The sequence below is a fragment of the Hevea brasiliensis genome, chromosome 12 (genome assembly GCF_030052815.1).
Source record: "Hevea brasiliensis isolate MT/VB/25A 57/8 chromosome 12, ASM3005281v1, whole genome shotgun sequence".
Taxonomy (NCBI): Eukaryota; Viridiplantae; Streptophyta; class Magnoliopsida; order Malpighiales; family Euphorbiaceae; genus Hevea; species Hevea brasiliensis.
Genome location: NC_079504.1, coordinates 12,031,715 through 12,103,803, shown reverse-complemented (window position 1 = coordinate 12,103,803; position 72,089 = coordinate 12,031,715). Strand labels below are relative to the sequence as shown.

The following is a 72,089-nucleotide window of genomic DNA, read 5'->3' as shown; positions in this document are numbered from 1 at the left end:
AGCTCTAGATTCCTAACCAAGAGTTCCCAACTCCTTTGTAGATATAGAACTGCTGCGGCATTCTTGTACCAAAGCAGACCGCCGCAACATCCTCATCATAAGCACTACAGGAAGCGCGGCTCTACACAATAATCTCATGTGCATCGTAATCTGCAGCCTTACGTAATGACATCGAGAATATTGTATAGTTACTACGATACGCCTGGCGGACTAGGTCTCTTAATCTCTTATCTCTCTTGAATCTTCTATTATCATAAACTTATTCTCGTCTGGTCATCCATCGATGATCGCCAAGCAATGGTATCCTCATCCTTATCTAGGCAACTGTACTTTCAAGACTCACTTTTATGTACTGCCTTGCACGAAATGGGCACACCATTTAAACCCATCTTCAAGAAAATATAGTATTTATTGGAGTACGTGTTTTCAAGGTAGATCTCAATAAGTTTGCTAAATCTATTTCATGTTTCTATGTACTCCACGAAAATCAAGACACTAACTGAAGTAATCTTATATTTCCCGAGGTATAACGTAGAATCTAGAAACAAAGAATTACAGGAAAAGACGAAACAGAATCCTATACTCCGCATGTGACTCCTAGTAGACTCTTCCCAACACTTAAGATGAACATTCCCTAAGAACTGGAGCCTAAGCTCGATATCACATTTGTCACGACCCAACCTATGGGCCGGACCAGACTAGGACACAGGGCCACCTAAAGCCCCGAGGCCCGTAGTAAGCCTAACTGCTCAAGAACTCAACTCTAAGGCCCATTTGGGCCCAATTCCAAGAAAACAAACGGACAGAGTCCGGCCATAAAATGGACTTACCAACGGGGAGTTTTCGACTCACCCGACCTGTAAACACAATATATAGTCAATTGGGGAGCTCAGCTCACCCTCCACATACTCATCAACATAATAATAAATGGGAGCTCAGCTCCCTCATCCAATCCATCAAACATGCATATCATTATACGTTTACAGTCCAACATGATAATAATATTACGGACCATAATCAAATAAATACTTCTAACACATGCGGAAATTCTAGGAGTAAATAAAATTACACAAATATTGATAAACAACTGCAAGTATAAAAGCGAGTTAACCTGAATAAAATATCCTCCTGTGGCCTGTAAAAATTTTTGAACAGGAGTGAGCATTCGACTCAGAGAGTAAAATATCAATTTTAACCATAATCTCTATAACTATCTAAATCTAATGCACCCTGTAGAGTGAAATGCAACATCCACATCATTTTCACATCATATCATCAAAAAGGTAATTTGGAGCACTCACACACCCTGTAGTATCAATCATAACATATGGGAGCTGATCCCCTATACAGCTCTCTTAAATCCAACTCGTGCCGAATTACTCAAGCTCGGACTTCCACTTAATAACCAAATCGAGGGTCCCAATGAATTACTCAAGCCGTGACTACCCCTCGAAGGATCGGGTCCCAAATTACTCAAGCCGTGATCGCCTGGCCCTATCCATAGTCCACACCACATCACACGCACGCCAACGCACGCACACCGCTCCAAATTACCACAACAACATCCATGGCACATCAGATTATGAATGCAACATAAATCGTGCCTAGAGTTTAACTACATAAATATATGCATATAAGTGATGCATGGGCATGCTGAACATATAATAATATCGAAATTACAATTAAAATTAATATTTTACTCACAGACTTGACGACAATCACTGTGGCGGCTGGGCGGAGGAAGAAGGTCATCTCACCGACAATCATATTACATTTATTTAATACAATCGACTCAATACAAACAAAGAAAAGACCAATTACGCCCTAAGTCGTGTAGAAAATCCGGCAGAGTCTCCCTATACCTAGGACCTACCCAACTGCCAAAAGGGCTAAAAACGCACTTCTATATTCACAATCCATATATCAACAGTTCAATCATATCACACAGCCCCTCCTGGGCCCATCAAATCAATCATAATTTTCTAAGCTACCACGAATATTTTACGGATTTTTAATCCTATTTAAGCACTAGAAAATTACGTAAAAACAAGGTTCGGGTTTACCTTTGCCGATTCCGACTTCGGGAACGCGCTCGGGACGTCTGACAATGGGGGGCTAGCCAAAACCTCGGTCCAATTCGGAGACTTTTTCGGTAGCTGGTGCATCGCCGAAATTCACAGATCCGGACAACTGTCGAATTTCCGCGAATTGAGGATACCTACACGAAGCCCAATAATAATATATAAAAAAAAAATCAGGGGTGTTACATTTACAGTTGTCAACATACCTGTGTCATTACCCATCAATAAAATATCATCCACATATAAGACAAGGAAAGTGATAGCACTATCACTAACCTTCTTATATACACATGGCTCATCCTCTTTTTTTTATAAAACCAAATGACTTAATGGCTTCATCAAAATGGATGTTCTAACTTCTCGAAGCTTGTTTTAACCCATAAATGGATCGCTTTAGCTTGTGCACTTTGGAACCATCTTGGGATTCAAAACCCCTAGGTTGTTCCATGAAAATGTTTTCTTCAATGTGTCCATTGAGAAAAACTGTTTTGACATCCATCTGCCAAATCTCATAATCATAGTATGCAGCTATTGCTATTAGAATTCTAATTGATTTAAGCATGGCAACAAGCGAGAAAGTCTCCTCATAGTCGATTCCTTGCCTTTGGCGAAACCCTTTCGCTACTAGCTTTGCTTTATAGGTCTCTACCTTTCCATCAGAATCAATTTTCTTCTTGAAAACCCATTTGTTCCCTATAGGTACTATACCTTCAGGTGGATCAACAAGATCCCAAACTTGATTCTTATACATGGAATCAATCTCGAATTTCATAGCATCAATCCATTTTGAAGAGTCTATATCTGCTATAGCTTCTTCATAAGTAAGTGGATCATCTTCATGATCTACTTCTTCATGAGTAGACAACTCTTATTCTTCTTCATGAAAAAAATCATATCTCACTGGTGAGTGAGATACCCTAGTTGATCTACGAGGAACAACTGTAGATGTTTCATCAATAGGTGTTGTAACACATTCACTGTAACCATTCCATAAATTCTACTGTTCCGGTGACCGGTGTCAGTCCGGATAGCTAGAATGTCTGGAAAAAATATTTAAACTAAAGTGAGGAACTATAATTAACTCAAATATTAACAAGAAAAATGTAGGAAAAATTTTAGAAATAAAATACAACCAAGTTAAATGAGCTGGTGCCCTAGTGATAGGTAACCTAGTGGGAAGTTGCGGTCCTCGCAACTAGGAGCCCTAAACCCGGGAGAAAATTCATAAAATAATTTTTGAGACTCCAGAGAAGAGTCATTGAGGTTTCTATAGCATTAGAATGCCAAGGAAAGGCTTAGAAAAATTTTTCAATCGGTACAGACGATTTTGGCTCAATAAGCCAAACGGAGGGCATTTTGGTCATTTCGTTTTTAGAGATAATTTTTGACCGACTTGTCTAGTTAAGTAAATAAATATTATGATCTAAAATATGAATAAATATTGTTAAAAATTGAATTGAAAATGAGTAGCAAAGAAAAGAAAAGAAAATGAATAAAAATTCCAATTTTGACATCATGTTTATGTCACTAAGCACTCTCACCCAATCACATTGTGACATATATCCATAAACCACTTAAAATGAGTTAAATGGGCAGAAAATTGAAATGAAAAAACTGCACTCTTCTTCCTCCCATAGCCCAGCCATTTCTCTCACTCCCTTCCACCATTAGAGCTTTGCCAAGCTTCATTTCTCACTCCAATTCACCTCAAAACCTTATCCTCCCTTCACTAAAAATTTCCCTTACCACTAGAGCAAGACTTTAGCAGCAATTAGAAGAAGAAAAAGTGGAAGAAAGTGAGGTGTGAACAAGCTTAGAAAATCACCAAAGAGGTTAGTGCCATATTCTTTGCTTTTACATCTTTCTAAACATAAATTTGAGCTAAGTTAAGTTGAAAATTTGATAAAAATTGAATTAATGAGGCATGATTATGTTCCATGAAATTTTGGCAACCTTGACATGAGTTAGGGTTAGGAGAATTATTTGATTTAAAGTGACATATTAGCTGCCCCTAGTATAAATTATATGATTAGTATAGCAAATTAGGAGTAAGATGCAGGAATTGGAGGCTTGGTCAATTAGGGTTAGGGTTTTGAAATTTAATTTTGGTGGTGGATGAAAATGGACATAAAATAAAATTGTAATGGTCAATTAGTGACCATTTGGCTATGTTTGATTAGGAAATGAAGTGAGTAAGAATGTTGGAGTTGAGTTTAGACATGCTGCCCTTGGTGACCTGCAGGACTGGTTGTGAGTCCAGCAGGTTTGGACAGCTATAAATGGAGTTGTATAGGTTCAATTGGTGCAAGGCCAATTGAACATGAAACTAGACACATAATGGCACAACTTTGGTGAAGAAACCCTACCCAAAAAACCAAACCAAATTGACTTAAAAATTACCCTAATCTGGGTGACTTGCATTCCGCCTGGGCAAAATGACCAAATGAACAGTATCTATTCATTTGGTCATAACTCAGTGTAGAAAGGTCCAATTGATTTGAAATTTTACCAGTAGAAAGCTGAGACATAGACCTACAACTTTCATGAAGAAACCAAGCCCAAATTTTGATCATAACATGTTCAAAAACTGACCTACAGTCAGTGTATAAGACACTGTAGATTTGGTCTGTCCAGAAAATCTGGAAAGTTTGTAATCTGGCCAGTTATGGTATTTAGGCCATAACTTGAGTTACAAAACTCCAAATGGAGTGATTCAAAAAGAGAAATGTAACTAGACACAATAAGGAACAACTTTCATGAAGACAACTTTGTCAAATTCTTACTGTACAAATGACCAATGGAATAGTAAACATAATGCTTAAAATCTGAAAATTTTGAATAACTAACACTAAGCTTAGAAATGGTATTGGCAACCAATACCAACAACTTTATAATGCAAAATGTGGTATCTTGGGGATATTAAAATCAATATACCTATTGTCTATGAAAAAGTTAACATTTTAGTTGACTACTGAAATGAATAGTAACCTTACATGTAAAGTACAAATATTCAAGAAATGACTTTGTAATATGCCCTAGTAGGCCTAATGTGATTGGTTTGGATAGGTTGGCATGCCAATAGGGTTCTGATAGCAGTACTGCATATGATGTATAGCTTCATTGCTATTCTGTGATGTGATAGCCTATGGCTATACTGATTATGATGTTTTACTTGGCTTTATGCCTTATGGCTTTTATGAACACAATAACTAGGAAATGTAGTTAGCCTTCGACTAAACAATAAGTTAGTAATTATTCATTTCTTATGAACACAATAACTAGGAAATTATTATTTTTATTTGCATATTATATTTTCTTGTATTATTGGCACCACTAAGCTTAATGCTTAGCGGGTCGCTTTTGCAACGCGTAGGTACTGAAGATTTAGACAGAGGGCCAAGTAGACCACAGATTGGGTAAGGCCGTTTACAGTTCTGCATAGTATCCGTGTCACCTCACAAGCTACAGTGCATTGGTAGTACACTAGGTCCCATTTTGTATTTTGTGATTTTTGTAAGTTTTGTAATTAAACTCTTATTTTATCATGTATATTTGAAACCTATGTATTATAATTTTGTATTAATGTAAATATTTGTAACTTGTGATTATAAATAACATATGAGGATTTATTTATGATTTAAGCATGATGATGATGTGAAATGAATGAATGACAAATGGAGGAATTGTTAAGAAATTATTGTAAATTGATGTGATACAAATGGAGTTGAGAATGATTGGAAATTATTAGAAGTATTTTTCACAGGTTCCGAATAACTGTTTTATCCATTTTTAGCCGGTACTCCACCGGATTTTCTATAAAATTTTCGGAACCCCAAATGAATTTATAATTTCAATAAATGAATTCAATGAGTAAATTTCACAAATTGCACTTCATATCCATAAAGAAATAAATTAAGGAAGAATAAAAACGATTGAAATAAAATATGGTATTCCGGTACACTGTGTGGCTTATCTTGCTCGGCTACACTGTAAACGGGTAAGGGGTGTCACAGGTGTACGTTGACTAGATGGATCCATATCCATTTGATCTGTCGGTTGGTCAGAATTCTCCAATTCTAACTCTATTTGTCTTCCTTTGCCTCCTTATTGAATAAACTATTGTTCTAGAAATGTGGCATCTCTACTTATCACAACCTTTTGTGATGTAGGCAAATATAAATAATATCCAAAACTATCTTTTGGATATCCAACAAATCGACCCTTTTCTGATCTGGTTTCCAATTTATCAGTGTTCAGTTTTTTTATATAAGCTGGACAACCCTAAATCTTAACATGCTTAAGACTTGGTTTTTCTTCCATGCCATATCTCATAAGGAGTGGAAGATACTGATTTTGATTGAATCCAGTTTAGAATATGCAAAGCTGATTCTAATGCAAATCCCCAAAAGGAGATTGGCATATCAGTATATCTCATCATACTACATACCATATCTAATAGGGTACGATTTCTCCTTTCAGATACACCATTCAGCTGTGGTGTTCTTGGAAGAGTCAACTGGGAAACAATGCCATGCTCTCTCAAATATTCATCAAATTCAGTACTCAAGTATTCACCTCCACGATCTGATCGAAGAGTTTTAATACTTTTTTTTGTTTAATTTTCTACTTCAGATTTAAATTCTTTGAACTTTTCAAAGGATTCATGTTTGTATTTCATCAAATACAAATACCCAAACCTTGATTTATCATCAGTAAAGGTAATAAAGTAATGAAAACCACCTCTAGCCATTTCTTTAAATGGACCACATACATCACTATGTATTAGATCCAAAATATTTTCAACTCTTAGCCCTTGTCCAACAAAGGGTGATCTGGTCATTTTGCCCTGAAGGCAGGATTCACAAGTTATAGTAGGTTCAGAACCCAATGAGGATAGAATCCCCATTTTCTCCAGTTTTGCAATCCTATCTTCTGCAACATGACCTAACCTTAGGTGCCAAATATATTTTGAACTTGAGTTGATTTTCACCATGGCATTGCATTCTTTTAGATTGCTATACTCTGGGCAGTTCCTTTTTCAGTGCCCATCCTGCTGGCAGTGGAAACACTTTCCTTTGCCTCTATCAGCTTTAGTCTTCCCTTTCTGTTTAGCTATTTTCTTGGAAGGACCAGAAATTTGAGGTTTATTTTCTTATTGCCCTTCTTCTTGTTGGACTTTCCGGCATAAGAAGATGCAATCAAAGCTACCTCTTTTCCTTTATTGCTCGGCATATTCTTTTGAGCAATAACCAGTATGTTGAGTAAACCAGCCAAAATGCATTCCTGTTTAGTCATATGGAAATTTGTCACAATTCCCAAATGACTCAGGAAGGGACTGAAGGATCAAATCCGTCTGCAGTTAAAAATCCATGTTAAAGTCAAGATGTTCCAGCTTCTCAATCAGCCAAATCATCTTCTGGACATGATCCCCAATATTCTGTCCCTCATACATCGTCATGTGGAATAGCTATCTAGATATCTCATATGTAGCATTCCTGCTATGCTCACTATACAACTCTTGTAGGTGAAAGAGGATCTAACTCGCACTCTGCATGTTCTCATACTACTTCTGTAACTCATTACTCATAGAAGTAAGCATATAACACTTGACTCTCATATCATACTCATTCCACTTATCTAAAGTTTCATGTTCCTTTTGTGTGGCCTCTGGAGGTAAGGGACTAGGAACATTTGAGTCTAGTACATATCCTATATGTTCAAGGTTCAGGACAAGTTTCAAATTTTTTAGCCAATCAGAAAAATTAGGTCCTGTCAACCTGTTGTGATCAAGTATGCTCGCAAAGATATTGGATGGTGGTGATTGTGGTGTGCTCATTATTATTAAAAAATTAGCTGTAGAAAATAACAAGATTAATTAGTAAATGTATCATGTATTTAACCAAAATGATTATGGTCTTTTAATCAAATTGGTCCTCCCATTAACTTAGCAAATTCTATACTTCCACAGTAGGAAACAGAAATCCTAGTTGGATGGATTTCTAATGGGTGATTGAATTCTTATAGTCTTATTGATTATCCTCAGGCACGTCCATTATTGGAATTACAATAAACTATAAGTGAGCAACTCCTTGCCCATCACATTTCATATGATGTTCAATCCTTTATCTAGCCCCTAATGCTCAAAATCTCAGGCACTTCCATTATTGACTTATCTTGCATTAGTTAAGTTGATCCTATTGAGCCAGTAAACATGCAAATAATTTTAATGTCCTCAGGAACATCCATTATTGGCCGCCAAACCATTTACATATTTACAACATCTCATGCTTAACAATTATTCTTAAGAAAATCTCTTAAATTAATTGCATTATATGCAAGTATTTAAAATTTCTTAAAATAATTGCCTCAATGGAGGGACCATGTTATAATTACTTTAATTATAGCATTTCCAACTTAATCATTTGTTTGGAAGATTTTGTGTTCACCTAATTACTATTATGGTCTCACTTTGCACATTATCCAATTAGCATGCATATATCATATACTTGCATACATTCCCATACATTTCATGCATTCATGGATAATAAATAAATATAGTATGATTATGGACTTTCTAAGGGATTCAATTCTGAACCACCAAGAATTGAATCAGGGCATTCATAGGTGCATTTCATTCATTCATATTACAAGAGTTGCTGAATGAGTACATAATCAACAGTTGATCTTGAATTCCTCCCACTGGTCCCACCAATGCTCTTAACCTCCTTGATCTTCTTGCAATCCAATTACACTGTAATCCTTGGCATACAAAGGCGAATTTACAAGAACATGGACTTTAAAGTCCTCAAATAAATGAAATTACAACCCAAAAATATTACAATATTTATAATACATACCATCAAAATAAATTAATTAATTTACAACCCAAAGAAACATAAAATAAATAAATCCAATCACATTAGTCTTTTATTGTCCATGATCATCCATTATACATATCACTATTTAACAATTAAATAAAACATATATACTTAAATTAAATTGAATATCTCATATTCAACTTAAAAATCCAGATTTGAATATGATTCAAACAAATTTAAAAATTCAGATTTGAATCTCATTCAAATAAGTTTAAAAATTCAGATTTGAATCACATTCAAACAAGTTTAAAAATTCAGATTTGAATCTCATTTAACCAAATTTAAAAATTCAGATTTGAATCTCATTCAAACAATTTTAAAAATTCAGATTTGAATCTCATTCAAACAAGTGAATTAAAATTTAATTGTGTGATTATAATTTCTAATTAAACAATTTAATTAAACATAAAATGGACCTTAGATCATACAACAATTGCACATTCAATATAACCATGCGCACCATAGTGGTGCCAAAACCATGCGCACCACAGTGGTGCCAAAACCATGCGCACCATGGACACAACCAAGCATGCTGCCACGTTTTCTTTGCAACCAGCAATGAACCAATCATCTCATGATCAAATCATACAATTAAATCATATATAAAATAATCTAAATGGCAAATATAGTGGCTCTGATACCAGTTGAATGAGTGGAAGCATGAAAAAATAAGTTTAAATCATTGAATTCAAAAATTTTTCTTCTAGGGTCTCATGCATCATGCAAGATTCATTATTTATCTATTTGATTTCAATGTTAAACAGCATATTAAAACATCTTTAATATATTTTTGGATCTACATTTGTCATTTAAGATTTTAGAATTAACAGATTAATTCATTAGAACCCTAAATTAATTCAATAATATGTGCACTAATATTTTGATGCACTGTAGTTGTGTTTGGTACCTTTGGGATGCACCTAGGACACCAGATGTTGTCCCTCTAGCTTGTCCATACCAAGATCACCAATGGCAGCTCCTTGAACAGCTTCTCAAGCCTTTCCAATCAATTAGAAATTAAGATTTTTTCCTTTAGAGATGTTATAGATGTAAACAGGACACTAGAAATGATTTCTAGTAATTTTAATTCATGAGAATGTTGGCAATTCTCTTTGAATTGATGAGAGATGAAGAAGATGAGAGGAAGAGGAAGACAAAGGTGGCAGCACACAATGAGAAAGAGCAGATTCTTATTTTGTTCTTTCATCCTTTCCCTTATATAGCTAGGTCACCACTTAAAACCCTTGCCACATGTCATCTTCTAATTGGTTCTTAGTTTAATTGACCCAACATATTGTGCCAAGTGTCAAACTTAGATTTAATCTTGACTTTGATCATCTTACATGATTAAAAGATAAATGGCAAGCTTATGTGTAGTGCCACATGTCACCCTCTCATGGTGCCACATGTCACCCTGTGAAACGACCAAAATACCCTTATGTCTTAATTTTGAGTTCTCAACCCAAAATAATTATTTCTCTTCTTCTAATCAATTTATATTAAACATAAATTAATTAATTAAACTTAACTAATTAATTTCTCATAATTAAATTCATATTTAAACACTTTAAATATAAATTTAACTTATACTATACATCCAATAACCTAGATTTGATTTTAAGCCATGCTAGGGACTTTGCAATCTAATTGCAAACCAAACCTATTTAATTAATCAATTAAACTCTTTAACTAATTAATTAAATCATATTTAACTTGGTGATTTCTTGTGTATGTGTGTGACTCACTAGGCTCATCACTAATTGGCAATGAGATATGATATCAACTCTTTATATCATCAGAACTCTTTCTTACCATAAATGATTTCTCTAAATCATTTTATGCATCTCATAGACCATGGTCAACACCTAGCATAGCATGCCATGGCTACCCAACTAGTAATAAGGTTTACCTTAAATGAACCTATAATCATATGTTACCATGCACTAGAATCTCTCAGTTACAAAATCCCAATTCGAGCTGGAGTTATGGTTTATGTCAAACTTCATTTGCTATGAATATTATGTTCTCTTTTAATTCCAGTTCTTGATTAAAAGGATTTTCTCATTTGAAACTCTTTTCTGATTAAATCTATCTGTCCTGGCCATGAACTTGAAACATCAAGAACAATTAAATGAACATAGAATTTTATCCCTATTTACTTAGGGTAATAGATTCCATCTTGATTAACACCTACCTCCATATATAACTAGTAGAAGCCAACACATGCCCATATACCCATACACAGTGCAAGTATGAAAGCAGTATCAAACTCAAACCACCTATATACAAGATAACTGTGCTATCTCAGGTCTAAATATTATATGCACTGATATGATTTATGACAATGCATTGACAAGAGTAAACTCCAGGTGTTTGTCATAAATGTCACTGGTTCGGCCTACTTATCATGTATAAGTGCCTATCATGTTTGTTATATGGCATGAGACTCACTATTCCATCTTATTTACATCTCATATAAATAACTTGGGAACAAACATGATTACAATCTTTCTGAATAAGTCATGTCCTTATTGTGAAGTATCCTTGATTGTGAACCAATTTATGATACTTTGTGCTAGAAATACTGTCACTCATATTCTTAACAACTTAAGAATAGAATTTCTAACAAAATATCAATGGACCTTTTCTATTACACATAAATATATTATGTAAACGGAAAAGTGAAAATGCTTTTTATTAATAAAATATGTACAAGATACATACTAAATGATATGCTCTAGGGCATACTATTAACAGATATTTCCTAATTCATTGGATTAGGTCTGATTCTACTCTGGTTAGAGAGATTTATTATGGAGGTAAAACACTCTAACCAGAGATTTTCTCTGTCACGACCCAAAATTATGGCCTCCAAAACCTGTAGTAAGCCTCACTGTTCAAGCCCAAACTATAAACTCAATTTCAAAACCCAAATCAAGAAAATAACCGGACAAAGTCCGGCCATATCCAATACTATCCAACGGAGAGTTTTTGACTCACCCGACCTGTGATCACAGTATATAACCATTTGGGGAGCTCAACTCGCTCACAACATTCTCAATCAACACAATGTGATCACTGGGAGCTCAGCTCCCTCATCCACATAAACAAATAAATCCATAAGTCCACACATACATAATCAATAAGTTAACAAATTTAAATAGTTAATCTTTTATAGACCCAACTAAATAAAATGTCACTAGCACATGTGGAGTTCTAGAATTCAATCAACAATAATAAATACAAACAAGGCACCAATGGACCTATGAAGGAGGAGACATGTCAATCACAATAAAAACTCTCTTGTAACATGAAAAAATGGGTGAACAAGAGTGAGCGCTCGACTCATTGAGCAAGATATTGATTTTAAAAATAATTTCTATAATTATCTATTTCTAATACATCCCTAACGATGAAATGCAACACCGATCAACAATTTCACCAATTTCAAGCAATATTAGCACAAAGAGTAATTTGGAGCACTCACACACCAATATATCACAACAGATATATATATATATATATATATATATATATATATATATATATGAGAGCTGATCCCCTATATAGCTCTCTTAATTCAAGGCCTGCCAGCGAATCAACTCAAGCCAGACTTTCGCTTAATAATCCAATTGCGGGGATCAGCGATATCAACTCAAAGTCGTACTCACCCTGACTTCCTCAAAAAGACCGAGCTTCAAGAGAGACTAGCTCAAGCCGATTTGCCCATCCTATCCATATCCATCACACCACACCACACACGCACTGACACACGCACACAGCTCCAAATTACCCTAAGGCGACATCTACATCTATTTTTGTAATTAAGAAAATGCAACATAAAATGTGCCTAGCATTTAGCTACATACATATATTTATATGTTATGCATGAGCATGCCTTGAATATATATTAATATTGAAATTGTAATTAAAATTAATATCTATTTACAAATTAATCATTCATCACTGAGGAGGCTGGACGGAGGGGGACGGCTAGCCCAGCTCACCTAAATATTATATCAAAAATTTTATCAATATTTATTCAAATAAAACTTCAAAGAGTCAAAGGATAAATCCTAAGTTTTGCCGAAAATCCAACAGAGTTTTCCCTATACCTAGGACTTATCCAACATGCAAAATAGTCTAAATAATATTTCTAATACGTAAATCCTACGTCCACATCTCATCATCATCATATGGCTCCTCCTAGGCCCTCCAAAATAGTCAATACTCACAATTTTAGAAAATTATATTTTAGTCCCTATAACTATCATTTTATTATAAATTATTCAAACGAGCTCTAAAATTTCTAAAATTCTGCCCCACAGTCCTTAATAATATTATGAAGCTAATACAAAAGGATTTATAAATTTTTAGCTATCTATGAATATTTTATAGATTTTTATTCTAAATTCGGCATTAGGTAATTGAAAAAACTAGGGTTCGGGTTTATCTATGTCAATTCTGACGCTTGGAATATGTCCGAAGCGTTTGAAAATAGTGGGGTAGACTATAACTTTGACTCGAATTGAAAGTTGTTCCGGCAGCCTATCAGTTCAACCTGAAAATGCAAACTTGAACAGCTGTCAAATTTTCGTGAAACGAAAGTACCTACGCGAAACCCATAACACCCTAGAATAAAATATTTAAAAAATTATTTAAGCTCATTTAAAACTCGAAAAATCACTGCAAAATTAGTGAGACCCATTGAAATTTTAGTGTCAGAAAATTTTAAAATTTATATTGTCGTAAAGCTCTCGTCATGTGAAGCACGCCAGTACTCTCAGAAATTTCGTAGGGTTTCCAGTATGGGAGAAATTTAGCCCAAAAGTTGAAATGGGCTAAAACTTTTCGGGCAAAAATTGGACAATCTAACTGATAAAAATTTATAATCTTGGTGTTTATGAAAAGTTCTTGAGGTGTAGATGAGTTTTAGAATAAGACCCGGTTCGATTGATTGCCGAATCGGGCGGATTTTGATCGGGAATGTGAAACAATGCGCAACTTGAAGAGAGAGTTTTGGGAGCTTTTTCCAGCGTCTGGGGGAGGCGTTCGGAGAGGGGGAGGCGTGGGGGTGGTGCACCAACGACTGGGGAAGAGAGGGAAGGTGGTCGGCCGGTAGGAGGAGGAGGGAGGAGAGAAAATCGAAGGGGAGAAGGAGAGGTGTCGCGCGGGGAAAAGAAAAAAGGAAAGGGACAGGTTTGATTCGATCAATCTGATCAGATTCGATTCAATCGGTCCGATTCAAGATACCTGAATTTGAATTTTTACTCTGCTCTATAACAAAAAATAAGACCTAAAAATTCCAAAAAAATTACCAAGATCAAAATTTTTAGAGTTCAAATATATTTTTATTTTTACCACGTGATCTTTAAATTAATTTAAAAAAATTAATGAAATTTGTTGTCTTAAAAAAATCAAATCTGAATTTTAAAATACAAAAAAATTCTAAATAATTTCCCTAGTATTTAATATAACAAAATAATATATTTACATATAAAATAATTATTTAAAAATTAAAAATATTACACTATCTATTCATAAAAATTGAATACTCGATTTTATTTAATGTTAAATTTAAATATTTTATTATTTTAAAAATTTATAACTACATTGTGTATAATTGTGTTGCGCGAGTTAACCCAGATCTTTTTTTTTTATTAATTTTATAATTTTATCTAAATTTTAAAATTAAATATGAAATTATTATATGAGGTAATTAGTTAAAATATTAATTTTTAAAATTTTAAAAATTCGAGGGATTGTGAATATTTGAACCCCCATTCTCTAAACAAACACTTCAGCATTGGCTTATATAATCTAATGATATGTCAATTTTAAATTTGTAACACATACTAAAGATTAAATTACTATTTTTTAAAAAGCTTAATAATAAAATAAAAGCCAATTTGGCACTGCAATACAACAGCCAGAAAATTGATTTTTATATACACAAAAATATCCTTTATGACTTCTCATAATTCTATTTAAACCACTATATAAACCTTTTTTTTTTTTTTTCATCATGTCTACACTTCATTCAAGATATTTAGCTCGACTCTGCATTAGAAATAAAAACAAAGTTATTCAAAATTTCCATATATTTTAATTAATTAAATAAAGAATTAATTAATGATTGTTTATAAATATTAGTGAAATATTTTATAAATATTTAATTAATAAAATTTTTTAAAATTAAATATATTTCATTATATAAATTAAATATAATTATAAAAAATTAACATGAATAAAATAAGTAGTTAATTATTAATAATATTTAATTAGCATATCTATAATTATTATCTTTTCAATCATTTTATCTATAACAACATATTTAACAGCAATTTTAACTAAACGCATTATAAATAATATTTTAAATTAACAGCACCTATTTATTTTATTACTAAAAAGGTAAATTATTTTTTTAAAATAATAATTTTATAAACAGCAGCTTTAAAAAAACCATAGAAAAGCATAATAATAATTTCAAACATGTCTAAAAATTTTGACATTATGTGTTGCTACTTTTATAAAAAAATCATTATACTTTTATCAACAATCAAATAAATTCAAAATTAAATTTTAAATAAAATAAAAACAGAATTTTTGGAATTAAGATCAAATAATTTTTTTGGCAATTTTTTTAATCTTTTAATAATAAAATATTAAAACATAATATTATCATTAAATAATTTGTTCTTTTTTTAATTTTTTTCTAAATTTATTTTAATTAAAAATAATAAATAATTTTTAATATTTAAAAATAAAAAATAATATTTTATTATATGATGATTTATTTAACTCTAATTAAAAAATACATTACTTATGTGATTAAAAATTTAATTTTAAATTTATTTATCCATAATTAAAAATACAAGAGTTTTTTTTTTTTGGATATCAATCCCATCCATTAAGCTCTAGTCCATCGATGTCTAGTAGAGAGAGAAACTGAAAAGCAACGATGGAGCTCCGCTGTGGCCAAGGCCACCTGAAATTTTGAAAATTTTTAAAAATTTAATGGTAAATTTTTAGAAAAAAAAAATTATATTATTAAATTAAATTTTGACGAGGATAAAATTTTGAAATTTTTAAAAATTTAGAGAGTTTAATAGTAATTTTATAAAAAAAAATTTTTATTAAAAGAATGATACAGATAATAATATATATATATATATATTATCTCATTAAAAAAGTCTAAATCGTTATTATTTTTTGACTCTATATTCTTCATCAATTTTATTTAATAAATTCACAATCATCAATTTATATTTATTTAAAATTTAAATTATTAAATAATATCAGTAAATGAAAGTCTAACATAATTCTCTCATCATTTTTTCATCAATTTAAAATATTAGTAATTTTCTTCTTATAATTTTAATTATTTTTTTGCTAAAATGTCTTCATACTCAAATTAAAAAAAAAATTCTTTCATGATATTAAAAGTTAAATCATATCATTTATTTTATTTAATCTATAATTTAAATTAAATTTATTTACTTTTCATAATTATTTTTTTTAAAAATAAATTTAAAATAAATTAGATAAATTTTTTAATATTAAATCACCAATACATTTTAAATTTAATAATACATGATATTAATCAGTCACTATATTTTGAGCTGATAATAATTTTATTTAATTTTTAATAAATTAATTTAAAAAAAATAAAATTTTTATTTTTATTATTATATTTATTAAATATTTTTATTTTATAATTACGAAATGATCCTATTAATTAATTATATAAAATTATTATTATTAATTAATTAATTTCTTTAATCAATATTTAAATAAATAATTTAATAATAAATTATATATTTTAATTAAATCCTAAATTAAATTTTGTCCTCCGCTACTGTAACACCCCAAAATTTTAAATTTTATTATTTTATGAGTATTTTTGGTATTTTAATTTTATTTAAATTTTAGGAATTTTTTTTTTGAGATTTTTCGGATTTTAAAAATCGAGTTTGATTTTCCGAAAATATAAACTTTGATGATTTTTAAAAATTAATTTAAAGACCACGTGGCAAAACTAAAAATATATTTGGAGTCTACGAATTTTTCTGAGTTTTCTAGAATTTTTTCGGAATTTTTGGACCTCGTTTTCGGTCCCGAGGCAGAGTAAAAATTCAAAATTTTGTATTTCGAATCGAACCGACAGAATCGAACCGGACAGGATCGGACCGATCGAATCGGACCGGCTCCCTCCCCTTTTTCTTCCTCCCGCGCGCGTCTCCTCCCCCTTCTCTTTTTCTCCCGTTTTCTCTCTCCTCCAGCCCTAGCCCGCCGGCCAGCCACCTCCCCCGCCACTCCAGCTCACTGGCACGCCGTTCCACCTCCTTCCCCCGGCCGGCCGCCGCCCCAAACGGCCAGAAAACGGGCGCGAACTCCCCTCCCTCGCGCGCGCGACGTTTCGACTTCCCGGCCAAAATCCGGCCGATCCGGCCACCAATCGGACCGAGTCTTGTGTCTAAAATCATCTACTCGTCGAGAGCTTTCCATAGACACCAAGAACGTTGAAATCCATCGAGCGGTTTGTCCAATTTTTGCCCGGGAAGTTTTAGCCCATTTTGACTTTCGGGCTAGATTTCTCGCAAACCGTGAATCCCACGAGAAAACCGAGAGTACCAGAGCGCTCCACTCGTCGAGAGTTTCGCGGGGACATAAATTTCGAATTTTTCCGACACCGTTTTTCGGTGGGTTCCACGGAACTTCGCAGTATTTTTCCGAGCATTAAATGAGCTTAGAAAATTCTGAAAAATTTATGTACTAACCCCCGTGTTGTGGGCTTCGTGTAGGTATCCTCAATTCGCGGAAATTCGACAGTTGACCAGGTCCACAAATTTCGGGCCAGACAGACCCGTTACCGTAAAAGTCTCCGAATTGGACCGAGGTTTTGGCTACCCCCCCCCCATTGTCAGACATCCCGAGCGCGTTCCCGAAGTCGGAATAGGCAAAGGTAAACCCGAACCTTGCTTTTTCGTAATTTTCTAGTGCTTAAATAGGATTAAAAATTCATAAAATATTCGTGGTAGCTCAGAAAATTATGATTCTTTTTGCAATAGCCTAGTAATATTGCTAAGGACCGCAGGGCAAAGTTTTAGAATTTTTAGAGCTTGTTTGGGTAGTTTTTGCAAAAATGATCAATATAAGGACTAAATTGAAATTTTACATATTGTGATGGATGACTGATTTGATGGGCCCAGGAGGGGCTGTGTGATGTGATTGAGTTGTGGATATATGGATTGTGAATATAGAAGTGTGTTTTGAGCCATTTTGCAAGTTGGGTAGGTCCTAGGTATAGGGGAGACTCTGTCGGATTTTCGACACGACTTAGGACGTATTTAGTCTTTTCTTGATTGTATTGAGTCATTAGTATTAAATAATTGTAATGTAATTGTCAGGTGAGTCGGGACAGCCTTTTTCTCCGCCCAGCCGCCACAGTGACCATTGTCAAGTCTGTGAGTAAAATATTAATTTTAATTGTAATTTCACTATTATTATATGTTCAAGCATGCCCATGCATCACTTATATGCATATATCTATGTAGATAAACTTCAGGCACGATTTATGTTGCATTCATAACTGTGAAAGTGCCATGTATGTTGCTGTGGTAATTTGGAGCAGTGTGCGTGCGTTGGCGTGCGTGTGATGTGGTGTGGACTATGGATAGAACGGGTATTCACGGCTTGAGATCTTCACTGGGGCCCGATCCTTCGGAGGGTAGTCACGGCTTGAGTTCTTCGCTGGGACCCCCGATTTGGTTTATTAAGCAAAAGTCCGGCTTGAGTTCTTCGCTGGCACCAGGTTGGATTTAAAAGAGCTGTATAGGGGATCAGCTCCCATATATTATTATTGATATCACTGGGTGTGTGAGTGCTCCAAATTACCTTTTGATGTTATGATGTGAAAATATTGTCGATGTTGCATTTCACTCTACAGGGTGCATTAGTTTTAGATAGTTATAGAGATTATGGTTAAAATTGATATTTTACTCTCTGAGTCGAACGCTCACTCTGTTCAATATTTTTTTCAGGCTACAGGAGGATTTTATTATGGTTAACCTGCTTTTCTCCTTCGCAGGTTGTTTGTCAATATTTGTGTAATTTTATTTACTCATAGAATTTCCGCATGTGTTAGAAGTATTTATTTGATTTTGGTCTGTAACATTATTACCATGTTGGACCTGTAAACGTATGATGATATGCATGTTTGATGGACTGGATGAGGGAGCCGAGCTCCCATATGTTTTTATGATGATATGAGTATGTGGAGGGTGAGCTGAGCTCCCCAATTGAGTATTTACTGTGTTTACAGGTCGGGTGAGTCAAAAACTCCCCGTTGGTAGGTCCATTTTATGGCCGGACTCTGTCCGGTTGATTTCTTGAAATTGGGCCCAAATGGGCCTTAGAGTTAGGTTAAGTGAATAGTTAGGCTTACTACGGGCCTTGGGGGCTTTAGGCTGGCCCAGGTCCTAGTGCCAGTCCGGCCCATAGGTTGGGTCGTGACAAATGTGGTATCAGAGCTTAGGCTTCAGATTCTTAGGGAAAAATTGTCTAAGTGTTGGGAAGAGTTCACTAGGAGTCACATGTGGAAAAATAGGGTCCACATTCGTCTTGCATTGTCATCTTTGCTTCTAGTTTCTGCTTCATATATTGTGTGTAAATATGAGTCTATAGAGCTATGTAATGTGCAGTTTTGAATTTTGTGGGCTAATGCTGCTGAATTTCAGAAAAATGCGTAGAAGCAGGAGAGCTGCCACTGCACCAAAACCAGATGTGCCTGACGAGGTGTCAGCACAGGATGAGGCTCCTACCCCGAGAAGGCGGGGTAGGAGGCCTAGAGCTGCTCAAGTAGAAGAGCAGCTGCCAAAAGTTCAGGATCAGTCTTTCATGGCACAGGGTCCCATGGACCCCATGGCAGCTACTCTAGCTGGATTGTAAAGAACCATTGATATGATGGCGCAGTATATGGTCCACCCTCCATAGCAGCAGCAGTCCATCGCACCAAGAGGAGAACCTTACAAACAGATCATAAATTTCAAGAAATTGGTGCCTGGTACTTATGATGTGTCAGACGATGCATATTGGTTTTTGGATTCCTGTAGACAGGCAGGAACAGAATTGCAGTTGACTGATAGAAAACTAATAGAGTGTATACAGCATGTCATGGGGCCTATGCCTAGACAATGGATGAATGACTACGTGTTACCTCGGATGGAGGGTTTGTCGTGGACTTAGTTTGTGGAACTGTTCATCAATCGGTTTGTGCCAGAAAGCTTCAGAGATCAGAAGCAGTGGGCCTTTGAGGCCTTAAGACAGAATGGCAGGTCTGTAGATGAATATGCTACAAAATTTCTACAAATGAGCAGATATGCCCCTACAGCAGTAGCTACAGAAACTATGAAGGTGAAAAGATTCCTAAAGGGGCTTGACAGAAGGTATGCGGACCTGGCCATGATGTCTGATCAGTCTTTCGATGTGGTGGTTGATCGAGCTAGACAGATTGAGATTAGCTATGCTGTGGATGACAGCGGAAGAGCAAAGAAAAACAGAGCAGAGGGTTCTACTGGTGTTCCCCAAATGGGTACTCCAGACAGTGGTGGCCAGAGTAATTACAGAGGAAAAAGTAGGAACAAGAAGAGTGGTTTTAGACACAAACCTTGAGGGTTCAGACCTGGATACGGATCCAGCAGTGGTCACGATTCGAGAATGCAGCCTGGTCCAGTTCAGGTCTTCCTTAGCACCTTGTGCACAGTGTGGAAGAGGACATTCAGGACCTTGTTTGATGGGTTCAGGAGTATGCTTTAGGTGTGGCCAACCAGGTCACTTTGCTAGGGAATGCCCCGTGTTCAGCGAGCCACAGATGGGGTCACAGGGTTCTGTTGCGAATGTTCCTCGTCAGTTGTATTCGGGTGCTTCCAGCATGGCAGGCAGTCAGTTTAGTGGCCAACAGGGCCGAGGACAAGGGGGACATGGATTTGGAGGCAGATCAGGAGGTAGAAGTCGATGTCGAGTTACGCCACTCAGGGTAGGGGTCAAGCTCGGGTTTTCACCCTGACCCACCAGGATGCTCAGGCTTCAAATGCAGTTGTGGCAGGTATTCTTCTGGTCTGTTCCTATGAGGCTCGTGTTTTGATAGATCCGGGTGCTACACACTCATTTGTCTCCCCTGTGTTTGCCATGAGGTTGGGTAGAAACCCTACAACCTTAGAATGTCCTTTGTCGGTAGCTACCCCACTTAGTGACAATATAGATGTAGATATGGTTTTTCCGGGTAGCCCAGTAGTGGTGGATGGAAAGATCCTCCCAGCAGACTTGGTTCCTCTACCAGTGATTGATTTTGATGTAATTTTAGGAATGGACTGGTTGGCAACTCATTATGGCACCTTAGACTGCAGGAACAAAAAGGTGTATTTCCACATACCCGGTGTGGAAGAGTTTAGCTTTGATGGTGACAGGAGTGTGGCTCCATATAACTTGGTGTCAGCAATTAGTGCTAGAAAAATGTTGAGGCGTGGATGCCAAGGGTATTTGGCATTGGTGAGAGATACATCTGTAGAAGGTGTCAACATGGAAAATGTTCCTGTTGTCAGAGAATTCATGGATGTCTTCCCTGAAGAGCTTCCAGGGTTGCCACCAGAAAGGGGAATAGAGTTCTGCATTGATGTTGTTCCGGGTACAAATCCCATATCAATGCCACCTTACAGGATGGCCCCAGCAAAATTGAAAGAGTTAAAAGAGCAACTACAGGAGCTGTTAGACAAAGGTTTCATACGTCCGAGCACTTCACCCTGCGGTGCTCCTGTTTTATTTGTGAGAAAGAAAGATGGGTCATTGAGGTTGTGCATTGACTATAGACAGCTGAACAAGATGACTGTGAAGAACAAGTATCCACTTCCTCGGATCGACGATTTGTTTGATCAGCTCCAAGGGGCTAGATTCTTTTCCAAGATAGACCTGCGATCAGGCTACCATCAGTTGAGAATCAGGAATGAGGACGTGTCCAAAACGGCATTCAGGACAAGATATGGTCATTATGAGTTCTTGGTGATGTCTTTTGGACTCACTAATGCACCAGCAGCCTTCATGGACTTGATGAACCGGGTGTTCAAGCCATTTTTGGACCGTTTTGTCATCGTATTCATAGATGACATTTTGGTATACTCTTGGACCGAGAAAGAACACGTGTGGCACTTGAGAATGGTGTTGCAGACTTTGAGGGAGCACCAGCTATATGCCAAATTTTCAAAATGTGAATTTTGGCTAAAAAGCATCTCATTCTTGGGACACGTGGTTTCTAGTGACGGCATTCAAGTGGATCCCAAGAAAATTGAAGCTGTAACTGATTGGCTTAGGCCTACAACAGTCACTAAGGTGCGAAGTTTTCTGGGTCTAGCTGGCTACTATAGGCGTTTTGTACAGGATTTTTCCAGGATAGCAACTCCCCTAACTAAGTTAACCCGGAAGAATGTTCCATTCATTTGGACAGATGATTGTGAGGAGAGTTTCCAGAAGCTTAAGGAGTGTCTAACCACTGCCCCTGTGTTGACACTACCTATGAGTGGTGAAGGATACACCGTGTACTGTGACGCCTCCAGAGTTGGCCTAGGGTGTGTTTTGATGCAGAATGGAAAAGTAGTGGCTTATGCTTCAAGACAGCTGAAGAGGCATGAGCAAAACTGCCCCACCCATGATTTGGAAATGGCGGCTGTAGTCTTTGCACTAAAAATCTGGAGACACTACCTGTATGGTGAAGTGTGCGAGATATACACTGACCACAAGAATTTGAAGTACATCTTCCAACAGAGGGATTTAAACTTGAGACAGAGGAGATGGATGGAGCTTCTGAAAGACTATGATTGCACCATCCAGTACCACCTTGGGAAAGCCAATGTAGTAGCAGATGCTTTGAGCAGAAAATCTTCTGGCAGTTTAGTGCACATTTCAGCAGAGAAGAGACCATTGATTCAGGAGGTACATGAGTTGATGGATCAAGATTTAATCCTAGATCTTTCAGATGAGGGGGTATTGTTGGCTCATTTTTCAGTGAGGCCAGACTTGCAGGACAGAGTTAGAGTTTCCCAGCACAGAGACCAACACTTGATGAAGATCATAGAAAGAGTACAGTAAGGTGAAGGTGGTGAGTTCGGGTTTGCCAATGATGGCGCCCTTATGCAAAGTTCTAGGATATGTGTGGCCGATGTGGACAATCTCAGAAATGAAATTATGCAAGAGGCCCACTATACCCTATACAGTGTCCACCCAGGCTCCACCAAGATGTACCATGATGTGAAGAATAGCTATTGGTGGAATGGCATGAAGAGAGACATAGCAGACTTTGTGTCCAAGTGCTTGACTTGTCAGAAGGTGAAGTTTGAACGCCAGAGACCGTCTGGGAAGCTGCAGGAGCTCCCTATCCTAGAATGGAAGTGGGAAATGATCACTATGGATTTTGTGACTGGGTTGCCTCGTACCACGCGAGGATATGATTCCATATGGGTAATTGTAGACCGCTTAACCAAATCAGCTCACTTCTTGCCTGTGAAGACTACATATTCTGTGCCACGGTACGCTCGACTCTACATTCGAGAAATAGTCAGATTGCATGGAGTTCCAGCTTCCATAATATCTGACAGAGGGCCCCAGTTCACTTCTCGGTTTTGGAGAAAGTTGCAGGAGGCACTTGGCACACAGTTGAACTTCAGTACGGCCTTCCACCCTCAGACAGACGGACAGTCCGAAAGGACAATCCAAACACTGGAAGACATGCTTCGCATGAGTGTTTTGGATTTTGGAGGTCAATGGGATGATCAGCTAGCTTTGGTGGAGTTTGCCTACAACAACAGCTACCATTCCAGCATAGGGATGGCACCCTATGAGGCACTATATGGAAGAAAGTGCAGGTCTCCTCTGTGTTGGACGGAAATGGGAGAAGCGAAGGTGCATGATGTAGACCTAGTGCAGTACACTTCACAGATGGTTCCCTTAATCAGGGAACGATTGAAAACAGCTTTCAGTAGGCAGAAGAGTTATGCAGACCCCAGACGGAGGGATGTGGAGTTTGCAGTAGGCGACTATGTATTCCTGAAGGTTTCTCTAATGAAGGGAGTCATGAGATTTGGAAAGAAGGGCAAGTTAGCACCTCGGTATATCGGACCTTTTGAGGTTACGGATAGAGTTGGAGCAATTGCCTACCGGTTGGAGCTACCACCCAACCTTTCTCACGTTCATCCCGTATTTCACATCTCCATGCTCAAGAAATACATTCCAGATCCTTCTCATGTACTACAATCAGATGTAATAGAGCTAAAAGAGAACTTGACATTTGAGGAGCAACCTGTAGCCATAGTGGACTACTAAGTGAGACAGCTAAGATCCAAATAGATCCTTATGGTTAAGGTCTTGTGGAGGAGCTAGTCAGTGGAAGAGTGCACCTGGGAGTCAGAACGGGACATGCATAGCAAGTACCCTTATCTGTTCAATGTATAATCATGTGCTTTATTCTGCCTTGTGTAAAAATTCGAGGACGAATTTTCTGTAAGGGGGGAAGAATGTAACACCCCAAAATTTTAAATTTTATTATCTTATGAGCATTTTTAGTATTTTAATTTTATTTAAATTTTAGGAATTTTTTTTTGAGATTTTTCGGATTTTAAAAATCGGGTTCGATTTTCCGAAAATATAAACTTTGATGATTTTTAAAAATTAATTTAAAGACCACGTGGCAAAACTAAAAATATATTTGGAGTCTACGAATTTTTGAGTTTTAAAATTTTTGAATTTTGGACCTCGTTTTCGGTCCCGAGGCAGAGTAAAAATTCAAAATTTTGTATTTCAAATCGAACCGGCTGAATCGAACCGGACCGGATCGGACCGATCGAATCGGACCGGCTCCCTCCCCTTTTTCTTCCTCCCGCGCGCGTCTCCTCCCCCTTCTCTCTTTCTCCCGTTTTCTCTCTCCTCCCGCCCCAGCCCGCCGGCCAGCCACCTCCCCCGCCACCCCAGCTCACCGGCGCGCCGTCCCACCTCCTTCGATTGATCCGGCCACCAATCGGACCTGGTCTTGTGTCTAAAATCATCTACTCGTCGAGAGCTTTCCATAGACACCAAGAACGCCGAAATCCATCGAGCGGTTTGTCTAATTTTTGCCCGGGAAGTTTTAGCCCATTTCGACTTTCGGGCTAGATTTCTCGCAAACCGTGAATCCCACGAGAAAACCAAGAGTACCAGAACGCTCCACTCATCGAGAGCTTCGCGGCGACATAAATTTTGAATTTTTTCGACACCGTTTTTCGGTGGGTCCCACGGAACTTCGCAGTATTTTTCCGAGCATTAAATGAGCTTAGAAAATTCTGAAAAATTTATGTACTAACCCCCGTATTGTGGGCTTCGTGTAGGTATCCTCAATTCGCGGAAATTCGGCGATTGACACAGTGCGAATTTGGGCGCAGAACTGTTCTAGGAAAAGTCTTCGAATTGGACCGACGTTTTGGCTACCCCCCCATTGTCAAACATCCCGAGCGCGTTCCCGAAGTCGGAATCGGCAAAGGTAAACCCGAACCTTGCTTTTTCGTAATTTTCTAGTGCTTAAATAGGATTAAAAACCCATAAAATATTCGTGGTAGCTCGGAAAATTATGATTCTTTTTGCAATAGCCTAGTAATATTACTAAGGACCGCGGGGCAAAGTTTTAGAATTTTTAGAGCTTGTTTGGGTAGTTTTTGCAAAAATTATCAATTATAAGGACTATATTGAAATTTTACATATTGTGATGGATGACTGATTTGATGGGCTCAGGAGGGGCTGTGTGATGTGATTGAGTTGTGGATATATGGATTGTGAATATAGAAGTGTGTTTTGAGCCATTTTGCAAAGTTAGGTAGGTCCTAGGTATAGGAGACTCACGGATTTTCGGCATGACTTAGGACGATTTGGTCTTTTCTTGATTGTATTGAGTCATTTGTATTAAATAATTGTAATGTAATTGTCGTGTGAGCCGATGCCTTTTTCCTCCGCTGACCACCACAAAGGACCGTTGTCAAGTCTGTGAGTAAAATATTAATTTTAATTGTAATTTCACTATTATTATATGTTCAAGCATGCCCATGCATCACTTATATGCATATATCTATGTAGATAAACTTCAGGCACGATTTATGTTGCATTCATAACTGTGAAAGTGCCATGTATGTTGCTGTGGTAATTTGGAGCAGTGTGCGTGCATTGGCGTGCGTGTGATGTGGTGTGGACTATGGATAGGACAGGTAGTCACGGCTTGAGATCTTCGCTGGGGCCCGATCCTTCGGGGGGTAGTCACAGCTTGAGTTCTTCGCTGGGACCCCCGATTTGGTTTATTAAGCGAAAGTCCGTGTAACACCCTAAAATTTTAAATTTTATTATTTTATGAGTATTATTGATATTTTAATTTTATTAAATTTCAAGAAATTATTTGAGATTTTTTAGATTTTAAAAAAAATCGGGTTCGATTTTCCAGAAATATAAACTTTGATGATTTTTAAAAATTTATTTAAAGACCATGTGGCAAAACTAAAAATATATTTGGAGTCTACAAATTTTTCTGAGTTTTCTGGAATTTTTTCGAAATTTTTGGACCTCGTTTTCGGTCCCGAGGCAGAGTAAAAATTCAAAATTTTGTATTTCGAATCGAACCGACCGAATCGAACCGGACCGGATCGGACCGATCAAATCGGACCGGCTCCCTCCCCTTCTTTTTTTTCTCCCGTGCACGTCTCCTCCTCCTTCTCTCTTTCTCCCGTTTTCTCTCTCCTCCCGCCCCAGCTCACCAGCGCGCCGCCCCACCTCTTTCCCCCGGCCGGCCGCCGCCTCAAACAGTCGGAAAACGCGCGCGAACGCCCTCCCTTGCGTGCGCGACTTTTCGACTTCCTAGCCAAAATCCGACCGATCCGGCCACCAATCAGACCGGGTCTTGTGTCTAAACTCATTTGCTCGTCGAGAGCTTTCCATAGACACCAAGAACACTGAAATCCATCGAGCGGTTTGTCCAATTTTTGCCCGGGAAGTTTTAGCCCATTTTGACTTTCGGGCTAGATTTCTCACAAACGGTGAATCCCACGAAAAAACCGAGAGTACCAGAGCGCTCCACTCGTCGAGAGCTTCGCGGCGACATAAATTTTGAATTTTTCCGACACCGTTTTTCGATGGGTCCCACGGAACTTCGCAGTGTTTTTCTGAGCATTAAATGAGCTTAGAAAATTCTGAAAAATTTATGTACTAACCCCCGTGTTATGGGCTTCGTGTAGGTATCCTCAATTCGCCAAAATTCGACAGTTGACCGGGTTTGTGAATTTCCGGCCAGACAGACCCGTTACCGGAAAGTCTCCGAATTGGACCGAGGTTTTGGCTACCCCCCCATTGTCAGACATCCCGAGCGCGTTCCCGAAGTCAGAATCGGCAAAGGTAAACCCGAACCTTGCTTTTTCATAATTTTATAGTGCTTAAATAGGATTAAAAACCCATAAAATATTCGTGGTAGCTCAGAAAATTATGATTCTTTTTGCAATAGCCTAGTAATATTGCTAAGAACCGCGGGCAAAGTTTTAGAATTTGTAGAGCTTGTTTGGGTAGTTTTTGCAAAAATAATCAAATATAAGGACTAAATTGAAATTTTACATATTGTGATGGATGACTGATTTGATGGGCCCAGGAGGGGCTGTGTGATGTGATTGAGTTGTGGATATATGGATTGTGAATATAGAAGTGTGTTTTGAGCCATTTTGCAGGTTGGGTAGGTCCTAGGTATAGGGGAGACTCTGCCGGATTTTCGACACGACTTAGGACGTATTTGGTCTTTTCTTGACTGTATTGAGTCATTTGTATTAAATAATTGTAATGTAATTGTCAGGTGAGCCAGGACAGCCTTCTTCCTCCGCCCAGCCGCTACAGTGACCGTTGTCAAGTCTGTGAGTAAAATATTAATTTTAATTGTAATTTCACTATTATTATATGTTCAAGCATGCCCATGCATCACTTATATGCATATATTTATGTAGTTAAACTTTAGGCACGATTTATGTTGCATTCATAACTGTTAAAGTGCCATGGATGTTGTTGTGGTAATTTGGAGCAGCAGCGTGCGTTGGCGCGTGTGATGTGGTGTGGACTATGGATAGGACGGGTAGACACGCTTGAGATCTTCATTGGGACCCCGCCCGGGTAGTCACGGCTTGAGTTCTTCACTGGGACCCCGATTTGGTTTATTAAAGTCCGCTTGAGTTCTTCACGGCACTGTGTTAGATTTAAGAGAGCTGTATAGGGGATCAGCTCCCATATATTATGATTGATATTACTGGGTGTGTGAGTACTCCAAATTACCTTTTTGTTGTTATGATGTGAATTTATTGCTGATGTTGCATTTCACTCTACAGGGTGCATTAGTTTCAGATAGTTATAGAAATTATGGTTAAAATTAATATTTTACTCTCTGAGTCGAACGCTCACTCCTGTTCAATATTTTTTCAGGCTACAGGAGAATTTTATTGTGGTTAACCTGCTTTTCTCCTTCGCAGGCTGTTTATTAATATTTGTGTAATTTTATTTACTCCTAGAATTTCCGCATGTGTTAGAAATATTTAAATGATTCGGGTCTGTAATATAAACTGTTATGTGGACCTGTAAAATTATTATATGCATGTTTGATGGACTGGATGAGGGAGCTGAGCTCCCATTTTTCTTTATGTTGATTTGAGTATGTGGAGGGTGAGCTGAGCTCCCCAATTGATGATATACTTTGTTTACAGGTCGGGTGAGTCAAAAACTCCCCGTTGAAAAGTCCACTTTATGGCCGGACTATGTCCGGTTGAATTCTTGAAATTGGGCCCAAATGGGCCTTAGAGTTGGGTTAATGAATAGTTAGGCTTACTACGGGCCTCGGGGCTTTAGGTGGCCTGTGTCCTAGTCTTGGTCCGCCCATAGGTTGGGTCGTGACAAATGTGGTATCAGAGCTTAGGCTCCAGATTCATAGGGAAAAATTGTCTAAAGTGTTGGGAAGAGTCTACTAGGAGTCACATGCGGAAAATAGGGTCCACATTCGTCTTGCATTGTCATCTTTGCTTCTAGTTTCTGCTTTATATATTGTGTGTAAACATGAGTCTATAGAGCTATGTAATGTGCAGTTTTGAGTTTTGTGGGCTAATGCTGCTGAATTTCAGGAAAATGCGTAGAAGCAGGAGAGCTGCCTTGCACTGTAACTGATGTGCCTGACGAGGTGTCAGCACAGGATGAGGCGCCTGCCCCGAGGAGGCGGGGTAGGAGGCCTAGAGCTGCTCAAGTAGAAGAGCAGCTGCCAACAGTTCAGGCTCAGTCTTTCATGGCACAGGGTCCCATGGACCCCATGGCAGCTACTCTAGCTTGGTTGCAGAGAACCATCGACATGATGACGCAGTATATGGTCCACCCTCCACAGCAGCAGCAGTCCACCGCACCAAGAGGGGAACCTTACAAACATATCATAAATTTCAAGAAGTTGGTGCCTGGTACTTATGATGTGTCAGACGATGCGTATCGGTTTTTGGATTCCTGCAGACAGGCAGGAACAGAATTACAGTTGACTGACAGAAGACTCATAGAGTGTATGTAGCATGTCATGGGGCTTATGCCTAGACAATGGATGAATGACTACATATTACCTCGGATGGAGGGTTTGTCGTGGACTCAGTTTGTAGAACTGTTCATCAATCGGTTTGTGCCAGAAAGCTTTAGAGATCAAAAGCAGTGGGCCTTTGAGGCCTTAAGATAGAATGGCAGGTCTGTAGATGAATATGCTACAGAATTTCTGGAGTTGAGCAGGTATGCCCCTACAGCAGTATCTACAGAAACTATGAAGGTGAAGAGATTCCTAAAGGGCCGGACAGAGGTATGCAAACCCGGCCATGATGTCCGATCACTGCTTTGATGTGGTAGTTGATCGAGCTGCAGATAGAGATTAGCTATGTCATGGATGACAACGGAAGAGCAAAGAAAAATAGAGCAGAGGGTTCTTCAGGTGTTCCCCATATGGGTGCTCCAGATAGTGGTGGCCAGAGTAATTTCAGAGGAAGAAGTAGGAACAAGAAGAGTGGTTTTAGACACAAATGCCGAGGGTTCAGACTAGGGTACGGATCCAGCAGTGGTCACAGTTCAGGGTACAGCAGTTCTCAGTCTGGTTCAGGATCCTCCTTGGCACCTTGTGCACAGTGTGGAAGAGGACATTCAGGACCTTGTATGATGGGTTCAGGAGTATGTTTCAGGTGTGGCCAACCAGGTCACTTTGCTAGGGAATGCCCCGTGTTCAGCGAGCCACAGATGGGGTCACAGGGTTCTGTTGCAAATGTTCCTCTTCAGTTGTATCCGGGTGCTTCCAAAGATATCGTAATCGCTCATACAACAGGGCCGAGGATAAGGGGGACGTGGATTTGGAGGCAGATCAGGAGGTAGAAGTCAATATCAGGGTTCTGCCACTCAGGGTAGGGGTCAAGCTCGGGTTTTTACCCTCACCCACCAGGATGCTCAGGCTTCCAATGCAGTTGTGGCAGGTATTCTACTAGTCTGTTCCTATGAGGCTCGTGTTTTGATAGATCCGGGTGCTACGCACTCATTTGTCTCCCCTGTGTTTGCCATGAGATTGAGTAGAAACCCTACAACTTTAGAATGCCCTTTGTCGGTAGCTACCCCACTTAGTGGCAACATAGATGTAGATATAGTTTTTCTGGGTAGCCCAGTAGTAGTGGATGGAAAGATTCTCCCAGCAGACGTAGTTCCTCTACCAGTGATAGATTTTGATGTAATCTTGGGGATGGATTGGTTGACAACTCATTATGCCACTTTAGACTGCAGGAACAAAAAGGTGCATTTCCACATACCTGGTGTGGAAGAGTTTAGCTTTGATAGTGACAGGAGCGTGGCTCCATATAATTTGGTGTCAGCAATTAGTGCTAGAAAAATGTTGAGGCATGGATTTCAAGGATATTTGGCATTGGTAAGAGATACATCTGTAGAAGGTGTCAACATGGAAAATGTTCCTGTTGTCAGGGAATTCATGGATGTCTTCCCTAAAGAGCTTCTAGGGTTGCCACCAGAAAGAGGAATAGAGTTCTGCATTGATGTTGTTCCGGGTACAAACCCCGTATCAATGCCACCTTACAGGATGGCACCAGCAGAATTGAAAGAGCTAAAGGAGCAACTACAAGAGCTTTTGGACAAGGGTTTTATACGTCCGAGCACTTCACCCTGGGGTACTCCTGTTCTATTTGTGAGAAAGAAGGATGGGTCATTGAGGTTGTGTATTGACTATAGACATCTGAACAAGGTGACTGTGAAGAATAAGTATCCACTTCCTCGGATCGATGACCTGTTTGATCAGCTCCAAGGGGCTAGATTCTTTTCCAAGATAGACCTGCGATCAGGCTACCATCAATTGAGAATCAGGAATGAGGACGTGTCCAAAACGGCATTCAGGACAAGATATGGTCATTATGAGTTCTTGGTGATGTCTTTTGGACTCACTAATGCATCAGCAGCCTTCATGGACTTGATGAACAGGGTGTTCAAGCCATTTTTAGACCGTTTTGTCATCGTATTCATAGATGACATTCTGGTATACTCTCGGACCGAGGAAGAGCACGTGTGGCACTTGAGAATGGTGTTGCAGACTTTAAGGGAGCACCAGCTATTTGCCAAAATTTCAAAATGTGAATTTTGGCTAGAAAGCATCTCATTCTTGGGACACGTGGTTTCTAGTGAAGGTATTCAAGTGGATCCCAAGAAAATTGAAGTCAGAATCGATTGGCTTAGGCCTACAACAGTCACTGAGGTGCGAAGTTTTCTGGGTCTAGCTGGCTACTATAGGCGTTTTGTACAAGATTTTTCCAGGATCGCGGCTCCCCTAACTAAGTTGACTTGGAAGAACGTTCCATTCATATGGACAGATGACTGTGAGAAGAGTTTCCAGACACTTAAGGAGTGTCTAACCACTGCCCCTGTGTTGACACTACCAATGAGTGGTGAAGGATACACCGTGTATTGTGACACCTCCAGAGTTGGCCTAGGGTGTGTTTTGATGCATAATGAAAAAGTAGTGGCTTATGCTTCAAGACAGTTGAAGAGGCATGAGCAAAACTACCCCACCCATGATTTGGAAATGGCGGCTGTAGTCTTTGCACTAAAAATCTGGAGACACTACCTGTATGGTGAAGTGTGCGAGATATACACCGACCACAAGAGTTTGAAGTACATCTTCCAACAGAGGGATTTAAACTTGAGACAGAGAAGATGGATGGAGCTTCTGAAAGACTATGATTGCACCATCCAGTACCACCCTGGGAAGGCCAATGTAGTAGCAGATGCTTTGAGCAGAAAATCTTCTGGCAGTTTGGCGCACATTTCAGCAGAGAAAAGACCGTTGATTCGGAAAGTACATGAGTTAATGGATCAAGGTTTAATCCTAGATCTTTCAGATGAGGGGGTATTATTGGCTCATTTTTCAGTGAGGCCAGACTTGCGAGACAGAGTTAGAGTTTCCCAGCACAGAGACCAAAAATTGATGAAAATCATAGAAAGAGTACAGCAAGGTGAAGGTGGTGAGTTCGGGTTTGCCAATGATGGCGCCCTTATGCAAGGTTCTAGGATGTGTGTGCCCGATGTGGACAATCTCAGAAATGAAATCATGCAAGAGGCACACTATGCACTATACAATGTCCACCCAGGTTCCACCAAGATGTACCATGATGTGAAAGATAGCTATTGGTGGAATGGCATGAAGAGAGACATAGCAGACTTTGTGTCCAAGTGCTTGACTTGTCAGAAGGTGAAGTTTGAATACCAGAGACCGTCAGGGAAGTTGCAAGAGCTCCCTATCCCAGAATGGAAGTGGGAAATGATTACTATGGATTTTGTGACTGGGTTGCCTCGTACCACGCGAGGGTATGATTCGATATGGGTAATTGTAGACCGTCTAACCAAATCAGCTCACTTCTTGCCTGTGAAGACTACATATTCTGTTGCACAGTACGCCCGACTCTATATTCGAGAAATCGTCAGATTGCATGGAGTTCCGGCTTCCATAATATCTGACAGAGGGCCCCAGTTCACTTCTCGATTTTGGAGAAAGTTTCAGGAGGCACTTGGCACACAGTTGAACTTCAGTACGGCTTTCCACCCTCAGACAGATGGACAGTCCGAAAGGACAATCCAAACACTGGAAGACATGCTTCACATGAGTGTTTTGGATTTTGGAGGTTAATGGGATGATCAGCTAGCTTTGGTGGAGTTTGCCTACAACAACAGTTACCATTCCAGCATAGGGATGGCACCCTATGAGGCATTATATGGGAGAAAGTGTAGGTCTCCTCTGTGTTGGACGGAAATGGGAGAAGCGAAGGTGCATGATGTAGACCTAGTGCAGTACACTTCAGAGGTAGTTCCTTTAATCAGGGAACGATTGAAAACAGCTTTTAGTAGGCAGAAGAGTTATGCAGACCCCAGACGGAGGGATGTGGAGTTTGCAGTAGGCGACTATGTATTCATCAAGGTTTCTCCAATGAAGGGAGTCATGAGATTTGGAAAGAAGGGCAAGTTGGCACCTCGGTATATCGGACCTTTTGAGGTTACTGATAGAGTTGGAGCAGTTGCTTACCGGTTGGAGCTACCACCCAACCTTTCTCACGTTCATCCCGTATTTCACATCTCCATGCTCAGGAAATACATTCCAGATCTTTCCCATGTACTACAGCCAGATGTAATAGAGCTAAAAGAGAATTTGACATTTGAGGAGCAACCTGTAGCCATAGTGGACTATCAAGTGAGACAGCTAAGATCAAAACAGATCCCTATGGTTAAGGTTTTGTGGAGGACTCAGTCAGTGGAAGAGTGCACTGAGTCGAACGGACTTGTAGCAAGTACCCTTATCTGTTCAATGTGTAATCTTGTACTTTATTCTGCCTTGTGTAAAATTCGAGGACGAATTTTCTGTAAGGGGGGAAGAATGTAACACCCCAAAATTTTAAATTTTATTATTTTATGAGTATTATTGATATTTTAATTTTATTAAATTTTAAGAAATTATTTGAGATTTTTTGGATTTTAAAAAAAATCGGGTTCGATTTTCCAGAAATATAAACTTTGATGATTTTTAAAAATTAATTTAAAGACCACATGGCAAAACTAAAAATATATTTGGAGTCTACAAATTTTTTTGAGTTTTCTGGAATTTTTTCGAAATTTTTGGACCTCGTTTTCGGTCCCGAGGCAGAGTAAAAATTCAAAATTTTGTATTTCGAATCGAACCGGCAGAATCGAACCGGACCGGATCGGACCGGTCGAATCGGACCGGCTCCCTCCCCTTCTTCTTTTTCTCCCGCGCGCGTCTCCTCCTCCTTCTCTCTTTCTCCCGTTTTCTCTCTCCTCCCGCCCCAGCTCACCAGCGCGCCGCCCCACCTCTTTCCCCCGGCCGGCCGCCGCCTCAAACGGCCAGAAAACGCGCGCGAACCCCCTCCCTTGCGCGGGCGACTTTTCGACTTCCCAGCCAAAATCGGGCCGATCCAGCCACCAATCGGACCGGGTCTTGTGTCTAAACTCATTTGCTCATCGAGAGCTTTCCATAGACACCAAGAACACCGAAATCCATCGAGCGGTTTGTCCAATTTTTGCCCGGGAAGTTTTAGCCAATTTTGACTTTCGGGTTAGATTTCTCACAAACCGTGAATCCCACAAAAAAATCGAGAGTACCAGAGCGCTCCACTCGTCGAGAGCTTCGCGGGGACATAAATTTTGAATTTTTCCGACACCGTTTTTTGGTGGGTCCCACGGAACTTCGCAGTGTTTTTTCGAGCATTAAATGAGCTTAGAAAATTCTGAAAAATTTATGTACTAACCCCCGTGTTATGGGCTTCGTGTAGGTATCCTCAATTCGCGGAAATTCGGCGATTGGCCAAGTGAATTTCCGGCCAAATGCACTGCACTGGAAAAGTCTCCGAATTGGACCGAGGTTTTGGCTACCCCCCCATTGTCAGACATCCCGAGCGCGTTCCCGAATTCGGAATCGGCAAAGGTAAACCCGAACCTTGCTTTTTCGTAATTTTCTAGTGCTTAAATAGGATTAAAAATCCATAAAATATTTGTGGTAGCTCAGAAAATTATGATTCTTTTTGTAATAGCCTAATAATATTGCTAAGGACCGCGGGGCAAAGTTTTAGAATTTGTAGAGCTTGTTTGGGTAGTTTTTGCAAAAATGATCAAATATAAGGACTAAATTGAAATTTTACGTATTGTGATGGATGACTGATTTGATGGGCCCAGGAGGGGCTGTGTGATGTGATTGAGTTGTGGATATATGGATTGTGAATATAGAAGTGTGTTTTGAGCCATTTTGCAGGTTGGGTAGGTTCTAGGTATAGGGGAGACTCTGTTGGATTTTCGGCACGAGTTAGGACGTATTTGGTCTTTTCTTGATTGTATTGAGTCATTTGTATTAAATAATTGTAATATAATTGTCAGGTGAGCCGGGACAGCCTTCTTCCTCCGCCCAACCGCCACAGTGACCGTTGTCAAGTCTGTGAGTAAAATATTAATTTTAATTGTAATTTCACTATTATTATATGTTCAAGCATGCCCATGCATCACTTATATGCATATATATATGTAGTTAAACTCTAGGCACGATTTATATTGCATTCATAACTGTTAAAGTGCCATGGATGTTATTGTGGTAATTTGGAGCAGTGTGCGTGCGTTGGCGTGCGTGTGATGTGGTGTGAACTATGGATAGGATGGGTAGACACGGCTTGAGATCTTCGTTGGGACCCGGTCCTTCGGGGTAGTCACGGCTTGAGTTCTTCGCTGGGACCCCGATTTGGTTTATTAAGCGAAAGTCCGGCTTGAGTTCTTCGCTGGCACCAGGTTGGATTTAAGAGAGCTGTATAGGGGATCAGCTCCCATATATTATGATTGATATTACTGGGTGTGTGAGTACTCCAAATTACCTTTTTGCTGTTATGATGTGAATTTATTGCTGATGTTGCATTTCACTCTACAGGGTGCATTAGTTTCAGATAGTTATAGAAATTATCGTTAAAATTGATATTTTACTCTCTGAGTCGAACGATCACTCCTGTTCAATATTTTTTCAGGCTACAGGAGGATTTTATTGTGGTTAACCTGCTTTTCTCCTTCGCAGGTTGTTTATCAATATTTGTGTAATTTTATTTACTCCTAGAATTTCCGCATGTGTTAGAAATATTTAAATGATTCGGTCCGTAATATAAATCATTATGTGGACCTGTAAAATTATTATATGCATGTTTGATGGACTGGATGAGGGAGCTGAGCTCCCATTTATTTTTATGTTGATTTGAGTATGTGGAGGGTGAGCTGAGCTTCCCAATTGATGATATACTTTGTTTACAGGTCGGGTGAGTTAAAAACTCCCCGTTGAAAGGTCCACTTTATGGCCGGACTATGTCCGGTTGAATTCTTGAAATTAGGCCCAAATGGGCCTTAGAGTTGGGTTAATGAATAGTTAGGCTTACTACGGGCCTCGGGGGCTTTAGGCTGGCCCAGGTCCTAGTGCCGGTCTGGCCCATAGATTGGGTCGTGACAGTCCGGCTTGAGTTCTTCGCTAGCACCAGGTTGGATTTAAGAGAGCTGTATAGGGGATCAGCTCCCATATATTATTATTGATATCACTGGGTGTGTGAGTGCTCCAAATTACCTTTTGATGTTATGATGTGAAAATGTTGTCGATGTTGCATTTCACTCTACAGGGTGCATTAGTTTTAGATAGTTATAGAGATTATGGTTAAAATTGATATTTTACTCTCTGAGTCGAACGCTCACTCCTGTTCATTATTTTTTTCAGGCTACAAGAGAATTTTATTGTGGTTAACCTGCTTTTCTCCTTCGTAGGTTGTTTGTCAATATTTGTGTAATTTTATTTACTCCTAGAATTTTCGCATGTGTTATAAGTATTTATTTGATTTTGGTCTGTAATGTTATTATCATGTTGGACCTGTAAACGTATGATGATATGCATGTTTGATGGACTGGATGAGGGAGCCGAGCTCCCATATGTTTTTATGATGATATGAGTATGTGGAGGGTGAGCTGAGCTCCCCAATTGAGTATTTACTGTGTTTACAGGTCGGGTGAGTCAAAAACTCCCCGTTAGTAGGTCCATTTTATGGCCGGACTCTGTCCGGTTGATTTCTTGAAATTGGGCCCAAATGGGTCTTAGAGTTGAGTTAAGTGAATAGTTAGGCTTACTACGGGCCTCGGGGGCTTTAGGCTGGCCCAGATCCTAGTGCCGATCCGGCCCATAGGTTGGGTCGTGACAACTACTGCTTAAAAGAACTAGAGGTTGCCAAGAGTCATTCATAATATTGTAGACACTTGTCGGAGTCATCACCTCGCTCGACCTTCTGGAGTCTATTACTGTTCTCAATTCCAATATGGACAATTGCAGTGAGATTGCTCGACCTTCTGGAGTCCATCATTGTTTTAAATTCCAATATGAACAATTGTAGTGAGATTGATATTTAATATCTTTACATTTTTTTCAATGATATCATGACTTTTATTTTAACAAATTAAATCACTAATTAATTAAAATTTCATAATTATGGCATGTTTACTGATCGTACCTTATGTGAACAAGGAAAAGTGATCTCCAAATTTTCTCATATCTCCAAAGCCATTCTCTCTCTATTGCATACTCTCTTAAAAAAGTAACCTCTTAAATTTGATTAAAATTATTAAAATTGAAAAATTAAATAAAAATGATAAAATTTATCAAAATTACTAAAATTAAAATAATTATAAAATCCATATTTTTTTTTTAACTATTAAACCGACATTTGATAGAAAAAAAGAGAGTCATATTTTAAATTTCTAACTTAGAATAGACACTTAATCACTAAACAGACATTGAAAGATTCTCTCCTTTGATATTAACTTGAAGGCATCCATAAACCACCATTAATAAATATTTATTAACCTTACCTGTCATTTAACAATTCCCTCCTAACCTCTTCGTGCTATAATTATTATAAGTTTGTTTTTATATAAGAATAAGTTTAATAACACTTAAATTAAATATTTATATTTAAATTAATGTATTTAATATATATATATATATATATTTATTTTAATTTATTTAAATGATTTTTAAATTTATTTTCATATAAAATTAAGCTTATATTAAATATAGTTTAATAAAAATTAAAATATTATTTAATAACAAACACTATTAGGAGAGGCACACTCCAATTTTCATTCATAATCATGTATTTTTGACAAGAAAAAAAGGTTCCATTGATGGAGAATTAATAACTAATTCGAAAATTTAAATTAAAATCATAAAAAATTGTTATCATTATCCTTCTTAATCATTATTTATCTATGGACTGTCTAATGACTTAAAAAATAAAATAAAATAAAAGTGATATTTGGCCCAAATGTTATCAAAATGAGCATAATAAACTTCAAGCATATAATTAACAAAATTTAAAGTTCATGTTAAAATTATATAAAAGAAAGACTATATAATTCATAATTTTTTTTATGAGATTAGGCTTAAAATAAATACCATATAATTTTATTAAATTATTTTTTTTTCGAAATAATTTATTAAATTAGAGGGAGTGGTTACTTTGACTTGGATCAAAACCAGCCGCCTATTATCTGTCTTAACTCTTAAACAACACAATTAATCAATTTCCAAATCAACTTATCTTTGATTCTTCTCTCGCAACGCGTCTCCTGGAATAGCGGTTTCCCTTCCAAAATTCAGTTTCCATTTTCCTATGAAAATGAAGTAAATACCACACAGATGCTGCCTTCCTCAAGTGGCTACTGATTCTCGAGAAGATGAGAGGATCCTCCCCTAGTATCGTTGAGCCCAGGCACCGACTCTCTGCTTCAGTGTAAGTCTCTCTCTCTCTCTCTCTCTCTCTCTCTCTCTCTCTCTCTTTCTTGTGTTTTTCCTTGCTTGTACTGTGATCTGATTGACTATAGAATGAGCTCCATGTTCCTGATTTGTGCTCCGCTTGTTATAATTTCACTTCAAATTTAGCTTTGTTGATTGTGTAGTAAGATTCAAACACTCCATTTCACTGAGATCTACTTGTTTTTTTGGTATGATTTTTGTATTCAAAACAGTATAGTTAAAGTTTCGATTCCAGCTTTGGCCGTTTCTTTATTCAGTAATGGCTGCTGGATTCTTTTATGTGATCCATATTAATAACTGATTGTGGAGCGGAAAAGCATTAGTTGAATGTATATGTCGGTCATTGATGTTTTAGTTTCTTCCCAGTTCATTCTGTGATGTGTTCATGCTCAAAATAATTGTCGTGAATTTCTGTGAATTTTTGTGTTTCTATATAATGATGGTGTTTCTGCTAAGCATTTTTCTAGGAATCTAAACTGAGTAGTGGGGAAAATGTGGAAGTTAAGGATTAGTTTCGTATTTCAGTTGTTATATAAAACCTCCTTGTCGCCTTTTTTCAATGATTGCCATTTATCACTTTGGTTTCAGCTTTTTTTAGCTTTCTTTCACTTTTTTTTTTTTTATAAATATTTGGATTGCCTTCTTGCTACAGAGAAGAGACATCCAGAAGAAAGTCCTTTAGAGATAAGGGTCTTAGAGATGTTGAAAAGGCCCTGCAAGTTCCCATCCAATATAGGAATTTGAACTGCAAGATAACTACTCTGAAAATTGTGCTGGTGATCATTGCTTTGGGAACTTTGATCACTTTCTTCCACTCTCCAGCGGTTCATATTGCAGATCACCCTTCTACCTCTGGATCTAGGTATGCTTTATTGCCTATTCTTCTTGGTTTTGCCTGATACTACCAGGTGATAGTTTCCTGTTGGGAGGTTTCTTATTTTGTGCTAATTTTTCATCCTGAAATAGATGTTTCAATTTACATTCCATTTTGCCTTTTGACTCTTGAATTACTTCTTCAACCTGACCATGGTCCTTGCCTTTGAAAGTCTTGTTGCTATTGATTGCTTGAACTTTTCACATTTTTGGTTGGTGGGAGTTTAGTTTTGGTTACAACCAATTACTTATTGCTTTGCCTTCTTTGCACATATGAATGGAGCCTTATTTTTAAGGTTATTGCTTGACCTACAAAGATATTATTTTAATTATTAATGTGTATTGTGGGTAATAAATTATAACAGTGCTTGCTTATCCCTCTTTCCTCAAAATTTGTGAAGTCACACTTAGCCAAAAGGAATAGTGTTGCCATACTGTTATCTTTGTGCAATAACTTGAAGGAAAAATTTATTGCATGCAGGCCAAGTCTTGTAGACCTATGGATAGGAGAGGATGCTGCCTCAGATCCTCGTTATATCTCAACTGCAGACATCGACTGGGACCAGATCTCGGACTTTATTGACAGACTAAATGACAGTGCTGAATATCAGGGCATTGGCTTGTTAAACTTTAATGTGAGTGAGATTGATAATTGGAAGCACCTGTTACCAGATATTGAGCATGTTGTTCTAAACCTTGACCATCTACCAAAAAATGTAACGTGGGAATCCCTGTACCCTGAATGGATAGATGAAGAAGAAGAATTTGAGGTTCCCACTTGTCCTTCAGTGCCCAAACTTAAAGTTCCTGGCAAGCCTCGTATTGATGTCATTGCTGTCAAGCTTCCATGTGACAAGTCAGGAAGATGGTCAAGAGATGTAGCTCGTTTGCACCTGCAGCTTGCAGCAGCAAGTCTTGCTGCTTCTGCTAAAAGTTATCATCCTGTTCATGTGCTTTTGGTGACTGATTGCTTCCCAACCCCAAATCTGTTTACTTGCAAGGAGCTTATTTTTCATGAAGGGAATTTATGGCTGTATCAACCCAACCTTAACGTGTTACGAGAAAAACTACAGCTCCCAGTGGGGTCATGTGAACTTGCAGTTCCTCTCAAGGCTAAAGGTCAGTTTTTAAATCTCTCTCTCCCTCCATATATGTGTGTGTGTGTGTGTGCATGTATTGTTGTTAGTTTTTGTTGTTCCTTCTTAAGTTTGTGCTGCATTGTAAACCAGCTGATCTGATTTTCTCTCCTATTTTTATGTGATTCCAGTTTACTGAAATTAACTATTATTGAGTTTGATTGTTTGGTGCATTAGACATTTACGCCTGCCTATACATAATATATACATTAGCAAGATGGGAGTATTTAAACATTAATGAAATAGATAAGTTAGTGCAACATATTTCTGGTTCAGATGTAAATGTGACCCACCAAGGGATCAAGTCAACTACTCAATCGACTCTCTAATTTTGTCATCCTGAGTGGCTTTAATGATTACTAAATCATTCTCAATGCAAAAACCTAAAAGAAAACTAACCAAATGTAAATGTTTTTTAACAGAGAATTTCTATTCAGAAAGAGCACATAGGGAAGCATATGCAACAATCCTGCACTCTGCACATGTTTATGTGTGTGGGGCGATTGTTGCTGCTCAGAGCATTCGTATGGCAGGTTCAACACGGGATCTTGTAATACTGGTTGATGAAACAATTAGTGATTATCATAGAGGAGGATTAGAGGCTGCAGGCTGGAAAATCCATACAATCCAAAGAATCAGGAACCCGAAAGCTGAAAAGGATGCTTACAATGAATGGAACTATAGTAAATTTCGACTCTGGCAGTTGACAGATTATGACAAGATCATTTTCATTGATGCTGACATGCTTATACTGAGAAATATTGATTTATTGTTTGAGATGCCAGAAATTACTGCTATAGGGAATAATGCTACCCTGTTCAACTCTGGAGTGATGGTGGTTGAACCATCAAATTGTACGTTCCAGCTCTTAATGGATCACATCAATGAGATTGAGTCATACAATGGTGGGGACCAGGGTTATCTGAATGAAATTTTCACATGGTGGCACCGGATTCCTAAACACATGAACTTCCTGAAACACTTTTGGGAAGGTGATGAGGAGGAGAAGAAACAAATGAAAACTCATCTCTTTGGTGCTGATCCTCCAATCCTTTATGTTCTACACTATCTGGGTAATAAACCCTGGATATGCTTCCGGGATTATGATTGCAACTGGAATGTAGACATTTTGCAGGAGTTTGCTAGTGATGTTGCTCACAAAACATGGTGGAAGGTGCATGATGCTATGCCAGAAAACTTGCACAAGTACTGCCTCCTTAGGTCCAAGCAAAAGGCAGCATTGGAGTGGGACCGGAGGCAAGCTGAGAAAGCTAATTACACTGATGGTCATTGGAAAATCAAGATAAAAGACAAACGTTTGAAAACTTGCTTTGAAGATTTCTGCTTCTGGGAGAGTATGTTATGGCACTGGGGTGAAAAGAATTGGACAGACAATGCAACAAGTGTTGCTCCATCGCCTCCTCCTCCTGGTGCTATTACTGCCTCGTCTCTCTAATCTTTGTGATTGGTTATTCTTTCATAATTACAATTTACTTGTGGATGACACAGAATTGAATGAATTGAAAATTGAGCTATGGATTCAGCAACTGTATCAACATATATAGGGTCAATTGCTGTTATTAGAATGTGCATCTTCATTTGTTCTGAACTTTTTCCGATCTGGCAGATAAGGGCATCATAAATTACGGAGTCAAACTACTGGCAAGTATTTGCCACTTACCATCCTGCCCCTCCAACTCTAAATGCTTCAATGCTCATCTGATTGTATTGCTATCTGCTATAACATGTTTTAAAGGATACGAATTGCCTTACCTATAAGGGGAGAATCCTACTTAATTATTTATTTATTCTGTATTTAACCTAACCTAAATTGAATTGAAATTAGGATCTCTGGGTTGGAATTTTTCACTATTATGTCATTTTATTGGAGACTTACTGTTTTGAGTAGCTTAGTATACCTAAAAGGCTTATATTTTGAAAATTGAATGAAGCCAATAAGCCAGTGACTAGATCTATTCAGGGGCCTGAGATCCGGCTCGGTCCGATACCCGCAGACCCAAGCTTGGACAGAGGCAGGCAGCAGCTGTTCTTGCTACTCAAAATACTATATATATTATTAAAAATATTTTAAAATTTTAAATTAAAAAAAAACTAGTAAGAACGCTTGGGAACTAATTCCTATATAAAAAAAAGGACGCTTGGGAAGTATTTGACGTCGTTTTGGAGAATTGCCTATCAACGGCTTCGTTTTGGAAGGATAATTGCCTCCCACTTGAAGTTCGAACGTGACACGCTGCTTAAGGGTTTGTTTGGATGGGTGAGGAAATAATAAATAATGAAAGAATAAGAAAATGTAAAGACAAAAAAGAGTAAAGATATTATAATGAAAAAATTTTTATATTTGAAAAGAAATGAATTAATGAAAAGATTATTATATATTTTACACTTTTAAAAAGAAGTAAATAAATGATAAATTTAAAGGGTACATAGATAAAAATAATTATAATTCTTGTCTTCTTTTTTTATTTATTTTCATAATAATTACTTACTCCTCTTTTATTTTTATTTATTTTTTCCTCACCTCTATCTAATAAAATGATAAGAAAGGATAAAAAATGAGAATGTTAAGGAGAGTTATAATAAAAAAAATATCATATTTAAAAAAAAATAAATTAATAAAAAAATAAAAAAATAATATATATTTTTTATATTTAAAAACAAATAAAAAAACAATAAATTTAAAAAATATAAAAATAAAAATATTCATAATTATTCTCTTTTTCTCCTTAAACAAATTAAAATTTAAGAGATAAAAAAAAAATAAACTTACCCTTACCTTTCTTTATCTTTATCCTAAATTATTTTATTTTCTTTTAAAATAAAATAAAATAATTACTTACCCACCAAACCTTTGTTTACTCCACTCTCTCGTCCTTCTCCAATCATACCCTAAAGGGCTCTTCGCACCGATATATATATATTTTTTTTCACTCCCATAAACCGAAAAAATGAAATTGATTTCACCTCGGAATATGGCCGTCTTTATAATCTCAGTCCCACCAAACAAGAGCTTCTCCTACAGGACTTCTCTGTCAAGTCACAACTTCGCGTTTCCATCTTGCATGCACACTTTTCGTTTAATTCCAATCAAGTCTTATACACTTAATGCCAATAAGAGAAAGCCTGAGCGAGTTCTCAAGCCGAACATAATTGAAGAAGTATCAATGGACAGTGAAGACGAAGAAGACCACCTTTTCTTGATGACCTTGAAGATGGTAATAAATTACCCATTTGCTTTCTTTTTCATAGTGATTATTCACTCCTTTATCCCTCATTTTGTACATTGTACACTGGGCTTTTTTTGAATGACCTTTTCAGTTTAATTATATTCTTGGAAATCTTTTGCAGCTTCTGGGTTAAGCTTCAATGAGTATGCTTTTTAATCAGTGTTTTATTGAGACATGAAATTGAACTAATGGAGTTATATTTATGCGTTTAAGTGCTTTGAAAAATTTTAGTGTTGCAAATATGTCTAAGTGAATTTTCATCATTTAGAGGCATTGATGGATGGTCACAATGACTATTTGGAGGATGAGTACGTGGAAATGAAGCAGAACTCCATGTAAGTTTTTGTGGAAGTTATTATTATGACTTCTTTGATTTCATAGGCTGAAGTTAGATTATTTTTCTTACTGTTTTCCCCCTTTCTGAAGGTTGGAGATGGGGGTGGGGGAGCTGGAATTGCCCTTGCTGGGACATGGTGGGAACTGGGTTCTGGGATAAAGAAACATTAAGAATAGCTGAAGCTGTTTGCCAATCTTTTGATGGCGAGTTGAAAATATATGCCTTTAGGACATTGTCATATTCCATCATTCAAGTGCACATGAGAGGCGTACAAAATACGCAAGTCATCGTTTGATTTCATAAATTAGAAGTGCTATTGAATTTGGTACTGTTAATGCACAATATGATTAGGTTTCCTACAAGAATGTTCATAGATTGTGATTGTTCAGTACATTTTTGGTATTTGTTATGAATCAATTATTGATCATGTCTTGACTGGTGTAAAAATGATAATAAATGGATTGGCAAATATATAATTGAACACTTCTTATGCCTTGAAGCATCTCCAATAAATTGGATTTAAAATTTGGTGTCAAGCTGCTTAAGTCGCCAAATAAAACTTAAGTTCTTAACCTTAGAAGATAAAGGCTGTAAACAATAAGCAGGGATCAGATGGATGGTGCATTTGAGACATTTCAGTCTTAATGGTGTACATGTCCCTCATTAACTTTCTGATTCTGAATTAGTTTTCCATTGTCTCTTCTTGCTTATCAGCTTATGTCCGGAGGCTCTTAAAGTTGTTTCCATTATTTGCATGTTACCAGCAAAGTGGGGCTAACCAACTTTTGTCATAGACTTATCAATCAATTATCATTATCTCTCAATAAATGTGTTGTACATATAAATAATGGTAATTTCTTAATCTTTGAACAAAAGCCTTGAAGTTTAGTTCAATTGAATTTTTTATCCAAAAACAAAGTGTCATATTGAATTATGAATTAGAATGTAATATGAAGAAGCTTTTCTGAAAATGAAGGTGGTAGATTGAATTCAAGAATTTTGTTTCTTTTCCTTTTTTAAAAAAAAAAAAAAAAACTTTTTATAGGTCTTGTGTGGGCAAAAATTCCTCGAAGTTCCATCTATTATTTCTAGCTAATCATTCTTGTTGTTGTACTAAACTTTATACTGTATTTTGCTACTTACAAATTTTATTTTAGCAATTGGAGTAAGTTGATATACTATTTTGATCTGATTGGTGGTTTCTTTTTGGCAGCTTGAGTCCAAATTTCAATATTTCACACTTGTCACTAGATTGGTTACCAAAGGTTGTGCTGATAAGAAGCAAACACTGAACAAGGTGTGTCTATGCCAAGTTTTGTATTTTATTTGAGACCAGAGTACCAGACAACTTGAAATGCACTGTGTTTGGGAACTCCTTTTCATTTAAATGAAAATTAGGGTTCATATGTGCCAGCACAACTTGATGTTGCTAATTGGGGTGTCTTTGTCTGAGAACATATATTTTCTTTTCTTTTTGATCCTTGGGAGAAGGGGCTGGATGTTGAATCCATTTTCCCACTTGAATTAAACTCTAGTGTACAGATTGAGTAAATCCAGTTGGCTCATTAATGATATTTTAATAGCAAAGGTGGGTTGCTTATTTATTGTGTGCCTGAGAAGTTAGCCATCTTAGTTGTTGGGTTTAGGAGTGGGATCTGTGATGGCTACATAAGAGCTGAAACATGAATGAAGTTTGCCTTCTCAACAATTTGTTAATTTTAACATTAAGGCCTAAAAATTTGTGTTTCCCCACAGGTTTCGTCTCCAGGCGTTGAAAGGGTAGTTCGAATTCCAGAAGAGCTGGATCAGTTCAAGGATCGACCTATGTATGTGAAATATATAGTGAGATAGTTGCATCAGATTCATCCTTGGAAAGTGGTGTTTTCAGGCTCATTTCTTTAGACATAGAAACAAAAATTTCCACTTGGGCGTGGCAGATCTGAGGTTAAATAGAGAAAAAACAGGGAAAGGAAAACCACTAGGCAAAAAACACAAAGAGAGTGGCACATGAACACACCCTTTCATTCCTTGCACTTAGTCCGACTGTATTCTGAAATTTGAATGTTCTTTTTGTTTATCCCCGAGATCATGCATGCCTGCAGCAAGCATCCGCAATACTCATTAATGTATCATAGAAATAGCTATGCCAAAATATGTAGTGGGTTCACAATGGCCATATCTGGCATAACAATCTTTCTTCCAAATAATAAGGTGTACCAATTTACTTTATTGTACATATCTGAATAAAACTTGACTTCTTGCTCAAATAAAATTTTTCGTTTACCCAAATGAGGTGAGTATCCAAGTGGACAACTACAGAAGTGAAGAGTGATGTGAACGTGACAACTACCAGCATAGTTTGGAGAGGTTCTATGTTCGACCTGGACAAAAGTCTCTGGAGATTGGAAAATTTTGTGCGTCTTGCCAGAGGTTAAGAATAAAATACGTGGACAAAAGACTCCTGGGCTTGGAAAATATTCCGTCTTGTTAGAAGTTAAGAATACAAAATAAACAAAGGCTTCTGAACCCACAAACTGTTTCATATGGAGGTATGGGTGTGCATGTGTGTTTTACCATACCCTATATCAAATAATTGTACATTTAAAGATTCTTTTTAAAAAGCTTTTATTCTTTATTCTGCATGAAACTAATTATAGTGTTTCCAGTACGTGTAGGGTAGCTGCTTAAGTGGTGTATGGGAGAGTTGGGCATCTATTATTACTTACATTGTTCTCTAGTGTAAGCAATTCTTTTTTTTTTTTTTTTTTAATTCTTAGTTTCTTTTTAATGAATTCTTCCTAATTCTTGGAATCAGTGTTAATGCAGAAAAAGTTGTATTTCTTGATCATACATCATGATCTCCTGGGTAGAGGACTTGATAATTTGTGAATTGTGAAACAGAAGAGCCTCAGTCAGTCGTGTCTTTTTCTTCACTCTCTTTTTTTCGGTACATTGGAAATTTTCAAAGGGAGGGGTTTGTAAGAGATTTAACCCTTGACCTTCTATTGCTTCTTTTGGCTCACTTCATTTGACTTTATTAAAAGCAAAAGAACTGTTGTATGCTCATTTTTGCTGGAGAGTCACAAGTTCAACTTTTGACAGGGTACATGTTACTTTCACTTGCATCATTCAAATTGAAGGTAATTCCACGGGTAAGGTCGTTTATCATGATTATTCTAATGGCCTGCATATGACTGTGATTGAGATAGTAATGATGACTTTGTTTTTGTTTTTGTTGTCACAACTTACTGCTTAATACTTTTTAAAATCATCTCATTTGTTGCCTAGCTTACTGTTGAAGTGAATCATTCTCTAAATTTTCTTTATGTGGATTAATTGAATTCTACAAATTGGTCTTCACAGTTTGATTAACAGATGGATTAGTGTATTTGCATTCTGGATGGCTCAAATGTGACGAGTGATGCCTAAGAAACTAATGCAGAGTCAAAATTTACTAATTTCACCAACTTTTGCCTACTAAATCCTTGGGTGTAATCATCATTCTTAAGAGTTTAAGTTAGCCTAATACTCTCTCTTTCCTCCTCCCTCCACACGCACACTTGAGCACACACGCACACGCACACACTCACTCACTCACTCACTACGTGGGATAAACATGCTTTGACTGGTGTGAGAAGATGAGAAAATTCTTCCGTCACCGTCAGATCATTCTTTAGTCACTTTTTGTTTGTCACAAGTTTTTTGTGTTTAAATAAATTAGAGAATTGTATACACATGTAAAAATACAATCTTGCAATCAGATATTCACTTAGGACCTTCCTTTGGTTCCTTATAAATATTAATCAAGCCAATGCTGGCACAGGAGATTTAGGATTGCAAGTATTACTTGAGATTTGATACCCCAAAAACTATATGTAGAATTGTTGCATTTATTTACATTATGGTTTTTTCTCTCAAACCAGGCATTTGTTTGTCAAGACCAAATAGTATTTCACTTCTCTCTCTCTCTCTCACGCACACACATGCACTAACGCATTTTTATGAGATGACAATTCATTATTCTTTTGGTCTTCATTCTTCTGATGTATATAAACAGTGTGGAACTCTGGGCCATAAAGTTGGGCAAATGACAAAAAAGGTGTAATAAAAAATACAAAATATAAAAAAGGATGACTTTAAAACTAATTATCAAAAATGGGTGAATTATCTTTGAGTAGTGCGGGGACGCTTAATATAATAACGTTTTAAGGTTATTTAAAATAGCCCATTGTTGTTAGTGACGCTACTTTATAGTAGGCCCAAACTTTTTTAATTTAATTTTTAATAATTTTATTTTATATTTTAAATAAAATATAAATATTATTTTAATAAATAAAATTATAATATGTAATATTATATATTATAATATTTTTATTATAAATATTATTTTTTAATTTAAAGTAGCGTAATCTTTTTTTTTAATTTTTAATAATTTTATTTTATATTTCAAATAAAATATAAATATTATTTTAATAAATAAAATTATAATATGTAATATTATATATTATAATATTTTTATTATAAATATTATTTTTTAATTTAAAATTTAATAAAATAAAAAATTAAAATTAAAAAATAAATAATTAAAAAAATTTAAGAAAAGTTGGACCCTACTATAAGTAGCGTCCAACTTTTTTTTAAATTTTTAATAATTTTATTTTATATTTTAAATAAAATATAAATATTATTTTAATAAATAAAATTATAATATGTAATATTATATATTATAATATTTTTATTATAAATATTATTTTTTAATTTAAAATTTAATAAAATAAAAAATTAAAATTAAAAAATAAATAATTAAAAAATTTTAAGAAAAGTTGGACGCTACTATAAGTAGCGTCCAACTTTAATAATTTTATTTTATATTTTAAATAAATTAAAATATTATTTTAATAAATAAAATTATAATATGTAACATTATATATTATAATATTTTTATTATAAATATTATTTTTTAATTTAAAATTAAATAAAAATTTAATAAAATAAAAAATTAAAATTAAAAAATAAATAATTAAAAAATATAATAAAAATTTTTAATAATTTTATTTTATATTTTAAATAAATTAAAATATTATTTTAATAAATAAAATTATAATATGTAATATTATATATTATAATATTTTTATTATAAATATTATTTTTTAATTTAAAATTAAATTAAAATTTAATAAAATAAAAAATTAAAATTAAAAAATAAATAATTAAAAAATTTTGAGAAAAGTTGGACGCGTCCAACTTTTTTTAAAATTTTTAATTATTTTATTTTATATTTTAAATAAATTAAAAAAATAAAAAATATTAAAAAATTATAATAAAAATATAAAATAAAATAATTATAAAAAAATTAGACTGCATCCAACATTTTTTAAACTTTTTAATTATTTATTTTTTTTATTTTTAATTTTATTAAATTTTAATTTAATTTTAAATTAAAAAATAATATTTATAATAAAAATATTATAATATATAATGTTACATATTATAATTTTATTTATTAAAATAATATTTTAATTTATTTAAAATATAAAACAAAATTATTAAAAATTAAAAAAAAAGTTGGACGCTACTTACAGTAGGGTTTAATTTTTCTTAAAATTTTTTAATTATTTATTTTTTAATTTTAATTTTTTATTTTATTAAATTTTAATTTAATTTTAAATTAAAAAATATTATAATATATAATATTACATATTATAATTTTATTTATTAAAATAATATTTTAATTTATTTAAAATATAAAATAAAATTATTAAAAATTTGAAAATTATTTATTTTTTAATTTTATTAAATTTTAATTTAATTTTAAATTAAAAAATAATATTTATAATAAAAATATTATAATATATAATATTATATATTATAATTTTATTTATTAAAATAATATTTATATTTTATTTAAAATATAAAATAAAATTATTAAAAATTAAAACATTTTAAATATTTTGAATAGATAATTAATTTTTTTCTATATTTTATATTTTTGATTACATCTTTTTTGTCATTTGCCCCATAAAGTTACCCTTTGCTGAATTATTTGAGAAGAAAAATGGCAGCATGCAGAGGAGGAATGTTGGGGGACCAGAAAGTGAATGCTACTTTGTTCAGCTTATTATATCCAACAGTATACCATGTATTTACTTTTCCTATAACTTTTTTTTTTTGGAGAAAAGCTTAGCTTATCTGCTTATTCACTATAGATACATGACTTGAATTAGAAGTTAGCTCTCACTGGGTGACTTTCTCCTTTAACGTGCCCCACAAATTATTACGGTGACTTGGGAGCTGGGATGCTCTCTGTCTCTCTCTCTCTCTCTTCCCCCACACCAAACACCCCCCCCCCCCAACAAACCTGTTACAGTGCCCAGAACATAACCCAATAAAGAGGATAAAATCAAGAAAATTACTAGAATAAAACTGATAACCCAACTAATTAAGGACTTCAACGAAGATTGTGCACTACTCGAGAAACCAGAACTAGGATGGAAAAATTATATACTAAAATATTGAAAAACTGACAGGAGAGAACCCAAAATATGAAATGATCACAGCTTGATTGTCCATATCTTAAGGAACTGATCCTCCCCAGTTCTAAAGAAAGATAAAGTATTACATTATTTCTAACTTTAGAAATCCTGTTATTCCAATTATCATTTTAAGACTAAAGTATGCTATATAAGGAATGCTCTTAGAAGACAAGTAACAGCCTTGATAATGTTTTTTATTCCTTTAACTTCTAGCGTATTTTAGTACTTTGACATTAACCAGAGCTATTGTATGAAGATAGGAGAAAAAATGAAAGGAATGAGCTTATGATCAAATTGCGAGTGTGATTTTGGAATTTTCATAATTATAGAGCTGATTCACTGGCTTTTGAGACTGGTGAATTATGATTTCAGCGGTAGTGTTTGACTGAACAATTTTTATTGTTATTTTCCTCTATGCTATACCCATTAGTTTATTATCCACTTGGTTTCCCTTTTTTTGCCTTTAACTTTTCATTCCTTTTCTTATTTATCCCTAAAATAAAAACTTTGAATATGAAAGTTTGGTTAGAGGTATGGAATCAGAAGTGAAATCTGCACTAAATATAGGTGATCTTAGATGCTATCTGATTAACCAACAGGTTTCTAGAATTCTTATACCACATCTTTAATTTTCATTGTTTAATGATGTTTTTCATGTCATGCATAGCATCTTTTTGCTTGGGGTTGATTTTATCCCACTTGCTATGGCCATTCACTTTAAAGAAACACATCTTATCCAATGTTCTGAGACATTTTTGGCATTTCTGGTGCGTTCCCATTTACTGAAATTGCTGTTGTTGGTAGTGGTGGAGGTGGTGGCGTTAGTGACATTTATGGTGCGGTGGTGGTTAATTTTGGTTAATATAGGGCTCGTGCAATTTAATTGGCTGTACGCGTTTATTTTATATATATATTTTTAAAGGTAGAATTTCTTTTAAAAGAGTCCAATCGGCAGCAACAAGATAGAATCCGACCCAAGGCTTGTTACAAGATAGATCCACCCAACCTAAGTAACAGAGTCTATTGGGTTAGGCCTAGAGCTCACAATCCCGTAATCCTAGGGGTAGGCACCCGCTGAGGCTTATCGGGCAATGCCGCTTGCCTTGATTCCTCGTTGTACCGCCCAACCTCAACGGCAACAAAGGTGCCACCAAGAGCAAGAAACCAAGGAAAACTCTGCCACTGGAAGCCATGCAAGGCTAAGATCTAATTATATAAAGCAGAAAAATCCTATTCTGAAGAGCATCGCCTCAATCTCCCAAAGGTGAAAGCCGGGATCTATCAACTGTGACTCAGAAAGAGAGGGATGACAGACGTTATGGCCCTCAATCTCTTATAGCCATAGGGTCACTGGCCAGCAACATCTAGTATTAGTGTCAGGACCTCAAGATTCTATATTCATTTATAGCTCATAGAGCCATAGTTGCACCAACACACAACTAATAAAGGCACTAAAAATAGAAAACGCTGATCACAGCACGCAACCCTCATTGGTCAGACTTGCATCCAAATCGAAATGGATATATTTACAACCCAATTTAGAGTTGAGAAGGGCAAACGCAAACTCCAAGTTGGGGAAGGGCTTCCCCTATTCAAGTTGGGGAAGGACTTCCCTTATTTGAAAGGGGCCAGGGAAAGTCGATCAGCGACAGAACTTCAATTAGCCCAAAGAGAAGGAACATGGAAAAAAGAGAGAAAAGTCTTTCTTGAACTAGTAATTTTATGATATCACCGTAATTTCATGTAGATAGATCTATATAGATAGATAAATTAATAAATAATTTACATACAAGTAAAATTAGTTATTTTCACTTATTTTTATTTTTTTATTTTAAAACGATTATACTTTTTTTTTGTAAATTCAATAAATATTTTTACTTATTTGTAAATGATTCATTAGTTTATCATAACGTTGATTTCAAATCTCCACTAAGCCAAAAGCTGCTCCATTTGGGGACGTTACATATTCCAAACGTAATATCTGAGGTCACCATCTGGCATTACAAAAGCAAGTTCATAGGGTACTACTATAAAGTGTGTTAAAGGAAACGTACTTCTAGGAATTCTCAATATTTTTCTTCTTCTATTTGTTTCAAATGTGCGTTGCTATTCACTTTTGTGTATATTGTGGCGAGATGATATCATGGCCTGCTAAAACAAAAACTATTTTGAACTGTTTTTGAGGTTTTTCTTTTTAATAATATAATTAAGAAGTGAATATTTGAAGTCTGTCAAATAAGTGTTATGTCTTCAACGATTAAATTAAATAAATTGATTGCTATACCCACAATAGGAACTGGATTTGAGGTGTTAGATCGATAGAAATTAATAAATTGAAAAAGTTTCCATCTAGAAGAAACCAGTTTTGAGTTGAACAATGGATTAAAAGCTTGAAATTAGAGAGATAGCAACGTCTTTACAATGGCATAATTAAGTTGGTGACTATCGCACAAACTGTTGCATCATTAATATTTTGACTAGAAGAAATTGGTGACTACTGTTGACTAGTGGCCACATGCATCCATCCAATTAGGATATTTTTCTTTGTAACCGTTAGAAATGTAATTGCTCACGAATGTGACACTACGGCCATTTTCACAGGAAACCCCAACTGGCATTTATAGCCCTTAATTACAGAATTAATTTTATAATCCCCGAGGATTGATTGATGCAACGATTATTCATTATTCAATACCCATCTCAATCATCTCCAGCTAGCGCAATTCATTAAAGATATTTATCTATATTTAATATTATATATTTTTTTAATATAATATTATACATTTTTATATAATATTAATAATTTTTAATAATAAATAAATATATCTTTTAGCCAAGTGACAATTTTTAATTAATATTTGATTATATATTTTCCAGCTTCAATTTATACTTAATTACAGCTAGTTAAATTAAATTTATGATTGTTTATTGAGTTTTATATAGCATTTATAGACTATTAATTTTTCAACAATATCTTATAAAATGAAAATTTCTTATATTTCCTAATGGTGTTAATATATGATTATTTTCTAATTATAATTTAATTATTCAATTACAATTTAAATTTCACTCTTAATTAATTTAATCTTCCAAATTAAATAATGATACATTATTTATATATTTCCTAGACGGTTTTTATATAAAATTAATAAAAAAATTATCAAGTAGTGTTCTATATAGGATGATTTACATAAATTAAAGAAAATAATAATAATAATAATAATAATCTCAAATTGTTAAGTTTCACTTCCTCATGGATTTTATCAATCAAATTGAATTTCATTTTATTATTCTATTAATAAAAATATAAATTAATGTATAAATGGATTGTGTTATGATTTCTTGTCCTACAATAATGAATTAGAAATTATTTTTTCCTCTATTTATTTTTATTTATTTTTTTAAATTATTTTATTTATAGTTATTTATTATTTTAAAGAGATCAAAAAATATTATTTTTTTCTAATTTTATCATCATATTTACTAAATATAATAACTATTTATATAATTTCTTAAAACTCATCTTAAAATTCATCTCTCAATGATAATTTAATTAAATTAAATAACATTTTATTAATGATTAATTAATAGGATGAAATTTTATAAAATTAACAATTAATAAATTTTAATTTTTAATTATTTTAAATTGTATTTATATTTTATATCATTTTATTCCCTCCTCCCGATTTCATGATTATTCACGGCAACAATGGAATATGGGCGGTGAGAGATGGGCAAATATTTTGTAATTAACTAAAATTTTAAAGATTTTAAAGCAATTAATTTATATTTTTAAAAATTATAATTTAAATTTAATATTTTTTAATTTAATAACACATACATTTATCAAATTTAGGGATTATTTTATTGATAAAATAAAACTTCAAGGACTTAGTTATTTAGATTAAAAATGTAATAAAAGGCATATTAATCATTTTTATTAAAATTAATATCATAATAATGATTTTAACAGTACAGACTAATTTATAATTTTTTTAAAATATTAAAAACTAAATAAATGAATTTTTTTACCCTGTGCTCACTTCTCTCTCTAAAATACACTCTCTTCCTTCTTTCTAAAACTTCAAAAACTCAGTCTTTTGTTTCTCAGTTCTAGGCGAGGTCTGACCTTTTGGCCATCCATCCTCCCTCTCTATCTCTTTTCTTTAGTTTCTTTAGCTTGTATTTTTGTTGTAGTTTCTTTAGTTTCTCAAACTTCAAAAGCTTCCTTTAGATCCTTTGCCCAATTGTAATAGGTTTCTTAATTATTGGACTTTAGTCATACTTAATGGCTGAATTTGTAGTTGGAATCATTATATATATGAACTTCTATCTTGACCTATATTTTTAATCAATGAAGTGCTTTTTTTGATAAAAAAAAATGAGTTTTAAAAATATAAAAATTAATATATAGATATCAACTAAATTATAATTTAGTTTTAATAAAATTTGAGTGAAAATTTAAAATTTTGTACTCTTAAAGCATAACATGAAATGACTGAAGATTGGAGATTGTACCCATCTCCATAACTCCATCTACTGCTCTATATCCCCATAATTGTTAGCGATTCATACGACTTGTCGTATTTTATGCACTTTTTCTTTAATTGAAATAGAATATATGAGAATCTTAACGAACGCTAAAATTTTGTAATGAGTTCGTTAAAAAGATAGCAAATAAAGCCTTTTTCTATTATTAAATTAATATAATAATCCCTTTTTTAATTATTAAATTATTATAATAAAAAACACAAAAGAAAAAATGGCAGTCAAAGATCACTTTCATGACCAGGTCATTCATTCAATTTGAGCCCCGCGCGTGCATTTATGCATTCAAAATCAGGGGGTGGGCTCCACATCCTAACCAATAAGGATTAAGTACGGCTGTTTTTGTCTGGATTTCCCATTTCGAAGTGTGCAAAAATCTATCCTCTTTGCCACATTCCTTTCTTCGCTTCACTCATTACCCTCTTCTCCACACTCTGCAACCACTCTTCAATCCTAGACTGTTTTTTCAATTCTAAAATTAATCATTTCATTTTATTTTCTTGAATTTATAGACTCCCATTTGAATTCTTACCAGTTCTGGCTATAAAGGATTGTTATTTATCTTCCAAAGCGTATAAAATAAACCCATGAAGCAGCTGCAAGATTTAAGGGTAAAGATTGTTTTTTTTTTTTCTTCAAAGCTTCTTTTGACTTATTTGACTGTGAGTTGTTTATCTTATCAATCTTGGAAGATACCAAAAGGATCTTTTTTAACTAAATAGTAAATTCTAAAACATTAGTATCATATTTATTTTCCCAACGTCTCTCTCTGTCCAACTACAATATCCCTCACCCAGTTGTGCCCTGCCGGCCTGCAACTATTTAACGTCTTCCTTTCTTCTCACCTCTGAGTAGGCTATACATGTATGTATCTATATATAGAAATAGTAAATTCCATGTACAATTTCAGATCTTGAGCCATAAATGCATAGACAGCCTTTTAGTTGAAGCAAGCTTCAGAATTCACGTGCCTTTCCAAACAGAATTTGTTTGATAATAATGCATAAAGTATTTACACTCTGCATGCATACATAGAGTATTATCATTTTCAAGATTTCTTTTTGATTTCTTATAAGTTTCTTTTTTTTTTTTCTCTTTTTGTTTTCTCATATATTATATGTGAATTATAGAGAGAAGGGAATTTTCTTGGAATGGATAAAGGGTGTGGGTCTTGTGTGACTGTGGGTATCATGGGGTTTCGTGAGATGGGTAGGTGTTGCTTCAGTGGGGTATTGATTGCTCTGTTGTGTTTTGGGTGGTTGGCGAGTTATGTGGTGGAAGGGTACCCTGCTAACGATCTGGTGGTGGACTTGCCTGGCCAACCCAAGGTTGGGTTCAAGCAGTTTGCTGGGTATATTGATGTGGATTTCAAGAATGGTAGGAGCTTGTTTTATTACTTTGTTGAGGCTGAGAAGAACCCTGAAAAGAAGCCCCTTGCTCTCTGGCTCAACGGAGGTCAGTTCTCTGTCTCTCTCTTTTTCTCTCTGAGATAGAGGTTGTTTATATTTGATAGGTAATTTTGATTTGATTATTGCATTTGTTGTTTGTCTTGTCTTGGTAATGGGATTATTCTATTTTGTTTCTTTTCACTTGCTTTTAGCTTTCTTTTTTAAGTTTTTTTCCTTTCTTCACTCACTGTACTTGTTGGTCTTGTCCTTCCACTTTGCTCTTCATTGGAGGTTCATTTTCTCTTTCCTCTTTCTTTTTTTAAATACCTGGAGAGCCAAATTTTGAATTCTGTTCCATTTAAGATTCTTTTATGTATGTAAAGATGCAATAATTTTGATAATTCTCCTGAAATACTTCTTATATATGCACAAATTCTCAGGCTGATTTCTGAGATTCCCTGCTCAAAATTTTACAACAGTACTAAAAAATAATGCAAATTTCAAAATTTTAACAGTAATTTGCATTGTTCAAATTAGCTAAAACAGCAATGTTCAAAGCAAAGACAATCACATTCTTCTGCTTTTGGGCCTGAGATTGATGACTGAGGAATTTGCTACAGTAGGATTTCTACATATTCAATTCAAAAGTCATAGTAGGAATAAAAAATCCTTCCTGCAAAGTGAACTGTTCCTGGAAAAAGCTTCTCTTTCATGAATTTCAATTTCTTTTAGAATATAAGGATACATTTCTTTTATTCTAATTGTAGGAAGAAAAGCGTCCATATCCATGATTATTAACAGTGTCATTCCATTCTCAGGTCCTGGTTGTTCCTCCATTGGTGGAGGTGCCTTCACTGAGTTGGGTCCGTTTTTTCCTACAGGGGATGGCAGGGGCCTTCGAAGAAATTCAATGTCTTGGAACAGAGGTGACATGTAGCTAGCAAAACAATCCAATCTAAGTATTTGATTTTTGGTGAACTTCAGTGTGTACTTATTTCTTTTTTAACCTTTTGCAGCATCAAACATCCTCTTCGTTGAGTCTCCTGCTGGAGTAGGGTGGTCATACTCGGATACAGCTTCTGATTACACTACAGGAGATGCCAAAACTGGTATGAGAAATAGCTTAACAAGATATGATGCTGATTCATGGTTAATATTAAATTGATCTAAGATTCTAAGTAGCAAGTCTTATTTTCTGCAGCCAATGATATGTATATTTTCTTATTGAAGTGGTATCAGAAGTTCCCGGAATTCAAATCACGGGAACTGTTTCTCACAGGAGAAAGCTATGCAGGTGTGACAAATGCATTGAAATTCATTTATTTATTTATTTTCAATAAACTATTGATGCAAACTTTTCAAAATGCAACCTTCTACTTCATAAGGTTATTTTACAATAGAAGTGAAAAACGATTGCATTGGCTGAAAGAGAGAAAAAGTTTTAATTTTGTTCGGGAAATGCTGATTTCATCTGTTTATTCTCTCTCCTCAACTGCTATGCTCATCAGTTTTACTGAATTCTTTGTGTCTATTGTTATATAGGGCATTACATTCCACAGTTGGCTGACGCTCTTCTGGATCATAATGCACGTTCAACTGGTTTCAAGTTCAATATCAAAGGAGTTGCTGTAAGAAAACCTGACTCTTCCATGTCTATGATAAAATATCTGAATTGTGCTTTCTGGTGTTTCTTTGGTATCTTGTGCTTGATGCATTATATGTAGTTTACATATTTCCCTTGGTTTTGATTTCGTCTGGTTAGATCGGGAATCCACTCCTTAGACTTGATCGGGATGTTCCAGCAACATATGAATTCTTTTGGTCTCATGGGATGATTTCTGATGAGATTGGCCTCAAGGTCATGAATGAATGTCAGTTTGATGACTACACCTTTTCAAACCCACACAACGTAACAGTTTCATGTAATGAAGCGATAGCTGAAGCAAATAGCATAGTTGGTGACTATATTAACAATTACGATGTGATCCTAGATGTTTGTTATCCATCTTTAGCAGAGCAAGAACTGCGACTGAGGAAAATGGTATGCTCTCTTATTTCCTTTTACTTGCTGGATTTGTTCCTTATTGGAAGTTCACTTTCGTGATCCATGCATATTATTATTATGCAGGCTACCAAGATAAGTGTCGGGGTTGATGTTTGTATGACACTTGAAAGAAGTTTCTACTTCAACCTTCCTGAGGTTCAGAAGGCTCTTCATGCTAATAGAACTAATCTACCATATAGATGGTCCATGTGCAGTGGGTAAGGGAGACTTAAATTGGGGTTCCAAACAAATTCAAGAAGAAAAAGGATTTCTTAAAACAAAAAATTGCAACATTTCTTACTCTGTTAGCATAATTATTAACCCCTACTATTCCAGTTTCGAACTTGTACAGCATCTCACATAGTAACTCCTGAATAAAGTTTGTCTGTAAAAGTTCTCGTTATGCCCTAGTTCTTTTATGAGTCCTTGTTTAAGTTTTGCCAGTCAAATCATAAATTGTTTAACTGATGTCTGCATATTGATTCATAATATAACTAATTTTTGTGTCCTTGTTTGTTGGACAGTGTTGTAGAGTACAGTGATACCGACGGCAATATGGACATGCTTCCCATTCTCAAAAAGATAATTAAAAATCGTATTCCAGTTTGGGTGTTCAGGTAAGTACCATATTGTACAGGATGATCTATAAATTTTCTTTGTTCTTCCATAGGTTGTCAAGCAACATGATTTTGCTTATGATCCCTTTATTGAATTAATCAATCAATGTAGTGGTGATCAAGATTCTGTTGTACCACTTCTGGGCTCCAGAACACTCGTCCGCGAGCTAGCTCATGATCTAAACTTCAAGATTACAGTCCCTTATGGAGCTTGGTTTCACAAAGGCCAGGTACTTAAGCACTAATATAGTTTCAACATTTTTCCTTTAAGCAATTGTCTGTGTTATATAATGACCTTCCATTTGTTTTTCTTATATTCTGGACAGGTTGCAGGTTGGGCAACAGAGTATGGTAATTTGTTGACTTTTGCCACAGTAAGGGGTGCTGCCCATATGGTGCCATATTCACAGCCATCAAGAGCTCTGCATCTATTCAGTTCATTTGTTCGTGGCCGGAGATTGCCTAGTACGCCACACACTTCGATAGACGATTGAGAATTGTTTCATCATTGTTTCATGTTAGCAGCAATAATAATCTCAAAGAGAAAAGGCATTTCAATTGTAGTTAAGGATTTCAGTGTCTTGATTTAATTTCTAGAACTTGTTTCTAATTAGAATGAATAGTTCATATTCATAATGGATTTGATAGAGTTTTAGCTGCAGTTCTAGTCTCTTGCTCTATTAATGTCTGTTTTCAACTCTTAATTGGTTATTTTTAATAATCTTGGGAGGATGGTACGATTTATTAATGGAACGAAGCTACTTCATTCACAAGCCCTTTTTAAAACAGTACGTAATTTTTTTATTTTTATTGTTTGATAACATCAATGCAGATTAAAGAAGTATTTTGAACAGAGTAAATAAAATATATTATTTTAATTTTTTTTACTGAATATTTTTAATTTAAAATATTTATATAAATAATTAATCGTTATTAATTAATATTTAATAATTAATAATTAATAAAAAATTAATATTTAATGGTTAATTTCTTTTTAAATTAATGTTATGTATAACATTAACTCTAAAAATTTTTTTTTTAGCTTAGCTCCTGAAACAATAAATGATATATGTTTGTGTCTCTATTTTATGAAATAATAATTAATTAACAATTTTTTAAAAATATTTTAATGACTTTAATAATATATTTACCCCTTGTTAATTAGTTTTGCGATTTCATCTTTTAACACATTGAGGCTTCATCCTGTTGATCGGAACAGCCATACACCTTCGCCTCTCCCTTCTCGTACTCATCAGGCATATGCTAATCTTCTTCTTCTCTAGCACCTGTTTTTTCACGGACATTTTACCTTGCTGACCTCACCAAGTCATGTTAGAATCATCGCAGAGCCAATGCGTCTCAGATTTTTCTTCAAAACATCTCCCACCTCAAACTCACACTCCTGTCTTCACCAACTCACATTTTCAACTATTCCATACGACTCGAACCACCTTATTCAGACCCCTAAACCCCACACATACACCCATATCTTGCTGTCCTGTCTTCGGAAATGCAAACAGTTCAAAGCACACCACACGTTCGAAGAAACGCCTCAAAAGCTATCGCAGTTTTCAACAACCAGCAGAATTATCCATGCACAAAGCCTTAAACTTGGGTTTTGGTCAAAAGGGTCTTTAGGGAACGCCATTCTTGATATTTATGCCAAGTGTGGCAATTTGGATTTTGCAGAGAAGGTGTTTAATAGACTTGAAAATAGAGATGTATTGGCTTGGAACTCTATTCTATCAATATATTCGAAATTGGGATTTTTGGATATGGTTTTTAAGTCTTATGGATCATTGTGGACCCATGGAGTGTGGCCTAATGAGTTCACTTTTGCTATTGTTTTATCAGCTTGTGCTAGATTGGAGAGTGTTGAACGTGGCAGACAAGTTCATTGCAATGTTGTTAAGATGGGATTCGAGTCCGGTTCTTTTTGCGAGGGTGCTCTTATTGATATGTATGCTAAGTGTAATAGCATGGGTGATTGTCGAAGGGTGTTTGATGAAGGAGTAGAATTGGATACAGTTTCTTGGACATCAATGATTGCCGGGTATGTTAAAGCTGCTTTGCCTGAGGAGGCCTTAAAAGTGTTTGATGAGATGAAGAAAGTTGGTCAGGAACCAGACCTAATTGCATTTGTGACTGTCTTAAATGCATATGTTGGTCTAGGAAGGCTTGATGAGGCATCCAATTTATTCTCCCAGATGCCTAACCCCAATGTTGTTGCATGGAATGTGATGATTTCAGGGCATGCCCAGAGAGGTTATGAGGCACAAGCTATCGAGATTTTCCAAAATATGAGGAAATCTGGTATTAAGTCCTCAAGATCCACATTAGGAAGTGTATTGAGTGCAGTTGCGAGTTTAACTGCTCTTGACATTGGTTTGCTAGTTCATGCAGAGGCAGTTAAACAAGGGTTAGACTCTAACGTTTATGTTGGAAGTTCATTGATTAGCATGTATGCTAAATGCGAGAAGATTGAAGCAGCAAAAAAAGTTTTTGATGCTTTAGATGAGCAAAATGTTGTCTTGTGGAATTCATTGCTTGGGGGTTATGCACAAAATGGATATTACTATGAAGTCATGGAATTGTTCTCCAACATGAAGAGCTGTGGTTTTCATCCAGATGAATTTACCTATACCAGTATTTTGAGTGCATGTGCTTGCTTGAGATTTCTGGAAGGGGGTCGGCAATTGCATGCAGTCATCATCAAGAGTAAATTTGCCTCAAACTTATTTGTGGGAAATGCATTGGTTGATATGTATGCTAAATCTGGTGTGCTTGAGGATGCAAGGCAACAATTTGAACTCCTGAGGTACAGAGACAATGTTTCTTGGAATGCAATTATTGTTGGATATGTGCAGGAAGAAAATGAGGTTGAGGCATTCCTTGTGTTCCAAAAAATGCATTTGCTTGGGATTCTGCCTGATGAAGTCTCCCTGGCCAGTATACTGAGTGCCTGTGCAAATGTTGAAGGTATCGAGCAGGGGAAACAGATGCATTGTCTCTCAGTCAAATCTGGTCTAGAAACGAGCCTTTATGCTGGAAGCTCCCTTATTGACATGTATGCTAAGTGTGGTGCTATTGGCTCTGCACATAAAATATTTGCAAGCATGCCTGAGTGGAGTGTGGTCTCCACGAATGCCCTTATCGCAGGGTATGCTACTATTAATCTAGAAGATGCAATAATACTCTTTAAAGAGATGCAAACTGAAGGATTAAGTCCATCCAAAATAACTTTTGCAAGCCTTTTAGATGCATGTGGTGGACCTCAACAATTGAATCTAGGAAGGCAAATCCACTGTCTTATTCTAAAGAGGGGCCTTCAGTATGATGATGAATTCTTAGGCATCTCACTATTGGGCATGTACATGAACTCCCTACGAAAAGAAGATGCAAATATTCTCTTCTCAGAAATTTCAAAACCAAAAAGCACTATATTGTGGACTGCAATGATTTCTGGACTTGCTCAAAATGATTGTAGTTATGTGGCTTTGCAGTTCTATCAAGAGATGCGTAGCTGCAATGTGCTACCTGACCAAGCCACATTTGTCAGTGTGCTTAGAGCATGTGCTATCTTATCTTCTATGAGAGAAGGGAGAGAGATTCACTCACTCATTATCCATATTGGTTTTGACTTAGATGAATTAACGTGTAGTGCCCTTGTAGACATGTATGCTAAATGTGGGGATGTGAAGAGTTCCATGCAAGTTTTTGAGGAAATGCAGAGTAAAAATTATGTTATTTCTTGGAACTCAATGATAGTTGGATGTGCTAAAAATGGATATGCAGAAGATGCACTAAGGGTCTTTGATGAGATGAAGCAAACACATGTTTTACCTGATGATGTCACGTTTCTTGGTGTTCTCACTGCCTGCAGTCATGCAGGGAGGGTATCTGCAGGCCGTTATATCTTTGATAGTATGGTTAACTATTACAAGATTCAGCCTAGGGTGGATCATTGTGCCTGCATGGTTGATCTTCTGGGCAGGTGGGGTTTTCTTCAAGAAGCTGAAGAGTTCATCTATACACTTAATTTTGAATCTCATGCCATGATTTGGGCTACGATGCTCGCAGCTTGCAGAATACATGGGGATGATGTTAGGGGCCAAAATGCTGCTGAGAAACTCATTGAACTTGAACCCCAAAATTCTTCACCCTATGTGCTTCTTTCTAACATTCATGCTGCATCAGGAAACTGGGATGAGGTTAATGCCTTAAGGAGGATAATGAGAGAGAAAGGAGTGAAGAAGTTGCCTGGATGCAGCTGGATTTTAGTGGGACAGAAGACAAATATTTTTGTTGCAGGGGACAAGTCCCATTCTAGTGCTGGAAAAATTGACATAGTTCTAAAAGATTTGACAGCTTTGATGAAAGAAGATGTTTATGCTACTCTAATTGATTCTTTTATCCATGATGAATAGCGAAACCTTCTTCTGTCACTGGCTATAGGCCTGCTTAATCAGACATGAAGTCCTTACTAAAGATCATGCCGAAATAGTGGAAGTTACATTGACGGATAGAGACTGTTAGCCACATTATGACTGAAAGGCAGAGAGACAGGCAAGACCTTTTATTTTGGAGGTCTAAATCTGCATGAAGTCTCTCATATTCATTGTCGTTTGGTCACTCAAGCATTGATTGACATATGGTTTCTCTACTTGGGACATTGAATATTTGAACATGGCTGAATGTGATTGCTGAGATAACTGACTCATTGATTTGATGAACTCACTTTGACTGGAATAATGAACTGAGAAAATGAAAATCACCTTAGTGTTAAGTAAGGTGGCCTTTTGGAGAGTTGACTTTATTTGGATAGTTTCACATAAGTTGCATTGAGTACCATAAAGATTATTTTTACAAGTCTTTTCATGTTTGATGGGATAGGTAGGTTTTCTTAAGTATTTGCTGTGTTGGATTTTGGCTGATTAGTGAGTTCTGCAGTGGAGACTGGAGAGGTATCTGGCTGTGGATCTGGTGATGAACTTGGCTGGTCAACCAGATGCCAAGGTAGTTTTTTCGGTGTGAAAATGTGGATGTCAATAATGGGAAGAATTTTTTTTTTTTTTTTCTTGATGTTGTTGAGGCTGCAGACTTTGATAAGAAGCTATCACTCTAGCTCAATTGAAGTTATTTACGAATGTTATAATTTTGATGTGGATTCTTTTATCAGTTCTGGATCCCCCAATATGGAAGATGCTGGGAGCATGATCGATGATGCTAAGCTTGCTCAATGCATGTTTGGCAAACATAATAATTTTCTTCTAACTGGAAAGGAGGAGGCCAACCTTTCAAACCATCCATCTATGAAATATATACGTCAAAGGTGAGTCATTAATTAGGCAAGGGCAAGGCTATGGGAATTTTTTTACCAATTTTTTCCTCTGAGTTTGTTGCTGAATTGAACCTAGATTGCTGTGTTATCTATCTAGATACTTCAAAAATGAAAACTAAATTTGGACATGTCATGTTGATGCCAGTTTCAGTCATTTCTTCTGTAAAATCTGTTTGACGCCACTGGAATCTGTTTGATGCCAGTTTCAGTCATCCAAGATAGCTTGAAATTCTTCATATTAACTGGAATCTAGGTTTGGCTCCAAATGAATTTATTATTATTATTAATATTATTTTGCAAAAGCAGAAATATTTCTTGATTATGGATGACTTGCATCCACACTCAATGGCATTATGAAATATGGAATGTTTCCGTGCAGAACACATGGGATGGCAATATGGAATTAAGGGCCAAGAAGCTGCTGAGAAGCTGGCTGAGCATGACATCCTAAATCTTTATCCTACATGCTTGATTTTTAACAATTTTGCTGCATAAGGAAACTGGGGTGACGCTAATACTTGGACTATAGGAGAAAACTGAAAAAGGTGTATGGATGTAGGTGGATTGTGAGGAGACAGAAGACAAATTCTTTTATTGCAGACTAAAAGTCTCAATCTTTGCAGGTAAAACTGATGCAGTTTTTGAAGAGCTGATATAGATGATTAAAAAAAAATGCTTATGTTGCTTAAATTATTGTTGTGACCATTGCAGAGTAAGAGAAGGCCCCTCTTTTGTTGTTGCCTCTCTACCTATCTAGGTAGAGTTGAGGGCTTTACTGAGCTTAGGCAACAAGATGTAGTTGGTTGAAGATACAGATGGAAGCCATGCACAGACTGCAGATAAAATATGACTCGGGTTGGTGGATGGACAAGCAAGGCTGGCTATTGCTTTTCTGAAGGTCAAGACTCTAAATACGCATTTGATCACACCACAGCCTTAACTACTATGGCATTTAAGTTTTTAAAATGGTTCATTTATAAATCTCCAAGTTATTTATTTGATGCACTTGTAGTTGGAAATAATGAGCCTGCAAATAAAAAATCAATGAAAAGTTCCAAGTTCAATCCTGGACCCTGCATCTTGTGAAGGTGGTTTCTCACTCGCAAAATGTCACTCCTTTCAACATTGATTCTTATATTGCAAAATGAAAGGTAGCTCAAAAACTCCATCTTGTATCCTAATTCCCGAGGATGAATGAAGATGAAGGTGCCCGTCACTGGCTGTGCAAACGCGATTAGCAATATTCAAAACTTGAGCTCTTCCTATTCTGAAGTCTGTAGCCCAATTCTTCCTTTCTCTTCTGGAAATTCACCAAGAAAATTCATGGGTCTTTAGCAAATGAGTCCTTGGTGTTAGTTATGAAATCGGTGTCCTAACCAACTTGCTGTTAGGTTACATTAATCCCTAATCATAAATTTCTCCCTAATTACACCTTCGCGTGTGGCTGTACCAAGTGCCATCCATAAATTATAAAAACTAAAATAACGCAAACTACATTCTTTGAAAAACTGTGTTGTTGTAAAAACTCACTCTGTTAGCAATCAAGGTATCGTCATTAGACAAAATACTATAGTTTATGGGTTTGTTTAATATTACTGTTTATATTATTACTAAAAAAATGCAAAAATTAATTTTAAATTAAATTTAAATTATTTTAGTTATTAAAATTTTAAAATAATTAAATAATTTTTTCAATAACAATAAAAATATTATACTATAATGCTAAATAAACTGTAAAAGGTGGTAACTTTTAACTTTTGAATGATGTTTTGGAATCTTCTTTAGCTTATAATTTTTTTTTCTTAAAAAAATAGTATTTTACAATTTAATTTTTGTAAAATGACAAAAACTATAATTTAATTTCTCTATTTTTTTTACAAATAATTTCTTTATTTAAAAAAAAGTTATAATTCTATTAACAGAATAATTATTTTATTAAAATTTATTATTAATCAATCATAATTTGAATAAATCATTCTAAATCACAGAATTAATTTATTATAAATATTAAAATTATAAGAATTAAATATAACTTTCAATCCACTAATAATAAATTGCAATATAAACTTATTTTATTAATAGAAAATATATGTCAAAAATTAATTTATTTTTCATTAAAAATAAAAAAATAAATTATAATTTTTATCATATATCAAAATTTAAATTATAAATTATCTAAAAATACACCTATTTTTTAGTCAAATTGCTATTGCATTAGACATGTTTGGTTTTGTATCTGCTTAACTTCCTCAAACACAAAATGAAAGTGCAATCAAGTGTAACCATGTTTAGATATACTCTCTGACTTTTTTTACAACAGACCAATAATGTTCGAAAACGTGTAAAGCTTTGTAGACCCTTCTTTGTCTTAACAGCTTTGGCCTTTTGGTCAAGTCCATAAGATCACGTTCGAACCAACCGTTAATTTAACGGTTAATTTACCATTGCTTTTGATCTGAAAATGACCACACTGTCCTCGCCATTTCAACTATAATTCCCACTTATGGTTCATCTATGATGACAAATTGAAGCTGATTGTAGGCTGTGAATAGAAGGATGATTGAGATGGTTGAGGGATTCAACCCAAGTTCATTTGGCCATTTGAGGTCCTTTTGCACAAGGGAACAATTAAGCGTCATTGTAGATTCTGGATCTTTCCATCCTTCAATGGGGTTATTGCAGTTGGTTCATTATTATCATTCCTTTTAGCCATGGTATGTGCATATTTGTTTCTGTTCCCCAGATTTCAGCCAGTTGTTCATAGTTATGAGATTCCTAAGTCTAATGGTTCAATTAATGAGTGCAACATTTTTAGAGGAAGTTGGATCAAAGATGAAAGTTACCCTCTATATAATGCCTCTCAATGTCCTTTTGCTGAGCGTGGATTTAATTGCTTAGCTAATGGGAAAAGTGATAGAGGTTAAACAAAATAGAGGTGGAAGCCAAAGAATTGTGACATCCCAAGGTTCAATTTGCATCGAATTCTTGAAAATCTGCATGGGAAACGGATTGTTTTTGTTGGTGATTCATTGGGTAGAACACAGTGGGAGTCTTTGATATGTATGCTCATGACTGGTGTGGAAGATAAGAAGAGTTTTTATGAAGTCAATGGGAATAAGATCACTAAACAAATTAGGTTTTTAGGTGTAAGGTTTAGTTTGTTAGATTTAAGAATTGATTTTTACTGATCAGTTTTCCTGGTGCAACCTGGTCCGACCCCAAGGCATGCTCCTAAGAGGGTTAAATCAACTCTTAATCTTGACAAATTGGATGATATTAGCAATGAGTGGATTGATTCTGATTTGCTAATATTTAATTCTGGGCACTGGTTGACACCCAGTAAACTTTTTGAAATGTAAGTTATCTACTTTTTCTGAGGGATGATTATATACCTTTGATAATGTTTCTCATAATGGATCTTGGCTGCAGTTAATTTGCTGAACTGTGCTTGCAGCTATTATTGCCTTCTAATAAAGAATGTGATCCATTGACCTATCATTTGTGTTCCCCTTTTCAATACTTTGTTTAGCTTCTTATTAATTTCTCATAACGTGGCTTGTGAACTGTAATATATACTCATTGATAAATGTCACAAAGCTTGCAGTGCATTCTCACATCATGTCATATTTTGCAATTTTGCCAACTAACAATATTATTCCTTGGGCATCATAAATATTTGGTTTCTATTAGGAAGACTTAAATTACAAATTTACCGGGAATAGTATGTCCTAAAGTTCTTCTGGTAGGAATTGCAATGTTAACATTCTGTATATACAATATACATGAATGGTTGAAGGATTAGCTAGGAGTTTGCTTGTTAAACTTTGGAATTTTCTTAATAAACAAAGTGCATAAAGAATTATGCAATTTCTTTTTTCCTGACCAATCAACTTGAAGAAAATGTCTTTTGACTTAGGTGGTCTTAGATCTACATGAGGATATAAACTCCATTTCATGGCAATATATCAACTGCTGCTTATTTAACTTTATTCTAGTCTGTCTGTCCAGTGTGAAACTTATCATTAGTTGTGAAACTTATCATTAGTCTCCAAACTCCAAAGGCTTTCAGCTAGCTAAAATTATTTGAGTTTGTGCCTGAATTGTAACATACTTAACTTCAGCCATCAATTGGAGGAGCTGTTGAACCCTCTGGATGTTTGAAGGATATTCCTCCAATGCTCAATTTAAACAAGTACTAGATGAAAAACCAATAGAAAATGTGTGAAAAAATAGAAGTTCTTTTCTGAATTTGTTTGCAGTGATTATGTGAAATTAAGTGCATGAATATCCATTAAGGAACATATTTTTCACCCTCCCATTCTTCATTTTTGGTGATAACCATGAGTGATAAAGGTTTTATATATGTGCCTCTGTTGTGCTACCTTTCTGTCTGGAAGAACTCATGTTACTGCTCAAATTTTAATGAATACTGTCCATAATGACATATATAGTTGTACAAGTTTGTAATTTTATGCTGTTATCTGTTTGCTGTATTGAAGTACACTTGGTTCCCATGCTAGTTGAGATAGTGATTGTGGTAAGGAAAAGCTATGAGAATATAAGTAGCTTTAAGATAAGAAAATAGTAGAAGGGAGTGTATTGGAACTAGTAACATTATCCTTCTTATCGTTGTGGAGGTCAAGATGGGATCTTCAAATTATGCACCAATAACATCATCATCAAAGAACATGAAAAATAACATTGTACTTAATTTGTGGCTAACTATGTAGCTTTTGTAGTTTGATTACATTCTCATTTGAGACAAATATCTGATATTATACTCTTGTTTTCCAACGTCAACCAATGCATATGGAATTGATATTATATACGTCCGGCGTTCTTTGGAATGGTATGCGTTGTCAACATATTATATTGTCCATTAAGCTTGCTACATATTGAAACCTACAGAATTTTAGCTTAATGTTTCCAAATATTTGGCAACTATAAAGTGCTCCTAGCATGGTTTTTCAGACAGAGGCTGTTATTTTCAGATTGGTGGTTCGCTGAAGCGCGGAATGCCTATCACTACTGCCTTCAAAACAGCATTAAACACATGGATATCTTGGGCTGAGACTACCATCAATGTAAATAAAACAAGTGTATTCTTCTGGACTTTTGAATCTTCCTGTTAGAATTATGACTCAAAATCCTAGTAGGATTTGGGGAGATTTTTTTCTAATTTGAGTGGAAAAAATATTCCTCAGTAGGATAGAGAAATATTTCATATATAGTAGAACTAATCAGATCAGGATTGAGGGAATTAACACTATAAATAGGAGAATAATGGAAAAAGTTATTTGGCTTTGACTGTTGCCCATTGCAGATAGGGGCTTTACCAATTGCTGAGTATTTGGCTTTACCTATTGAACAGAGAGAGTGGCTTTGCCCATTAATGAGAGGCTCCTGCTCATTGCAGTCTCACGAAAGGAAAGAGACTTTGGTTTATGATAGAGAGAGGACATAGAATTCAAGAGGAAGAGATTCTTGTCCATTGATGAGAGGGCTCTTGCCAATATAGTTGAAGACACCTTTGTGGTGTATGTATTTATTATGAACAGTTATGTAGTGTGGGTTCTCTTGGGTTTAATTAGATTGATGGGTAGTATAGTTTTGAGCTTATAATTATAATTAATGATTATATTTATTGATGATAGTGGAAGATGACATACCCGTGGATGTAGCCTTACGTTGAGGGGGTGAACCACGTAAATATATGATTGTTTTGTATGTTTTCTTCTTTGTAGTTTACATACTTCCGTGGTGCACAACACTTCCCAGAGCCATTTGCCATTCTGTTTGCTTCCACTTTTGGTTTTGTTCATCTTTAGTTTAATAGGTTGCCTACATTTTTGTCTTGTATTTGTCATTTTAGTGACAATTCTATGCAAAAGTAGAATGATTGTATCAGTTGCATTTGTACCAGGGGCCAGCACCGTCTTTCTTGCAAAGTGACACGGCGCCCTTCATCAAAAACTGGAGGGAGAGATGGAGCCCATTTCAGACATAATAATTAAGGCTTTGAAGAAAATGACTGTTCCTGTAACAGTTCTACATGTGACACCCATGGGGGCATTCCGAAGTGATGCGCGAGTAGGTACTTCGAGTGACAATCCATCTTTGCCTGATTGCAGCCATTGGTGTCTGCCTGGAGTACCTGATATGTGGAATGAAATTCTCATGTCATATTTGATGTCCAAGAATGAGCTATCTGTTCCTTAAGAATGAAGTTGCAAGTTTTCCCGTTATCCTATGCCCTCAATTCCAACCTATTTAAATTCCTAAAGCTTTTATTCAACTAATTTCAGCTCATAAGAGACTTACAGGGCAGAAAAAGCGCAACAAATGTTGACCAATGTGCAATTCTGGATCTGAGAACACTTGATACGTATATTCTTTTGTTGTCATTGTTGGTGTCATCACTTGACATTCTCTTCACACTATTTTATGCAAAAAGAAAAAGTTCCCTGGCTGTAGCTTAAGAAACGAACAATTTGGATGCTGCTATTCTGCGTTCCTGTAGAAAGAACAATGATTAGATGTTGAGGTTGTATTTGGCTTGAATTGTATAAAGAGGTTAATTCAGTTCCCGGTCTTGGAATGCTGCAAGTCTGCCACATTTTAATTGGTACCAAATCTTCTCATTTCTTACTTGAAACTGTATCTATTTGAAATTATTTAATATTAAAGCACATCTTAATTAATTCACTGAAATGAAAACATATGTTAAGTCTCTGTGTGGTGACGTTCTTCCACATATTTGTTTATGGGAATCACATGGGTGGCTTGAAGTTTAAACCTTAAACAAGTTGATGCTTTGGTTGAAGTAAAAGGGAAAACAAAAGGGACAGAAAATGGAAAACAAACTTATGAACATTGATCTTCAATCCAAGCATGATGCATCAATTTAAGTATGATGCGTCTTCGTATGCTACTTGAAAGTGACTTATTCATAAATACAGGCCAATAGGCTACTTTGATCATATAGTGCAGTTCCATTGTGCCTGGCAATGTTATCACTAGAGTAAAACAAAGCTTAAGAGCCCTTTAGAATTTGCTGTCAATACACTTTGTGTGAAAGGATAAATTATCATGGCATCAGCGTA

At 35.7% G+C, this 72,089-nt stretch overlaps 3 protein-coding genes, 2 long non-coding RNA genes and 1 pseudogene across 9 annotated transcripts; all 6 read left to right on the top strand.

The window, feature by feature from the left end:
- Window positions 1-38,642: 38,642 nt before the first annotated feature.
- On the top strand, window positions 38,643-42,539 carry LOC110658313 (putative UDP-glucuronate:xylan alpha-glucuronosyltransferase 3). 2 transcript variants are annotated; one of them, XM_021815865.2, is made up of 4 exons: window positions 38,643-38,898; window positions 39,574-39,783; window positions 40,276-40,913; window positions 41,353-42,539. In XM_021815865.2, the coding sequence occupies exons 1-4, from the start codon at window positions 38,843-38,845 to the stop codon at window positions 42,384-42,386; spliced, it is 1,938 nt and encodes a 645-aa protein (XP_021671557.2). In that variant the 5' UTR covers window positions 38,643-38,842; the 3' UTR covers window positions 42,387-42,539. The 2 variants fall into 2 exon arrangements, with proteins under 2 accessions (XP_021671557.2, XP_021671558.2); XM_021815866.2 differs by lacking the exon at window positions 39,574-39,783 and having other exon boundaries at window positions 38,666-38,898.
- Window positions 42,540-43,858: 1,319 nt separating this feature from the next.
- Window positions 43,859-44,718, top strand: LOC110658312 (uncharacterized). Its single transcript, XR_009141987.1, has 3 exons — window positions 43,859-44,166; window positions 44,447-44,513; window positions 44,605-44,718. It is a non-coding gene; the product is annotated as an uncharacterized LOC110658312 (long non-coding RNA).
- Window positions 44,719-45,727: 1,009 nt separating this feature from the next.
- LOC110658311 (uncharacterized) lies at window positions 45,728-48,596 on the top strand. Of its 2 annotated transcripts, none has more exons than XR_002495541.2 (5): window positions 45,728-45,812; window positions 46,271-47,064; window positions 47,182-47,254; window positions 47,342-47,667; window positions 48,573-48,596. It is a non-coding gene; the product is annotated as an uncharacterized LOC110658311 (long non-coding RNA). The 2 variants fall into 2 exon arrangements; XR_002495540.2 differs by having other exon boundaries at window positions 47,331-47,667.
- Window positions 48,597-56,002: 7,406 nt separating this feature from the next.
- On the top strand, window positions 56,003-60,306 carry LOC110658310 (serine carboxypeptidase-like 42). Of its 2 annotated transcripts, none has more exons than XM_021815863.2 (11): window positions 56,003-56,207; window positions 56,727-57,051; window positions 57,803-57,910; window positions 58,001-58,093; window positions 58,186-58,278; window positions 58,527-58,612; window positions 58,747-59,025; window positions 59,113-59,246; window positions 59,553-59,645; window positions 59,758-59,875; window positions 59,972-60,306. In XM_021815863.2, the coding sequence occupies exons 1-11, from the start codon at window positions 56,184-56,186 to the stop codon at window positions 60,137-60,139; spliced, it is 1,521 nt and encodes a 506-aa protein (XP_021671555.2). In that variant the 5' UTR covers window positions 56,003-56,183; the 3' UTR covers window positions 60,140-60,306. The 2 variants fall into 2 exon arrangements, with proteins under 2 accessions (XP_021671555.2, XP_057987120.1); XM_058131137.1 differs by lacking the exon at window positions 56,003-56,207 and adding an exon at window positions 56,318-56,460.
- A 499-nt stretch (window positions 60,307-60,805) lies between these two features.
- On the top strand, window positions 60,806-66,055 carry LOC110658309 (pentatricopeptide repeat-containing protein At3g09040, mitochondrial). Of its 2 annotated transcripts, XM_058131136.1 has the most exons (4): window positions 60,806-64,661; window positions 64,825-64,977; window positions 65,366-65,609; window positions 65,698-66,055. In XM_058131136.1, exon 1 carries the CDS (start codon window positions 60,998-61,000, stop codon window positions 64,070-64,072), a length of 3,075 nt encoding a protein of 1,024 aa, XP_057987119.1. In that variant the 5' UTR covers window positions 60,806-60,997; the 3' UTR covers window positions 64,073-64,661; window positions 64,825-64,977; window positions 65,366-65,609; window positions 65,698-66,055. The 2 variants fall into 2 exon arrangements, with proteins under 2 accessions (XP_057987119.1, XP_057987118.1); XM_058131135.1 differs by having other exon boundaries at window positions 60,806-64,977.
- Window positions 66,056-67,141: 1,086 nt separating this feature from the next.
- Window positions 67,142-71,641, top strand: LOC110658344 (protein trichome berefringence-like 7; annotated as a pseudogene).
- Window positions 71,642-72,089: the final 448 nt, after the last annotated feature.

What these genes read in the sequence shown, in the direction of transcription:
- LOC110658309 (XM_058131136.1), top strand. Translation starts at nt 60,998, where the DNA reads ATGCGTCTCAGATTTTTCTTCAAAACATCTCCCACCTCAAACTCACAC.
- LOC110658310 (XM_021815863.2), top strand. Translation starts at nt 56,184, where the DNA reads ATGAAGCAGCTGCAAGATTTAAGG. An exon ending in AGCAGCTGCAAGATTTAAGG is followed by an intron (nt 56,208 to 56,726) that starts GTAAAGATTGTT and finishes TGTGAATTATAG; the next exon opens with AGAGAAGGGAATTTTCTTGG. An exon ending in TCAATATCAAAGGAGTTGCT is followed by an intron (nt 58,613 to 58,746) that starts GTAAGAAAACCT and finishes TCGTCTGGTTAG; the next exon opens with ATCGGGAATCCACTCCTTAG.
- LOC110658313 (XM_021815865.2), top strand. Translation starts at nt 38,843, where the DNA reads ATGAGAGGATCCTCCCCTAGTATCGTTGAGCCCAGGCACCGACTCTCT. An exon ending in CCTTCTACCTCTGGATCTAG is followed by an intron (nt 39,784 to 40,275) that starts GTATGCTTTATT and finishes TATTGCATGCAG; the next exon opens with GCCAAGTCTTGTAGACCTAT. An exon ending in AGTTCCTCTCAAGGCTAAAG is followed by an intron (nt 40,914 to 41,352) that starts GTCAGTTTTTAA and finishes GTTTTTTAACAG; the next exon opens with AGAATTTCTATTCAGAAAGA.